This window comes from Melozone crissalis, unplaced genomic scaffold (assembly GCF_028551555.1).
Source record: "Melozone crissalis strain CALT ecotype California unplaced genomic scaffold, PUWL_Pcris_2 ptg000090l_1, whole genome shotgun sequence".
Classification (NCBI taxonomy): Eukaryota; Metazoa; Chordata; class Aves; order Passeriformes; family Passerellidae; genus Melozone; species Melozone crissalis.
Window position 1 is genome coordinate 2,882,921 of NW_026535867.1, and position 71,390 is coordinate 2,954,310.

Below are 71,390 nucleotides of genomic sequence, written 5' to 3' on the forward strand. Positions count from 1 at the left end.
CAGGGGAGTGCACAATGTCCCCAAGGGCTGGCTGCACTGTGTGTCATTTGGATCTCCCACAACACCTCCAGTGCTCAACTGCAAAGTTTGTGGCAGAGTAAACTTTTAGAAGAGAAAAGGAACAAGCCACACTTGACTTGAAGAGAAATTCAAGACAATTTCTTTAGTTCTAATCCATCTACTTATCATTTAGGAGGGATACCTGGACTCCTGTGATGAGGAGTTCTAAAGAGCCAGATATTTTTAAAAAGTGAGAAGAAAATGTACATATGCAAAACCCACAGGTATGGACACACATTTCCAAGCATTCTTTAAAATGCTGCTCTACCTACCTCATACCATAATACAACCTTATCCTCTGGACATATCACTCAAAGGTCTGAACTCCCCAGAAACAGAAAGGGAGAATTGCTGCAAGGTCAGGAGCACTGAGTACTTACTGCAAACACCACTGATAATTAAAACACTTTTTTTTTTTTTTGGGTCAGAATTTGTCCATTTAATAATACCTTGCCTTTCTGCAATCAGTTGAATTCCAGCTGTAAATGCCTCATTCTGAAGAGCAAAGCTGTCAGCATAATGGGCACATTTCATCTCTGGGGTGAGATGTGGCAAATCTCAAAGGAGCATCAAAATCCCTCCTCAACTGCAGAGTTCACCTCATGATCCCATACAGGAAAGTCCCAGGGCTCAGTGGTGTGGCAAGGGGCCAGTGGCTCACAAGTGTCTTCCATGGAGAAAAAATCCTGGGAGGATACAACCAATATAAACTCTGAAATTACCCTTCCAGACTTGCTCTTGCAAAAGGGAAGTTTCTCCTGCCTTACATTATCTGAATCTCAGAAACTCAGTTGCACAGGGCCTTGAGGGTCCATTGATTGTTTTAAAAGGCTCCATGAAAGGCAATTACCAAAAGATTCATTATGGGGAAAAAATCCTTAGGGATCTGAAAACTGAAAAAACAAAGGATAAAAGTCACAGGTTTAGTCTTCTACATTCTTCATCCTTCCTGGAAGCCTCTACTGGCAAGGTCTGGAAATGCTTTTGATTATCTCCAAAAATGAAGAAGATGAAGGCACTCAGCACCTTGCACAATCAGGTACTTAATGTCCCTACCCTCCCCGAGGCTCTGCTGCTGACAGCAAATGAACTGATAGCTCCTGCTGCTCCCACCAGCCTGGCTCTCTGTGTCATCCACCTACACACTCACACATTCATTCTCTCCCTCATGATTTATTCATTCAATTTATTTATTTATGTAGGTCATTTTCAGTAGTAGTTTTACAAACAATGGCAAGAAGTGAAAAAAAGGGCAAGACAGAAACAAAGTTAAGGAGAGAGCTGGTGGCAGGCAGGGGATGGCAGGGGGGCTCTGCTGTGCTGAAAACAAGGTGTGTGCCAAGGAGCGCTCCTGATTTCCTCCTCAGGCAGAGCCTGAGCAAATTCCAGGTGACAGCAGCTTCACCAGCCTTTGCTGCACTGTCACTCCCACAGCCAACCCACCTGGGCTCATGCCCTGCTCCCTGGCCCTGCAGGGTCCTTCTGACTGCACTTGAGGCCTTCTGGAGCTCTCTAAAGGCACTTCTCCATTTAGAGACAACTGTTTCGTTTTTCCAGGTATTTAGTCACTAACTGTGTTTTAAAGCTTTGGTCACAGGGGTCTTTGCAGTAAAGAACAGGCCTATTTATTTTGCCTAACTTGTGTGCCTAAATTAGAATATTTCCCTTTATTTCCTTTTTATCCAGCCTCAAAAGAAACTCCCTTTTCTACACTGAACCCACAGGAATTCCAGGGAAATCACCTTCCTAAGGATGTAATCAGCCATGGTAAGCTGATTTTAAGGCTTTCTGTCACTGAAAGAAGCAGTCTTGTTCCTTCACCTTGTGTGCTTTTTCCTGTTTTCCTCCTCTTCCTTCCCCTAATCCTACCTGTTTCCCACCCATGCTTCCTTACTTTTGACACTTACCTGACCCTGGCTGAGCAGATTCAGCTCATTGAACTGACAGAAAATAAATCCAGAGAAGTAAAAAGAAAAAAAAAGGACAGTTTTCTGATGGGTTAATGAGCTGCATCAGCTCAATGAATATGAAAGCCAGCCCAAGGGTGAGTCAGGATCATGTAGGAGGGAGTGTGAAGAGCAAGGAAGATTGACCCTTTTCACAGTGGAAAGTGATCAAAAGAGCTCAGTTTGTCTCCACTAATGGTATCCTTAGGTGGGAATATAAAGTAGATGCCTGGAAACAGACAGAATTTATCCTTGCTGTTCTGGCTCTGCAGTAATGAATTTATATTTCATTTTCTTTCCTTTCTATGCTCAGCTGGCATGTTCTACCACGATTCATAGCCTGAGAGTGTTACAGAGACCCCCTTCAAGCACAGCATCTCTACTCTGCTAAGAAAATCTGTCTCTCAGATGCTTCACAAATACAAGAAGCACTGGAAAACATTAGGTGTCAACTATGACCTGCCCTGTTATGGAGTCTAGTGGAGAACCACATGAGGGGAGCTCAGAGCAGCACAGCTGTCAGATTGTGAAAGTCAAACTGTGACAATGAAATGAAACCTTGGCTGCTCCATTTTTTGATACCTTCATGTCACAGACATGTTTTCTGAAAAATCCCTTTCCTTAGGATTTTTCCTCCTGAGAAGCTGAGAGGCCTCAGGAACAAAATGTAAACAATGATTATCTGCTGCTGTGGAATGCAACAGGTGCATCTGTGATTCGCTCATGTTGGTTGTTTCTAATTAATGGCCAATCACAGTCAGCTGGCTCGGATTCTCTGTCTGAGACAAAAGCCTTTGTTATTCATTCTTTCTTTTTCTATTCTTAGCTAGCCTTCTTATGAAACCCTTTCTTCTATTCTTTTAGTATAGTTTTAATATAATATATATCATAAAATAATAAATCAAGCCTTCAGAAACATGGAGTCAGATTCTCATCTCTTCCCTCATCCTCAGACCCCTGTGAACGCTGTCACACCTTCACACTTTCTTCATGGCACACTGTGCCAAGCATAAGGAACATAACATGTTCTTCTCAGCAACAATGTCAGTTCAGTGAAACTGAATGTTCTGTGATATATTGAAGGTCAAAGAAAATAATCTTATATTCCATAAATCTGTAAAGCACTGATTACACAATGGGGAAAAAAAAATACACCAAAGCAAGACTTTTTACTTAATGAGCACAACCAACTCCCATTGTTCTTCCAAAACAAAGAGGATTTCTCTCCATGTCCTTCAATTTGGATTAGTAATCCTTATCTAACAGGAGGAGAGCTCCTTTTCTTTTGATCTTTGATGAGCACCAAACCAGCAATTATAGCAATTGCAGGTGTCCTCTCTGTTTTTAGAAAAGTAAATTTTGAATGCACATGGGGCATCTCAGCATTCTCCTAGCAATGTTCTGGAAATGCTTTTGTCACTTCTGCTTCTCCCATGGTGTAAGAAATTATGTGCTCTGCCCCAGACTTTCCTGCTCAGGCAGGAAAGAGCAGAACGTGCATCAAAGGGTTAAATACCATGTGGAGACCTTCAAGGCCCTGAAAATGTAATCTCTATTCTGATTGCAAAATCTGCAGAAGATATTTTACTTCAACAAGGCTCTCAGCCTCTCTTCATGGGTTAAGGAGAAATATTTTCATTTCCTATCTTCATTATCACTTTTTACATTCAGAACACATGCAGACAAATCCAGTCTGAACTACAGACATTAGACAGGTGGGTGCCTGCCCTGGCAATAGTCTGTAAATTTTTTTTTTAAGGAGTCTTTCTGTAAGACTCCTTGAATCACAGTCCTCCAGTGGTCTAACCAGTATCCTAGTTAGCTTTCATCCCCATCATGACAAGTTATGGATTGCATTTCTCCTGCCTCGATTTAAAACTAGTCTGGCTTCCTACAGTTCCTTCATTTCTCTAACCTTCTCCCTTTTTCCTATGATTAACATTTGTTTTTCTGAGTTAAAATTTGTGACAGGTTCCTACCCATGGCCCAGGACTAGTGTAAATAGTGACTCTGCTCTGTAGCAAGGTGGTTTCCTGTTGCAACATCACCCACACTGAGGAAACCACATCTGTTCAGAGACTGACCCATTTTAAGAACAGTTATTTTTAGGCTGTAGAAGATTGAGACAAAGGGCTCAGGTGAGTCCTTAAAAGATTAGGAGAGTAGGGAAAACCTTCTGATATACTGAGATACTGGAGGCAGATGGGAGAAATACCATTTGCAGGTTGCTCTGCTTAGGAGAATTAAATTAATTATTATTTCAAGATAGTTAGGAATTTTTTGTGTTTGAAAATGAAACAGTGCTCTGACAGGAAGGACTAAACAGACTAATGGGTGAAATTGTTGTGGGCTACAAGACAGACTTTTGTACTTCAGTGTGGGCAGGGAGGATGACATCCCCCATCTTCAGTGCTCTTGCCACTCCTCCTGCATGTTCTGAATACTGTGATTTATGGCTCTTATCACAGGAGAGATTAATGCCCTGGCCAGGTTGATCCCTGCCTGCTGCTGTGCTGTGCACACAGATGGACACCTCCAGAGCCTGAGTGTGTGCACAGGGGCTCCTGCCACCTCTGCCCCTTTGGATGCAGCTCACAGCATGGCAAGAGTCCCAGTCCTCCCAGGCAAAACACCCAGAGCTGATAAACTCCTGCCCTGTCCTTCACCTGTCCCTGCTCACCCCTCTCCAAGATGTGGGGATACAATTTGCCAGCACCGTGAAACCCTGGACACAATTTCCTCATGCATTGTAATGTCACAAACAAGGAGGTGATGTGATACCTAAGGTGGGAACCTCTTCAACAGGGAAACTTTGGGGTGAAATGAAGGGACAGCTTGATAAGAGTTCAGACTCAGCACTCTCTGGGGAAACCTTTATTGTTTTCCTGTCACATTTCAGACTGATAAATACCTCTTGTGCATAGAGTTTTGTTGCTCTTTTCTGGCTGGATTAACTGCAATTAAGATAGACTTTCTTTGCATGGAGAAAAGGCTCTGCCCAGCTATTCTGGCTGCAGACATTTTGCACTACAGAACTACGTGGTCTCTTTTTACCTATTAGAAACAGATTAACCTCCACTGCAGAAGGACACTGTTTGTACAGTATTAAAGGATCTATCCAGGGAAAGGTGCAGAATAATCAGCTTTTAAGTACATATTTCACTGATTTTCAGCAGCTTTCCCATGTACACAAACCCATTCCTAGAAATGTTAGGTTTCTTATCTACATTCTAGCAAGTCAAAGGAACAGGAATTGGTTTTAGTTTTCGTTCCCTGTTTTATTCCAGAAAATGTTCAGTTTTTATCTCCTGATGTACTGGTATTTTACGTACTGTACCTTTGAGTAGGGCTCTACAATATGCTAAAGAGAAGGGGGATTTTTTTATGTCTGTCTTTGTAAGAAAACATTATAGATTTATGAAAAAAATAGCATCAAAAAGACCGCTCTGTATTTCTGTCTGCTCCAAAGCAGCCTTAACACAAACCACTGATAAGTCCTGTTCATATGCTTGTGCAGGGAACAGGTTTCCAAAGTCCTGTTCCAGAGAGCCCTGATTAGATAACACATAACAGAGAGAAACCACGGGCTACAGGACTTTGTTTTAATTTGCAGCTCATTAGAGGCAGCCCAGAGCTAACCTAAGCCTCCTGGCTGGGAGATACTGGATCAGGATAAAACCAGGCACAGACAAAATAGCACTGTTTATACTTGATACAGCTGTACCCTGAGTTCCCACAAAACCAAAAAATAATAAGCCACCAAAGGAAGAGGCACTGTCTTCAAAAGCCTCAAAATCCATGCACTCAGATTGCTGCAGTCCTGTACTGGTGGGGGTTCTTGCACTATAAAGGTGGCCAAGAAAAGCACCCTTAGCCTATGGAGGTGACTTTACCCTCCTACAGTTTCAGATAGGAAATTAGACCAAACTCTCCTCCTGCTGCAGAGGATGACACAGGCAAGTGGTGGAGGCAGGTCTCAACCTGTTCCACCTAGACTGGTCATAGGGCTCCCTTAAACCAAACTATGAATGCCACCTTAGAGGTGGGGAGAAATAAGAGTGTCCATGTGTATCTAATATAATTTCTAAATTCATTTAGTTAAATCAGTATGTGTTATGTGAGCAAGGCTTATTGCCAGAAAGCTAATTCTTATAAAATGAGAAATAAGAGTGGTGCCACCTATTACAAAGGAGACATGGGCTGGAACTACAGCTGAATTGCATGATGCCTTCTAAAAATATCAGAATGCAAGGATTAGGTACAAGTGAGTTAATAAGGTGTTGCATTCTGAAGGCTGCTTAAAATTAGCTGTGAATGTGCTTTTGCTTGTCCTAAATGCATTGCAGGAAAAGCAGATTTTTTTTTTTTCTTCTCTCTCAGTCTTCCTTTGAGCTGTCATACTCTGGAAGTCTGGGTCTGTAGGCACTAGAGGGAGAGATACTGCTCTGTTGTTGCTCTTCTTTCCAATCTTGCTCTGAGGTCTGAAGGAATCAGTTCCAGTAAGTGACATTCTGAGGTGAAGCACAGTCATTTGCATACAATTTGTTTTGTTTGCACTATGGTGCTATTGGGCAGTGCTGTGCTTTCTGGTGAAAGCACATATTCACAAAAAGTGCCCACTTTTTGGGATCAAGATCAAATAATTTCCTATAAACCAACAAAACAAAAGATAGAAGGGGGATAGAAGGGGCTACAGTTCTCCTGGCTGAACCCCAACTGAAAATAAAACATTGCCAGGATTTACTGAGATTCTACTGCGTCTTCTGCATTCTACAGCTGTGCAGAAAGGTTACAATTTGTAGCATTTTGCATAGTGCTGCAACTAGCCACAGGCTATTAATTACTTCTGCAATCAGTAGGGCAGGGAATCTTCCAGGCTCAACTGTAAGCAGCATGAACTGTGGGCTACATGCAGTTCTCAGGATGTGGTCTGTGCTCCACAGAAATCTCTGAACCATCTCTCAGCCAGGTGCTGCCTGGCCCCACGCAAAGGATTTCCTGTCCCTCTGCCACAACAGGCTGTGTTTGGGTAGGTGTGAGAAGTTGGTGCTTCCAGGTGAAATACAATCCTTGAAGAGAGAGAATTCCACCCTCAAACTACAATTTCTGATCTTCCAAAACTGGCACTGGCCAAAATTGCTGCTTGTGTGGAAGCCCTTATAGCATCTGAGAACAACCTGCACCTGTTGCCCATTAGCAAAATACCTTATAATCTACTAGAGAACCAGTATTCCTGCACTGCTGCAGATATGGGTTTGCCTTTTTACTGTACTCTTCAATTTTAAGGGACAGTGAATTGTTGCTGGAGTTCACTAAGTCAGCCAAGTTTGCAGTCACAGTGAAACATGTAATCAGCTCTTGAGCCTGGAGCCAAACCTGTTCTGGCATTCCCCGTTGTCAGAGCTGGCATTTTGGAGCTTTGTGACACAGGCAGTGCTTAGATAAGATTCTAACTGCTGCAAAAAATGCTGGTTTATCCCTTCTGGGGAAAAAAATCCCAATCTAGAAGCTGTGCAAGAGGGAAGTTTCTTGGACAGCATCTTAGCCCAGAAACTTCCTTCACATCCAAAGTCTGAGTGGAGGATGGCAGCTCAGACACAATTCTGCATGTCCTTACTTCTGGGAGGGAGGGTCAGCATTTAAACCTCATCTGAGCACAGCTGAGATCTACAAAGAATTTGCAATTAAGCATGTTCTGGTACCCACCTTTGTCTTTAGAGGAGCGTGAGAGTTTGCACTGTCTGAATGTATCAGGCAGCAGCAGCTACACACAATCGAGCTGTCTGCTCCTAAGGTCAGGGCAGAATCCTTCACAGCTGCAGGCCTGCTCCCACTGGGTATGACTAATCACATCCACTTCCCTGACATTCTCTCCATCTCTTTTAGGTGTTTGCACAGATAAATTCTTTCTGCCCCAAAGCGCTTTCATGTTGAAATAAGGGCTCACTTTGTATTTTTTCAGCACACATGTATCTTTTTCAAACACTGAGTAACACCCAGAGATGGTTAGATGGGGAGGAATCGCAGGGTTTGGAAGGTATTGTCAAATTGTCCAAGTCCGTGACTGAAGAGTGCAATTCATCACTTTACCCCCTTGTGCCAGATTGCCAGATCAGGGGCTCTTTCTCCTTTGTTAGCTTTTCAAAGATGTGGGGTTCAGAAAGGATGTCACTGTTTTTGCTCCCGTTTCAGAATTACTTGTGAACAAAGCATTTTTTTATACACAGAAAAAAATGCATCTTCTATGGTTAAAATAGTAAATTGAGTTGTAATTAATTTAATGGCAATAATAACGAAAATACAGTCTTTTGAGGATAGCAAGGTCTTTAGCTGGCTTTAGTGCCAGTCTGACAGATATAAATCAATTTAAAATTTACACTGGATATCAACATTGTTAGTAAAGAAGCCCCAAAAGAAGCTCAGAGTAATACAGCTATGTTCAGTATTAAAAACAAAATCATCCATTTTGCCTTATAATAAGAAAGAGGACTTTTGTGAATTGAAGTAAAATCAAAGATTCTATTTTATGACTTGGAGAATGTTGCTTTTCTTAAGTTGTTCACAACACATAATTAGAACTGGGGTGTACTTTACTACGCACCACACAAGAGATTCTCTGTCTCGCTACCCAGAGTGACTGATGGAGAGCACTCAATCTGTTACTATAGGTCTCATCATTCAAAAAAATAGTTGTCAAACTTAATCCCACAGACAAAACAGATAAGAAAAGAGACATAAAATTATAATTTTAATGCTTATAAATTGGAGGCTTTTTCTTTTTTCAGTTGGTTCTCTTTCTGACCCTTTTAATAAACAGAAAAAAAGCAGAGCACCTGCAATAACCAGCTACAAACCCTCTTCCTTTAACACACACACACAAAATTTTGCAAAGAATGCTTTATTTTTGGTGCAGCAAGCCCTGCATAAATCACAAAACATTGATTTGTGGCTTGAGGTACAGGACTGTCAACAAATTAATTAATTTTAAAAGTACTTTTAATTAAAAAATAATGGCTAATAAAGATAGAGGACATACAATAATTTGTGATTAAAAGGTCACTGATATTTTTCTACTGGACTTTCAGCATAACATTATAGAAGAAGTCTTACATTCATGCAAGTGTTATAATAGAAAAATCTAGTATTTTTTCAGTATTGGTGTTTGATTTAATAGTGACACACGAAATCTTATTAGAATTTAAATATATATCTTCACTTTTATTGAATCATAAGCTCTGTAAGTTTATAATATGTAGCACTGCAATTACTGATACAGTATGTGGGAGCTCTCCCACACTATATCTGATTCTCTCATGTCTTCTAAAAAGAATGAAAGATATGAGACTCTTATTACTCATAATTTATACGGGCATTTGGATATAACATTGCTGAACGTCCCAACACCGTATGAATTAAATGATTAACAAGAAATCTTTGCAGTATATTTGCATAGTATTATTTTTTATTATTTAAAAAAATACTTAAATGTCAAGTCCAGGAGGTGCCTGTGTCATTAAACATTTCTCTGATTTAAAAGCCTGACAGAGAAATGGAATGCCCACGCTCTGAGCCACACAAACACAGGACAGCTCAGAGCCTGCCTTGTAGAGCACAATAAGGTCTGGGCTCCCTCACATTGAACATTCGCCCCAGGGCTCCAAGAACAGTAAATGTTTAACTTCCCTGGAAACAGAAGGTCACCTGCTGTGCTTCCCATTAGCTCTGTAACCCTGTCAGCTCCACAGTTAATAGCAACAGGTTCTGATCAACCAACAAATCCCTATCTGATGTCAGGCTTCTGGGCTCTCCAGTAGGGCTTTTTACAGAGGGGTGCAGTGACTAGAAATGTGGAATCACAGAATAAGTCAAGCTGGAAGAGACCCACCAGGATCATCAAGTCCAACTCCTGGCCCAGCACAGGACACCCCAAGAGTCACACCATGTGCCTGACAGCATTGCCCAAACACTTCTCAAGCTCTGTCAGGTTTGGTGCTGTGACCACTGCCCTGGGGAGTCTGTTCCAGTGCCCAGCCGCCATCTGGGGAAGGACCTTTTCCTGATACCCAGCCTTAACCTCCCCTGACACAACTTCAGGCCATTTCTTTGAGTCCTGTCACTGGTCATGAGAGAGAAGAGATCTGAACCTGCATCTCTGCCCCTCATGAGGAAGCTGTAACTGCAGTGAGGTCTCCCCTCAGTCTCCTCTCCTCCAGGCTGAACAGACCAAGTGCCCTCAGCTGCTCCTCACACGGCTTCCCCTCCAGACCCCTCACCATCCTGATGCCACACAGTGGGGCACACACAGCAGGAGCTGGCCAGGCTGATCCAGAGGCTGGCTGCAATGCTGGGCCATCTCCTTCATCCCCTGTGTCCCTACCACATCCTCCTGCCAGGCTTCCCTCCTTCCCCTGTGGCTCTCAGGCTCCATGACAAGATGAGCCAGGCAGAGCTGCTCATCAAGATGGCTGCTTTACTGTGAGGGTGCGAGGCCCTGCCACAGGGTGACCAGAGAAACTGTGGATGCCCCATCCCGGGAAGCGTTCAAAACCAGGCTGGATGAAGTTCTGAGCAACATGCTCTAGTGATTGAGAGGTGTCTCTGTCCATGGCAAGGGAATTGGAAAAGATGATCTTTAGGGTCCCTTCTCCACCCCAACAGATTTCTGGAACCTACTTGCAGTTCCTTCAAGCTGAAGTTTTGAATTTAGGCACAATGCTCATCCTTCCTCGAAGTACTTGTGTCAAAGAATGATAGCACTGCCAACCTCAGAAAGGCAACAAGAAACAGGAAACTGAAAAAATTCTTTTTCACTACTATTATGTAGGCCAAACAATTGGTTTTGAACTCCTAATGCTCATCTCCATCAGTTAAAAAAACTGATCTTGCCAAGTCTCCCAACAGCACAATTGTTGTGGGCACAAAACTGTAATCCTTGACCTCCTGAAATTTCTCTGTAGCTGTTCTTCCTTTATTTGAAAACATTATCAAGAGCTTCTCTCCTATGCAGCCATGTGAGAGGAGAGCCCAGCACAATCTGTGCCACAGCACTGATTAACTTCTCTCCAAGAGGAATGGAGGAAGGCAGACACACTGAGGATATCCATCCCTCCAACCAATGCTGAAAACTTCACCAAGACCAGGAAGGATTCAGCAGCAAAGTTAAGCTGCATCAGTATTTCCCACCTGGTTTTTCATTAACAAAGTCTGAGCTTGTGCCACTGAAATCAATGGGAACTTTATTACAGACTAAATCAGAAGAGAAGAGATGGGAATAAGGAGGGAAAACAATTAAAAATCCTGTATTTTTATGTTACAGTTCTTATAAAGAGCCTAATGAGATTCCTGTGTGTGTAAGTCAGTATTTTCTTCATTAGTGCAGCTAGTTGGCTGTAAAAAGGAGTACACTGCATTTATTCATGCATGTAGAGTGAAAAAAATAAAAGATTTTCATACATTTGGAAAGAAAAATCTTTAAATGGGCAGACAAGAAATTAAAATACATTAAGTCAATAACTTTTATCATAATATGATTCAGAAAGTATTTATCATTCTATCCTTTATAAATCCTTTAGAGATTAATTTATATAAACAGATATTTCTTTCATCTGTATTGAAAAAAAAACAAACCCTCTCAACTAATCCACCCCCCCAAAAAAAAACTGATAAAAACCCCCACAATCAAAAAAACTCAATAAAGCTTAGGTATAAATACATTTTAGTGATTTTAGGAGTAAAAAATTCCCAGCCAATAATCATCATCCACCCCCAGCTCAAAGGTTCATCTTGCTGTGACTGAGGCAGCCCACAAACCTTGCATGGCTCACAGCTGCAGCAGCACTGCCCTTCCTACCTGGATGGGTTATTGCTATTGTTATTATTATTAAACTGATTACACACTTCTCAGGTTGAAAAATGTTTCCTTTAATATTTAACTTTCCTGGCAAGATACGTGTAAGAGAAGAGGGTTTTTAAAGTCTGCACTTCATACAAAACAAATAGGACCTCTCCTTCTTTTTAGTAAACCTGGAGGAGTTTGGGTATTTATTATGCTTATTTCAGGGGTTTCTTTGTAATCATAAGGCAAGCATTTATGATTTAACACTTGACTGAATAGTGACACAAACCACCCAGGATTTATAGTTTCCTTACACAGTTCCCTTTGGTAACCAGTACACAACACATCAATCTTCAGCTGTTTGCAGACCTCCCCTCTCCCTCCCTTCAGCAGTGCCAGTTGATCTGTAAGGTAGAAATATGAAAAAGTTCCCAACGCTTTGTGTATATCCCCGAATCCCACTGGATGTTCTGCTGCTCATGGCTCCCTTTTCTCTCTTTAACAATGATCTCAAAGGATGATGTTTCACTAGTGCTTATCACTGGATACCCCTCACCGATGGATGATCAGGAAGGGACTGGCCAGCCTGGAGTCCAGCAGAGCCCACTGTTCCTTGACAGCCCCAAGAGCTGCATCAAAGGCACTGTTATAAATGACCAAATCTTGAGCCAAAATTTTCAAAAACTTAGCAAAGATTTATTAATTTGTCTGTGAGACCCAAGTTTGGTCATCGAAACCACCACAGCCAAAGAGTCAGCGTCGAGCCTGGGATCGGCGCCGGGCGAACACGGATCTGACCTCCAAGTGTCAGAGTCTGCCCCGTTCACGCTCGCAGCTTGGCGCAGCAAGGTTTTACACAGTTTATTCTGCACGAGGCAAAGATGACCCAATGTTCTTTGTGTCTCTTCACATGCACCGCTGTTGCTTTCCATGTGCAGAGGTGGACAAAAGCCTCGTCTAGGTGTGTCGTTGGTGTCAGTCGGTATTCAGGTGTATCAGGGTGGCGCCGCTGACTATCTGGACAGATGCAATCGGCAGGGCGATAATCGCTTTCGGGTGGTCCCCGACAACTCGGGGAAACCAACGATTATCACCCTGGAAGTTTCTATTCTTACTTTAAAGCGTCGATGTTTATCTTAACGTGCGGTCCAGGAACTAGATGTATATGAATAAGACAGCTGCTCCCGGCCAGGGTAGTTGAAAAGACATGGTTTGGATTTTACACTATTTTATACCATACATGAATAGCATGAATTATAACTACCATATACTACAGCACTTTTGAGGCACCAAGTCTATAATCGGGTTCTCCTTCACCCTGGATTCAGTAACATTAGCAGATACAGGGGCAGGGAGGGGATCCTGGGCCTCTGCTCAGCCCTGTGAGGATCACCTGGAGTGCTGTGTCCTTCCTGTTCTGGGCTCCTCAGGACAGGAGAAACATGGAGCATCTGGAACGGATCCAGTGGAGGGTAACAAAGATGATGGAGGGACTGGAGCATCTCACTGAGCATAGGCTGAGGTAGCTGGGTCTGTCCAGCCCCGAGAAGAGAGGGCAGAGAGGGGCCCTGATCCCTGTCAGTGTCTGCAGGGACGCTGAGGGCATGGACCAGGCTCTGCTCCGTGGGGTCCAACAATGGGACAGGAGGAACAGGCAGATTGATGCACAGAAGTTCCATCTGAACGTGAGGAAGAACTCCTTCACTGTGCAGTGACCGAGCACTGGGACAGACTGCCCAGAGAGGGTCTGGAGTCTCCCTCAGTGGAGATATTCCAGAACGGTCCGGACACAATCCTGGCCATGTGGTGTGGGATGGCCCCGCTTGACCAGGGAGGTGGGACCAGATGGCGCACTGTGGTCCCTTCCAGCCCGACCCATCCCAGGATAGAGCGGTCCCGTGGCGCACGGGCAGCGCCATCCACATGTCCCGTGTGTGTGTCCCTCTGTCCATGCGTATCCCTGTGTCCTGTGTCCGTGTGTCCCGCCTCCGTCCCCCCGTCCCGCTGCCCCCGCCCCGCCCGCGCTTCCCGGAAAGGTTCCCCGTTCGCTTCCGGTTCCGTGCCCCATCATGGCGGCGGCCCCTGCGCCCGGCGGGCTCTGAGCGCTGCGGAGCCGCCCCGCTCCCGCCGCCCCTTCCCCGCTCCGTCCGTGCGGGGCGAGCCGGGCGCGGTGCCGGCGCCGCCGGGAGCCGTTCCCGGGCTGCCGCGCGGCTCCTGCCCGGGGCCGAGGCGCCGCCGCCGCCATGGCGCCGGTGCAGCTGGAGAGCGCCCAGCTGGTGCCGGCCGGCCCCGCGTCAGCCCCGGCCCCGCCGGCCCCCGGTGCCGTGACAGCCGCCGCCAGCCCCGGCTACCGCCTCAGCACCCTCATCGAGTTCCTCCTGCACCGCACCTACGCCGAGCTCACCGTGCTGGCCGACCTGTGAGTGCCGCGGATCGCTCCGTGCCCGGCTGGCCGTGCCGCCTCGCAGCATCCCGGGAGGATGCGGAGGCCTGGCCGGGATCCGTCCCGGAGCTCATCCGGGGCTGCAGTGGGGGGAGGTGGCCGCGATTTCCCATTCATAAAATGGTTTGGTTTTGAAGGGACCATTTAGATCACCCAGTTCCAGCCTCCTGCCATGGCAGGGACACCTTCCCCTAGCCCAGGTTGCTCGGAGTCCCATCCATCCTGGCCTTGCACATGTCAGGGATGGGGCATCCACAGCTTCTCTGGGCAGCCTGTGCCAGGGCCTCACCAGCCAAACAGGGAAGAATTTTTTTCTATATCTAACCTAAACTTACTGTTTTTCCATTTAAACCCATTCCCCGCTGTCCTGCTCTCATAAATGCTCTTGTCCATCCTCCCACCTGGGCAGATGCCTGTGCAGGCGGGTTGGGTTCTGCATCAGGCTGTGTCCAGAGCACAATGAAAGCTGCTGAATAATCTGTCATAAACAGAGAAAATGACTCTGAGAACTGAGAGCAGCTGCAGATTGGCTGCTTAAATGCTTAAGTCTGTCCCCAAGTTACTGCCGAAAAACCCCAAGTGGAGTACTGGTACTGATATCAATGTCTGAAACCGGAATGTCTAAAACCGATATATTTTCCAATGCTGCAACTGCTTGACTTACCTCTGTAGTTTTCAAAATACCATTTGATTATTTTTGGGAAATAAGTTATTTGCATTTACTTAATGATTTGCTATGCTGATGTTGTTGCATTTGAACTGGCAAAACAAAGGGATGGTTTTGGGCCAAGAAAAACTTCACTTAAAACATTTGGACTCTGAATAAACCTGTTTCCCCTCTTACTTTGTGGGGAAGCTGTGTGTTTCAAGAAGTGACATACAGAACAAATGGGAAAAGGGAGGTATAGCTATTGTACAGTACCATGTCTGGTAAGGGTGCAAACAGGAGTTTGCCTGACATGAGTAAAAGAATGTTCAAACTCTGGAAAGGACAAGGAATTTTGGAGTTTTAGTTTGCTTTGAAAAAACTTCCAAAGTATCAGTCAAGAAGTCCTTCCTGTATGTTTATGGCACATGTAGAGTAACTGATCTCAGCAGCCTCCATCAAACTTTTCAGTTAATTTGAGTAGTTCCAGTTTTTTAGTGACAGGTGACCCATGGTACTATTTTTATATACTTTATAGTTGTGTAGAAGTTCCTGTAACTGAAAGTGTCCAACAAAATTTCTGGAATATAATAGAATGATATATAATACGTCTTCTTTTTTCCCCCTCTCTTTCATATAGATTACCAAGAAAGACTGATATGGAAAGGTGAGTTATGATAAGAGAATCTGTAATACATATTAAAGTATAGAACTTCTTTAGGATGTTAATATTGATATACTGTTGTTTAAATGAAATCTTTTTCATGTAATTTTAGATTTTATGCAAGAAAATAAGCTTTGTCTGTCTTGCTGTCCCTACATAGTTTCAAGATTTTACTCAGCATCCTGACAATATTAAGTTTTGTTGGTGTTTGGATTTATAGATTTTTGGGGTTTTGTTTTGTTGCTGTTAAAGTAGGTGAACTGTTAAGGGTGTTTTTCTCTTTATGAATCTTGAAGCAATGAATTGACAGTAAAGCTGACATGAAAGGGAACTTTAGAATTTATACAGATTCTAGTTAGTGTAATAAAGAAATGTTTTGTTCAGAAGAAACAGTTCAACAATGACAACAAGGTAAAAACCTCTTTTCTGCATTTTTCCATGTTACCTGGTCTTTCTTATCATGAACAGTTTTCTGCTCCTGTTCTATGTGGTTTTGAAGTTTGAAAATTATTAGAGAGCAAATGTAAGAGACCAGAACAGCATCCTGCTGAGATAAAAAGAATCCATTTACTTTTCTGTTTCTCATAATAAATGTTATGAAACTTGTCAGAATATTGTTCCCTTTATTTGACATGTTAATTGACCTAAATTTTTTTACAGAGATATAGGAGCTATGATATTTCTAAGAATCTTAGTAAGAAATTCTGTGTACCAGGGTGATCATTAATTGTTATCTCAAACCTTCCCAAACTCTCATAACATGTGGAATTAATCCCATTTTCATGCAATCATAACCTGGAATGATTACTTGTACCCATTTTCCTTCTGCATAGTGTTTTATTAAGAGAAACTGTGTGGGTTTTGATTTGGTTTAGTGTGAGTTTTTAATTATCACAGTATTTACTGAAGAAATTACTTCTGACCTGGGTCCAGAGCTCCCTTGTACTCATGTGCAGGCTTTTCCCATCTAGATATTTAGCATTTCTAGGTAAAGTTGGATTCTACTTTGTTGGGCAACGACAAAAGGTGTGGGGCAACAACTTAAATCCTACTGGATTAGAGAAAAGAAAATAAGACAACCTTCAATGTACAAGAAACGTCTTACGACTGAAATTGTCTTGAAATTAAATGTTCACATCCTTGTTGGCTTTAACTCAGAACTTCTCTTGGTGGAATGGATTTCCAGCTCTTGGAGGAGCTCATCTGTAGGAATGTGGCTTAATTATCCATATTTTCTCTAGCTTTGAGACTCTGATGGATTCTCTAGTTGGGCTTCAAGCTCTGTTTCTTGCAGCTAGAGCCTGGTCACATGGCACATATACTTTGGTGAATATGGGATGGTGTTATTCTCTAATAAAGTTCACATAAAATATAAATTCTGTACTACAATGCTTATTTGAAAGATGCTGGGGTAAGAAAAACTGATGAGAAAATATGTGTCATGGTGCTTTTTTTTCAGGGTAATTTATTAGTTATCAATTATAGGAATAAATAACTCTTACATGAACTCTTACATGGTTGGATTAAAAAACATCAGTACTGTGGTGGAAAATTGATAGTGCTGAGTTGTGGGGGAAATCCAGGGGCTTTCTTCTGGGCAATGGACTATTGTTATCTTTCTGTGGATGACCTACTTCAGTCTTTGACCACATCACTGTGTTTGTTTCTTTTCCTCATATCTAACTAGTTTTTCACTGGTTTAGTTTGTAGCTGTTGTACCTTGGCCTTTTGCACTTCTGAAAAGTGTCTGGTTCCATCTTCCCTGCAATACCGCTATAGATACTTGAAGATGTCAATAGGATCTTGCCACAGCCTGTTCTTCCTAAGCAGGAGCAAATTCAGCTTCCTCAGCCCATCCTTGTATTACACATGTTTTCTGGAAATGTAAATCCATCTTTTGATCTCACATTGACCACAGATCAGTTCATCCTGTAGAAGGCAATTTGTTGATCAGGGGTGGTTTGCCCTTGGCAAATTTCTGATGATTGTTTCCAGGTTAATTTCATGCTTGAAATTAATTTCATGCTATGTCCTGTTTGTCAGGACAGAGCTTAGAGAAAGATTTGTCCTATGAGATTTTTTCTGAACTGAACTTAGGCCAAGTGACCTATAGGTCCCAAGATCCTCCTTTGCCTTCTTGAAGAAGGACATGGTGTTTGCCTTTTTGCTGTCATCAAGACCTTTGATCACTGTGGGTTTTGAAAATGATAGAGAGCATCTTCACAGTGGCATGGATCAGCTCCCTCAGAATCCTTGGATGCAAACCATCTACTCCAATGGACTTTTTTATGTCAAGCTTGCTTAAGTGGTCCTTAACTTGATTTAATTCTACTGTAGCTAATGCCTTACTCCCCAGACTCAGCCATTAGTCTGAAGGATCTTAAACCTGAGATCCAAATTTAGCAATGAAGACCAAGGGTAAAAAATGCACTGAGCAACATGGTTGTTTGAAAGATTTTTAATCTTTGTTTCTTGTTCTTCTTTCCTTAAGTTTCATCTTCCTTGAATGTTAAATTTTGTGTAGCCCAGCATGAGGTTATGTACCTATAATGAAAGGCAGTGTAGCAAATTTGAAGGCCGTTATGTTTTATTAGAGAAGTAGCTTCCCCATGCAGTTGTCATTCAGAGATGATGGAGGTGGTTCTGGAAGCAGGGTTCTGTCAAATCAAAGTAACAAGTCTTCTCTAACTTCATTTAAGTGGTATTAATGGAACAGTTACCAGAATACTCTGTCTAGATTTGTCAATCATTTTCATTATTAAATTGTTGTGCTTTTTGGGAGCTGGTTTTTTAAAATTTCTTTTCAGTCACAGACCATCAATTTGAATTTTTCCTTCTATTGTGCTGCTTTCACCATAGATGTTTGACATAACTACTGGATTTTACCAACTTCTATGTAGAGTTCATCTTAGAGATTAGATTGCTGGCTTTCTAAAGTCTCACTGTAGTCATCTTTCAAATCTCATAAAGTTTTCCTGAATCTTTCAAAATTCTCAACATGTTGTTTTCATAGTGTGGTTACTGTTAGAGTACTGTGTACGTATAGCAGCTTGTGCACCACTTTAAATCTTAATATCAGGCTGAATGCCATTCCAAAACATGTGCTCTAGAACACAGAGCCATTACTGGCTTAATGCCCAAGTTCTTGGATGAGGTTCACAGTATGTAATGGAAGAAACAGGACCAGATGGTATTAGTTGTGCTTCTGGCCTTACATGTTCATCTGCTACAAGCAGATAATGCTTGCACAGAAGAGTTAACCTCATTACAGCCAGCCCTCTCAGCAGAATCAGGCTCTTTTTGTGTTATGAGTTTGTGTTTTACAGATTGGGATCAGAAGGAGATGCAGCTTCTGTTTGGTAGAGGCCAATATCTTATGCACTAATTAATGTTCTTTTTGTCCAATGTTACTTCAGAAAACCATATCAGGAAAACAGCTTAGGTTTGGGGTTTTTCCAACTAAGTAGAAAACCATGGTGAAATTAGTCAATTGAACACGTAGAAGGGGAGGAAAACCTCTATAAAATGTTGATGAAGTTGTATTTTGGAGTGTATGGTATTACAGGTGTACACAGTATATCTGATGCATCTCCAGTGTAGATCTGTAATAAAGCATGAAAATCTGCCTGTGCCCCTATTGCATTCTCTTTTACAAAAAATAGCTCTGAAGGCATGCAGACATACACTCCTTCATTTTGACTGTCTTGTACAAAAATGGTGGGAGGAATATTGAGAGTCAGGAAGTTCTTACCTTAATTTCTTTGCAAGGCAGGAATAGAAAGCAAAGTTAAAGGATGGGTTTTTTGTGGTCTTCCCCTCACCACCCTATTTCCATATTGTAGCCTACTGTGTAAAGATATTGTAAAAATGCTAGAATTTTGTTTAGTGTATTATTTATTTATTTATTTATTTCTATTGAATATAAGTGTATTGTTACTGTCAGGTCCTGTAATCCTTGGGTATGTTGCCTACTTTAAACTTAAGCCTTGGGAAAATCTTATAAAAGCTGTAACAATAATTTAGTTGAGCTCACTATGGAATTGTTTCTCTTACAGTCATTAATTAATTCCTATTAATATGCTTTTTGTTTCACCAGACAGTCATGATTTGTTGGAATCCATGTATGTTGTTAAGTATTTAAAACAGAGACTTTTTTCCCCCTATCCTCTTAATCAAACAAGCCACTGCATATTATTGATGCCTGCATTAACACAATTAAAAGTTATCATTATAGCTTTTTTTTTTAATTGTCACACAGTTAAATTACAGCTTTATTATATGTCTGAACACTGGCTTAATGTGCCATTTATTTTTTTCCAGAAAAATAGAGATAGTGCAGTTTGCAAGTCGCACTCGCCAGCTGTTTGTTCGTTTGTTAGCCTTGGTCAAGTGGGCTAATAATGCTGGGAAGGTGGAAAAGTGTGCGGTAAGTTAGACACAGTCTGGCATGAAAAAGGCTCTGAGGGATATTGCTGCACCCTCACTTCTTCTTACTACAGAAGTTTGAAAAAATATTCCTGTTTAGAAATTGTATAGTCTTGTTATTTAACAGGTCATGTTCCCAAAAACTCATCAGTGGCATAAAATGAAAGGCTTGTCTGCACATAGTGTCAGAAACGATTTGGGTAAAGATAACCCAATTAAGGACAGGGAAGATGGTGATCTGAGTGTGTTAGTTCTTATTATCACTTTCATCCTGATCTTGGATAAATAAGAATAAAGTCCAGAATGTTGCAGAAAAACAAGCCCCTACTGATTACAAACAAGTATGGTTGCATTCCAGTAGCAATTAGCAGATAAAGAACTGGGTGCTGTACAGATCCCCCACAGCAGCAGGAAAGGCACGTGGATTTTAAGTGTCCTTGCATGTGAATGTAAGCAGTGGCCAGAATATTCATTCTTTCTTTGTTTTGTAAATGCAGTTACTTGAATTGGAAGTAACAGATAAACTAAATATAAAGGGCCATTGATTTGTGCATTTTTTTAATTTGCTTCTTTTTTTTTTTAATTCCCTGTCCTCTACAGATGATATCCAGTTTCTTAGATCAGCAAGCCATCTTGTTTGTGGACACTGCTGATCGTCTGGCATCGCTGGCTCGAGATGCTTTGGTTCATGCCCGGCTGCCCAGCTTTGCCATCCCGTATGCAATTGATGTTCTGACAACTGGATCCTACCCTCGGCTGCCCACCTGCATTAGGGTGAGGAGCTGCCCTGGCTGGGGGGTGTGGGAATCCCCTGCATGATATCAAATGCACAGTAATCAAACTAATTGTCCGTGTGCAGATGGAGCTGTAGCTCAATACAGGCCCAGTGCCAAGGCTCTGCAGTGTCAGTTTCTCATGCAGAACACTTCCTGTTTGAGCAAGTTATGCTTTCCCAGTAAAGCATTCCCTCCATTTATTTAGTTCCACCAAATTTAGTGATTTTATGCAGTGGTCAGTCTTGGGTAAAATGTAATCAGCTAGAAAACAAATCTGAGTGTAAGATATAAACTTCACTGGGCAATGGCCTGTAGTATTTATATTTCCAGACTTCTGGTCTGGCTGGTTTTCACAATTCCTGCTATCAATCTGTTATACTTGTTTGAGGTACATAGACTTGCTTGTGTTTATTGCAACAGGATAAAATAATCCCTCCTGACCCAATAACAAAGAGTGAGAAGCAAACTACACTTCATCAGCTAAACCAGATCCTTCGCCATCGCCTCGTGACTACAGATCTCCCTCCACAGCTGGCAAATCTTACAGTAGGTAAGAACTGCAATTATTTTTTGAAGTGTACATTATTGCAGGCTGATATAAAAGTGCTGTTTTAACACTAAAGCAAAGCTAAATGATAGCTTAATTGAGACCATTAAGGAGCTTCATCTATTAATATGGGATCCGGTCTCTGTATGACATCAAAACATGTGGTTTTCCCCCTGTTTGAAAAATGAGAGCACTGACAAAATTGCTGAAATGTTATTTATTTTCAGGAAGAAATCCTGTGCAGGTAATGCCAAAAAGTTTTAGACATTGTCTTGCTCTTTCAGTAAATGTTCTGTGAAAGTCTTTGGGCTACTTCATCTTAATTAAATTTTATAATTAGTTAAACTGTTAGGTCTTTCTGCAGAAACTCTTTGAACTTGAGTTTAAACAAGTCACTCAGTGTTGCTTTTTTAAGCTGTTTTTATATTCATGTTCAGGCACAGAATTTATTCATATTTATGCATTCCTTTTGTTCAGTGGCTCACCACAGTACAGATCTCTTAAACTGTTTTGGGATCTGTTTTCATTTAGCCCAAACATTAAGACAACCTTTTGTACAGGAAGGATGGCTACAAACTGGACTAGGTTATTGTAGATTCACAGGGAACAGGGTGGGAATGGACCTAGTCCATGCTTTTAACCAAGACAAGGTTAGCCATTTGTAAACCATTCCCCACAGACCTAGATCAAAGGTGTTCCTGAAGAATCTTAGTGCTAGTTTTCTCTAGTCCCTGTGTGAGTGCTTGCAGTATCAGTATTAGAGGTATTTTTGTCTAATGGAAGTATATATGAATGATATATGAATAATATGTCTGAGCTCTTAAGAGTTTTCAGTCAACTAAACATTTCAATGATTACTATTTTCTGGTTTAGAGTGTGGTTTGTTTTAAGAGCGTGCCTGGGGTGCTCTTGAAAATGAAATTTCCTGAGTTAAATGGTTAAATGTTTTGCAGGAATATTGCTAAATGTCTTTAATTGTAAGGGTATATAACATAGTTTGTTAAATGATTGAGAAGGTTGACCTGAATGTCAGAGTAAAGACTTGTACTTACTTGTTTGCTTTGCCTCTCATTCTTTTTATGACCTTGCTTGCATAGTTTTAAAGTCCTTGTTCCCAATTTGTGAAACAGATAGCAGTTCACAGGTGTGAGGATGCACATGTCAATTAGATAAATAATGTGCATAAATTTTGCTTGTTGTGTATATTTAAATTATGCAAAAGATTATCTTCCTCTCATGAAAATGGATTTAAAATATTCTAATATTAAATAATGTTTTGCAGTGAGATGTGTTTTCAGGGCTGGATTTCAGCCTGGGCTGAGATCCATGTTCTGAATGTCATTTGAGTATTGCTGAAAGCATTCATTGTTGATAGTAGCAAAGAATAGGAATATTTCAGCCAGATGTTTTGTTTGTCAGGCTGGTAGTCAGCTCAGTGTTACTCTGTATTACAGAAGCACAAGTGCTAGCAAGTGATCAGATTTAACAAGTTAACCTCAGGACAGTTTGTACATCTCTCTATGCTGCTTATTGACATTGGGTCTGTTGCAGACTGTAAAATGTTCACAGTTGCACGGAAACATAAGCAACAGAGCAGAAATGATAGGGAAGTAATCCATTATGAGTGCCAGGAGCTACCACACTGTTATTTTTCAGGCATCTTAGGAGGCTGAGTGAAATAAAACATTCTTGTCTTCCTCAGCCAATGGCCGTGTGAAGTTCCGAGTTGAGGGTGAGTTTGAGGCCACCTTGACAGTGATGGGTGATGACCCTGACATCCCCTGGCGCCTTCTCAAGCTGGAAATTTTGGTTGAAGACAAGGAAACTGGTGGTAAAGAAAAAATTCAACCTTTACACTTTGTTTTTAACATGGTATTAGTCTCTGACACTGTATAAGTCTTGTTTATGCTGGGTTTTCTGCATATCACTACTTAAGAGGATGAAGTTATATGTACTTGTCCTGTTTTGACCTTGCTTTATAGGCACTTAATACCTTAACAAAGCTATACAGTGAAGTAAAATGACTGACATTTCCAGAGTAAACCAAGAATTTTCTTGTTTTGTTATAATACCTGGCATGAAAATTTCTCGGTACAGTTGTATCTCTTCTATTTTTAACTTATCAATTTTCTGAATTATGTTAAATACCTATTTTCCTGATGGCTAATGTGACTTAATTTTCATTTGCTAAAGATGGTCGAGCCTTGGTTCACAGCATGCAGATCAACTTCATCCATCAGCTGGTCCAGTCCAGGCTGTTTGCTGATGAGAAGCCCCTCCAGGACATGTACAACTGCCTACGTATCCTTCTGAAAGGGGCTTCTGAGTTAGGGGTCTAATGCAGCCTTGCTCTTGTTAGCTGGAAGTCAGGAAAGATGGATTCCCTGCTAAGCTTGGGGGAAATGTCTGGGCATGAAGTTATGGTGGCCTTGAAGTAAAGGATGGCCTTAGAAGCAGTAATTCTCAGGTGCATGTCAAATTTAATTCTGCACACTAAATCAGCAAAGGTGAGGGTGAGGTATTCAAGGCAGCAGGTTGTGTGGTAAGTGAGTGCAGGAGCAGGTAATTTTGGAGATGAAATACAGAGCTGACATGGAAGTTCTGGGAGCTGGCAGTTCTTGCTACCAAGAACAGCAGTAAAGTGCAGTTGATGAGGGTGTGTTAACTCTATCTGTGTGAATAATGAGAGGAGATACAGGATGTGCAGTGATTTTCCACTTGGAAAGGGCAGATTGCTCAATAGTGTGAAATGGATTTCAGTGAAAGTCTGTCTGCAAAAAGAGTCATGTTTTTTTAGGGTGACCATGGGAGTTGGGGTTAGTGGTAACTATAGGGTGGGTGGAATTTCTTTGTTAGTAATCATCTTTTCAGTAAAAGATGATGACAACCAGAAATCTGTAAAATTGGACTGTGACTGTCTTGTCTATCAATCTGTCCTAGGTTAGAATTTAGAAAACCACAAAAACAAACCCCTTTGAGAAATACTTGGTGCTGTTTATCTGTCTGTATCTCTGGATTAGTACATTTGCGTGTTTTCAGACAGCATCTTATGTGACTTAGATGACAAAAGGGTTAATGCAGTATACAGAAACAGCTTTGTGTAGTACACAGACTTCCTGGACATCTTATATTTCCTTAGCTCCATGCATTAGACTCCTTCTGCCTGGCTCTGCAGCTGGAAGTGCTGCATTCCCAAACACTAATGCTGATCCGAGAGCGCTGGGGTGACCTCGTGCAAGTGGAGCGGTACCATGCAGGGAAATGTCTCTCACTCTCTGTTTGGAAGTAAGTTCATTTCAAAGGGATTGTTAACAAACAATTAATGAAATAACAGGAGGGATTATATTTACCAAGTTTGGGCCATAATTTTCAGAATTGTACTTTCTTTTTCATATGAGGCTCCTAAATTCTTGTAATTAAGTACTTAACATGTGTTACATGATTTGCAAATAAATGTACAGAAGAGCAGTGGATGCAGTTATAAATGAGTTTGTACGTACACAGATATCTAAAAATTGATTAGATCTCTGTCAGACTTCTACTGTATTTATTGCTTGACTTGCACTAGATAAAATTTTAAAAAGCAATCTGAGTACACTTCTGATTGTGTTAAATTTGCAGTAATCTAAAATTCTTCATGTAGTTACAGTTTACCAACAGTTCTGCTTTAAAATGTCATCTGAAACAAATGCCTTTTTCAGTTCAGCTGGCATAATGTTGTTTTTAACCAGAGCACACAGAATCAAGGTTTAGCTACTGAAAAACATATTTTCTGTTCTTCCAGTTGCATGGTTTAATTATTCTATTTATTTTAAGTCAACAGGTACTTGGCAGGAAAACAGGGACTGCATCTGTCCATAAGGTCACTATAAAAATTGATGAAACTGATGTCTCAAAACCCTTACAAATATCTCATGAGCCTCCACTGCCAGCCTGTGATTCCAAACTGATGGAAAGAGCCATGAAGGTAAAGGTTTGCTTTGCAGGAGACATCTAATATTGTGAATCAAAAACTCAAGTGCTTTACACTGTCAGTTTGTTCAACTTTGATTCCTTTTAAGGAGCTGTTTCTAACATTTCTAGTAAGTAGTTACTTTAGGTTGTGTAATGTTTATGTGAGGACTTCCAATTGGTATTACAATTTATTTGCTTTGAATTAATCTTAGAAATTGCACCTACTTCACAGTGCATTGTGCCACTTGTGAGGTGGAATGCTGAAGCTAGGGGGAAACAACAGCAACATATTAGTTATTATTAGGATTTGGCCTGAAATGCTTTACAGAGACACAGTTCTTCCCTTTCCTGTCTTGGAGCTCCTCTGAAAATCAGCTTCTCCTTATCACTGGAGTTGGCTACCTAGAAGTGCTATGCACTTTAGAAAATCTTACATTATGATTTGGAAATCTTGTGCTGAAGAGCTCATGTGGTTTGTTTGTTACAAGTGTTAGGTGAAACTTGGTTTTACATTATCACTAACCAGATTATATCGTGTAGCTTATCTGAATGTTCAAATTCCTGTATTTTAAAGGTGGGATCGTTGCAGTGATCCAAAATGAGTAACTGCAGTTAACTTCTTACCTGGATCATGCTTCACTGGGGATAATTCTAGATCTTGGTTAAAGATAGTTAAGAAAAGCTGCATTCTAGGTGTTTAATAAATCCTCTGTAAGTCCCTCAGCAAATGTGGCTGTGATACATCAGGATGTCTGTTTATCATTATTCCTTTGGGTTTAGGAGAGTAAAACTGGAGTGAATGGTGTAGTCTTCACACTTTCAGTACAGTTTTTCCACAGGGAGAAGCTCCCCAGCTCAGATCTTTCACCTGTCTCTACCTCCTGATGGTATCCTCCCCCTCCTGCACATACTTAGTGTTTCAGCCTCTTGGCCCATCATGTTAGCAGTGCTGACAGAGAAGTCTGCATGGTGAATGTCAAGAACTACCAAGCTTTCAGCTACAGGGGGATGTGGGAAACCTAGTGAAGCATGGTAGCCTTCTACTCTCCTTCTAGAGTAGGAATTCTACTGTTAGTATAGTAAATATATACTACATTTACTAATTTAGCTGCTAAATATAGAGTTGATTTAGTGAAGGTGCTGTATTTATGTGTAAATCTAAGAACATGCTCTTTATTTTCAGCATCTGCTGAAGATCCCCTGGAGCTGATACAGTCTAAGCTCACTGAATCAAGTCTGCAGCCTGTAAATTAAGATATGAGGCCACTGTAAATTTGAGATGTATCAAAGTTAATGCTGTCCCCCTTTATGAGGACTTGCTTAGAAACATTATCAGCTGTGGTAAATACAGTGCTGTTGTAGTGTTTGAGGAGTGATCTCAGCTGTAATGACGTAGATGGCACACTGGGTTTCTGTTTGTTTAAGATACTGTATAAAACAGTGGCACAAACAAACATGTTTATCTGAGCAGGTTGTTCTGCATTAACCTACTGAAAATTGGATGGAGCTATAGAACATGTAGTCACTTAGAGGGGAAGATTTAACCCATTGCAGCTGCTGAGGTGAAATGTTGTAGTGGATAAAGACATCTTTAAGGCCTTGTCTTGCAAAGCTTGTCTTTAGAGGAAGGTCATTCTGGTATGCAAAAGGTTGCACCACATATATAATTCTCTTCTGCATGTATCTCCTATGCTAGAATAAAATTTGAGTTTAATTCAGCTTGAACAGCTTTGAAAGCAATGTGAGGTTACCTAGAAAAAAGGTTTTGCTGTAATCTGGAGCTTTGCTTATGCAAAATATGTGAATAATGTGACTGGAATGTGAATGAATGTGATTGCAAATGCTTTAATTTAGATTGTACAAGTAAGTTATAGTGAATAGAAGTATAAGTGGTGGCATGAGCTTCAGCACTGGCAGTGCAACAGAATGTAGATGCAAGCCCCTAGATACTTCTGTGTTCAGTCAGACTGGCCATACTCAGTGTCTGTCACTGCACTGTTACCCTGTTAAACTTGTTGGATTTCATGTTACAGCTGCATTTGTGTTTGTGTAGAGGCAGCCATATCCTAATGAAGTGTTGCTTTGGGATGTTTTGTGTTTGGTATATTTTTTCTTTAGCTTAAGCTAGTTACCAATGGCTGAGAAAAAAAAGCTGAAAATGGACCAGCCTTGATCCAGAACAAGTAGGTCTGCACAGGGAGTGGCAACAGCATAATTTGTGAACTGTCTTTTATACCTTCTTCTAATCTTAGCTCAAAACTCCTCCCACTGCCTGCACAGACAGAATCTCATGGTAGCTGGTTATATTTTATAGTGCTCCAAATCCTCGAGTTAATAGTCAACGTGGCTCACCACAGTTCTAAGCAAATTATTTCTGAAGTGATTGTTTCATTAAGTACCTTTGTTCCAGTGTGCTAATGCAGAAAGTCTACACATCAAATATGAGCTTACTCAAGTATTTTTCTTTTTTACAGATTGACCACCTATCAATAGAAAAACTCCTAATAGACAGTGTCCATGCAAGATCTCATCAAAAACTCCAGGAGCTGAAAGCCATTCTTAAGAGCTACAATGTTAATGACAATTGTACGTGTTTTCTGATGAAGTTTTCTAGTTCATTTCCAGTAGTGTCTAGGGATGGTTTCCTTTTCTCTTGATGTTTCTTGTTTTCATTAATTTAAATTTTAAAAAATCAGGGGAAATGTGTTCAAAATTAACAAAACTTAGCTTTGAGTTATTCTGCATTGATAATTGTAAAATAGCCATACATCTAAATGCAGTATAATAACTGAAGCTGGTAGAATATTGTAGTCTGGCTTTAAGGGTTAAAATTTGCCTACTGTAAAAGTTGTTTGTGTTCAGAATTGAAAGCAAATCTTTTAAACTAGTTTTGGATGAGACTTGCCTTAAGCTGCTGTTGAAACTTTTGAGATTTAGATTGATAATTGTGAAGCGGTGAGTTAAAAGATATTTGAGAATTAATAATCTTCAAGTTTGGTCTGCCTTTTCTCATTGGTTTGTCACTGTTTTCACAGAGAAATTCTTATATTCAGATTCCTCTATGTCAACACTATAATAATGTGCAAGTAAAGTTTGTTTCTCTAAAAACATACAGGGTTTTTGATTATAATTGGCTAAGTTTTAATACCAGCTTGAATTTTGAGTGAAATTATTAACACCAATTTTTTTTTAGCGTTCATTGAGACGGCTCTCCCAACTCTTGTAATTCCAATTTTGGAACCATGTGGTCGATCAGAGTGCCTGCATGTATTTGTTGATCTCCACTCTGGAATGTTCCAGCTGATGCTGTATGGTGTTGGTAAGTTGGCACAAAACCAGGAGATATTTCATATCTTGCAAGAATCCTGTGCTATGAGGTAATTTTGTGGGAGCAATTCTGTCAGATCTGCAAAGCTTTGTGAGCAAATGAACCCCACACTTGGGTCAAAATCTAGGTATTGGAGTTTGAGGAATAGAAAAGAGGATCTTAGTGCTTAAGTGTCACAGTTCAGTTAAGATTACTTTAGGAGGACAACAGATAATTATTGCTGGGGGTCAATGCACTTTATATTCTTTATGACTCATGATTCCTGGCTTGTGCTGTTAATGGATGGGGTCATTTCATGTGGACCTGAGAATTGTATGATGTGACCTTATACACTTTGAGTTACTTTTGTTCAAGTCTTAGCTTCAGGTTTCCCCTTGCTTAAGAAAAGAAAGGAAGTTATTTTAGTTTATTTGGTTAATAACATCCTGCTGTGGTCTTAAAAGCATTATGGATCATCTGCTGGTACAAGGGACAACAGTTGCAAGTTGCATCAGAAGTTTAATCTCAATATGAGAAAGCAATTCTTTACATAGAAATCAAACAACCCCCTGAGAGTTTTGGTGGAGTCTGTATCACTGGGAGATGTTCAAGATGCAGTTAGATCATCTCATCTCTGCTCCTTTCCCCACAAAAGGTTGGACCAGAAGGTCCCCTTTGAAGCCTGAACCTGGGCTGTTACATGTTTATGAGATCAGTTAGATGAGACACTTTCAGTGAAAGTTTGAAGTTTTGTTTGAAGGACTGATGCTAAGACCATTCTCCCACCTGATGTTCTTGCAGATCAGCTGACTCTTGATGACATAGAGAAGTCTGTTAATGATGATATGAAGCGAATCATTCCTTGGCTTCAGCAGCTCAAGTGAGTGACTCGTACAATTCCCTTTGTTTGCATGGAATGAATCGCCACATTTGTATTCTGGATGAGGACACTTGCATGGCTTTGAGTTGTACCACACTAGGAGTTACACTTTCTCACTATTGTAAGCAACCTTGAGTATTTGTCATCTCTTCTAAGCAGTGAAGGAAAGTCTGGTTTTATTTGGAATTGGTTCCATAGCCCTGCTTTAATTTTCCCCCTTACAGGTAGCCTCATGCATTGCTATATGCACACTTTGCTTGAAGTCTTTTCACTTTGAAGTAGCAGACCACTTGCTTCCTGAGAATCTCTTTTTCTCTTCATGTTCATCTTCTATGTCCTTTATTCCACTCTGTTTCTACAGCTGAACTCTGCTTGTTTCTCACCAAGAATGATCTCACTTCTCACAATACAGAGGAAAAACCAGGAAGTGGCCTAGGATGATTTAAATAATACCTATTTATCTTCTTGCACTTCAGCCCTTGCTGGTTTAAGTCTCTAATCTTCCTCTCATAAAGCCCTGAGATATAAGCACAAGATACATTTGGCTCCCAAAGAGGTTGTAGCAAATAATACAAACACAGTTTGCATCTGCATGAGAACTGAGTTCCACCTGCTCTGTCGTTTTGGAAATTCCCAGTGCTCTGAGTTAATTGCAGGGTGAAATCTCTATTTGAGGAATTCTGCTTCTAAAAGAAGCTTGATGATGCATGGAGCACTGGCACCCTGGAGAAACTAATCAACCTCCCTTTGTTATAAATAATGTACTTGAGATAATGGCTTGGGTAGTGCTGCAGTTTCTGAGCAAGCTCAGCAGTCCACAGAATATCTTTTAGGGCAGCTGTATCTGACATGTATCTGTGACAATAAATGTGGTGTGTTGTGATGGAAAGGTGCTGAGCACCCACACTTCCCACTGCTGTTGTCAGTGGAAGTTTAATGAATACCCAAGCCATGCATTTCTGAGCCCCTTTCAAGCCTAGCTGGTCTCCCTGGCCTTGCCACTGTAGGCAAAATCCATTGGAGTAGGACAAAGTTTAATTCCAAACATGAGAATAAATTTGGTGTCTTCATCTCCAAACTTATTCAGGTGAATGAGTTTGTTTATAACATAGCTCAGAGTGACATCCAGCTTCAGTGACTTTCTTTTACTCTATTGCTTAGCAGCATATGGGAGCAAAGATTTCCTTTCTATACCAAAGCGTAATTGAAGATTCCAGATTGTCAGATGACTGCAATCTGCATATTTTTTTTTAATGTTTTCCTTCTGTGTTTTATAATGTTTGTAATTTCATGTTGTAGTATATAAAAATTTATTCAGCAAATGATTTCAGGGCTTTTCTTCTTGAACTAACAGCTGTCTGTTAAGCTGAAGACAAGATGTAAAGACAGTGATAAAAAAATATAAAGTAATGAAATTTTCTGTGTGATTTTTCTTTATTTAACTTGTGCTTCAGTGATAGATGTTGGCTTAGAATATGACTGACTCCTAATTTGACACTAATGCTCTAATACACTGCAGTGTATTAGAATCATGAAACCATCTCAGGGTACTAACACCTTTATTTCCATGCAAGGTTCTGGCTTGGACAGCAGCGCTGCAAGCAGTCTATAAAACATCTGCCTACAGTGAGCAGTGAAACTCTTCAGCTAGCTAATTATGCCAGCCACCCAGTGGGAAACCTTTCCAAACACAAACTGTTCATCAAACTCACTCGCCTTCCCCAGTACTACATTGTAAGTAACTGAAAAGTGCTTCTGTCTTTTGCTCCCTGTCATGGATATCCCAGGCAGTCTGTTGTACTGTTAACTCTTAACATTAGCAGCCAAGTGGTTGATGTAATGCTTAATTCTCTCCTCTCCCTCCCTTTTCCTGTGGGGTGTTAAGCACTCAGGCTCATACAGAAGAAGGCAAGTACAGATTTATTATTCAGCAGCCTTCCCATTCTCTGTGTTTCCTGAAAGGTTTGGTCTTTCTCCTCTTCTTGGATACCTTTCCTATCCACAGTATTAATAGATTGAAAAAAACTAATGTCTGTTCTTTAAAAAGGAAAGGATAGGGACTAAATTAGACTTACTCTTAGCTTGAGAATCTTCTCGATTTGTTTTGTTTGAATACAGGTTGTAGAAATGTTTGATGTTCCTGGCAACCCCACAGAAATAGAGTACAAGTACCATTTTCTGTCTGTGAGCTATGCTGAAGGAGATGACAGCCCTGCCACTGCAGTTTTACTACAGCAGTTCAAACCAAACATTGAAGAGTTGGTACTGGACACAAAAAGTGGCAAACAAATGAAAAGTGGTGTCAAGCGCAAGGTACGTGCTCCAAAAGCCACGGGGGTGGTTACAGAGCATGAAAGCTCAGCACAGGCTCTGAGCATCAATTCCAGCTCCAGTAGCCATGTTTCCAGTGTTTATATGACTGACATCTTACTTTGGACTGCTTCTCTAGGGAGATGCTGGGAAAGTGTTTTGTAGCAGTTGTCCTTCAGTTCATGCCAGGCCTGCTCTGCTGCTCTCAGAGCCAAGGCAGAGCTCTGTGCAGAGGAGTGTGTGTATATTGTAGAGTGCTGCTATCTGTGTGATACACTTTGGGCCATGTGTGGATTTTGAAGGACTTGCAGGGGCTGATAAGAGTTATTTCCTGGGGCCAGGCTGACATGGCTCAGTGATCTACAAGTACTGTTTTAAGGACAGGCTTTAACTGAATTGTTTTAGTCCTGAAGTGGATCCTTCCAGGAGTTTGTGCTCAGGGTGTGATTCATTTAACACTTAGATGAATGGGGTTATTCTCTGACATATCTTCAGTGCTTACTCCAAATATACAAGTACATTGGTCTTTATTTTAATTCTAGTTATCTGGAGATCCATGTTCCATAGAGCCCAAGAAGCCAAAACGGTCGGGAGAAATGTGTGCCTTCAATAAAGTGCTAGCTCATATTGTAGCCATGTGTGATACAAATATGCCCTTTATAGGGCTTCGGATAGAGGTAGGTATTAAAAAATATTTTTTTTCCTTCTTCCCCTCCCCTGCTGCTGATTCTGGTATCTAGATGTGACTCTTGTGGTCATGTGCTCAGTCTGGAGTTCCCCTGCCAGCTGAGCCCGGGTGACTCAGTCTTCTGCACTGTGTTGCTCTAGTCTGACTTGTTAGAGCTGCTTCTCTTAGTACCAAGCACTGCAAAAAGCTTGAAAAGTTGAGGGAAAAGGGAAAATGAGGATGAAAGATGCACTTGTGGGAAGGATTGGGAAACAACTTTATACCAGATTTGCACAGACTGTTTTTTGGCTTTCCAGTGCTTGAGGATGTGAAACATCTGTCACCCTCAGAGGGAAATAAAAAAGTCCTTGAAAATGTTGCAAGTTCTTTGCTCGCCTTTTTACTTGGAATAACATTTTTCTTGTTCACTCCTAGTTATCCAATATGGACATTCCTCACCAGGGAGTACAAGTAGAAGGAGATGGCTTCAGCCATGCAATACGTTTATTAAAGTAAGAGGATATTCTCTGTGTTTCATTTTATTACTGTACATCACTTGAGAAAATAAAAGACTTGTTTGGAGATAACAATAAGAATATCAGGACAGGGACAGGATTTTTGTTTGGGGTTTTTTTTTCCTTTTATTTTTGGGAGGGATGTTAGTACTGTCTGTCTTCTACTTGCATGTGAAGCAGTGCTAGAGAAAGGGGAAAATTAGAGTAGACTAAGAGCCAACTACAGATTTTTCACTTCATTAGCCTAAACTGAGGGGCTCTGAAAACAGTTTGACAGTCCTCCATCCTTAAATCCAGGCAGTGCTAAGGAAGAAGTGGTGATGATTCATGATTCATGCAATTTTAGATCAGATCAGAGGCCTACATACTCCATATGGTATTTGACAATTATGTGAAACTGCAGAGGAAAATGCCAGGAATCCCAGAAAAGACAATTGCATGGTAAAGAGGTTGTAGAGGAAATATCTGAGAATCATACAGTAATTTAATAGGTTATTTAGGCCTAAGTGCAGGACTTGGCATTCGTTTTCATGGAATTCCTAAGATTCCTGATAACTTGTTCCTCCAGCCATCTGTGATCTCTCTGAAGGGCAGCCCTGACCTCCAGCATGTTAAGTGCTCCCTTTACTTTGTCATGATCTGCAAATTTACTATTCTTCTGTATCATATAGGTACTGAAATAGTTATATTGAAGTTCTTAATAGCAGCAGGCCAATAGTATCTGCCTCTGTGTTAACCCTGAGGAATCCAGCCACAACCAGCCACTAACTGGATCTGCAACAAATAAAGTTTAAGGCAGAAAAGCACAAACCCCAAAGACACCTCCTAGAGTAAACCCTTCATAATTCCTTTTCTGCTGCAGAAATCTACAGTGACATAAAGGCAGCAGTGTCCAAATGCGTCAGTCCCTACCTTTTTAACTTTGCATGTGAGCAGAGAACTTGTGAGCTGAAGTTAAGGGTAGAACATGAGATTTCTGGCTAGATCCTCAAGGAATTTGAAAAAGAGTTTGGCATGTTTTTACTTAAGCTTTATTTAGTCTGTCCCCTGAGCTCAATTCACACATTGGGATACGAATAAATTAGTGAGTACTAAGGGAACTGCCAGGGTGTTCTTTGCATGTAGAGCAAGCTTGTTCTACAAGGCAAATGAATTCAGATTGCTACAGAACTTAGTTATTTTCATCTTTTTTGGCTTATTCCTCTGTATAAGAGCTTTAAATTGGTGAGCTCTTAGTTCACCAGGAGATAAGGACAATTCAACAGATCCTTTAACAGTCTGTAATTTGCAGGTGTTGAATCCATATAAAAAGTGGTCTTAGCTCAGAGTGCTTTTGTGACACACTTATTACAGTCCTTGAAGAGGAACAGGTTATCTCACTGGGCAGTCCAGCTGCCTCTGCTGTTGATTTGTTCATTCTTTCATGTCCAGACTAGGGAGTCCTTCAGGAAATGTTAGAAGGTAGTGTTGTTACTTGTGGAACTGCACTGTCTAATGGAGATTTTGTTTTTGTCATGATAGAATTCCTCCCTGTAAAGGTGTAAATGAGGAAACACAGAAGGCTCTGGACCGATCTCTTCTTGATTGCACTTTCCGACTACAAGGTAGAAATAATCGCACGTGGGTGGCTGAGCTGGTGTTTGCAAACTGCCCTCTGAACAGCACTTCATCCAGGGAACAAGGCAAGTTTCATTGAGGAACACTGGTAAATTTTGTTTCCTTGTAGTTTACATTGTCTGGTACAGTAGTTTTAGTGTCTTGGTGTAACTGGACAGCTGTCTGCTCCTAAGATTTCTAATAGACAGCAATTTACCTTAATCAAAATTCTGACTGCTGAGTTGGTGCATTGTTATTTCAATGTGCTTCCTGGTCACTTGCCACAGTTCACTCACAGTCTGTAAACCACAGCTCAGGAACCACTGGGTTGCTCAGTATTTCCCTTCTCCTCACACTGCAGGACCAACCCGCCATGTTTACCTGACGTATGAGAACCAGTTGTCTGAGCCAGTTGGAGGGCGCAAGGTGGTCGAGATGTTCCTCAATGACTGGAGCAGTATTGCTCGGCTGTACGAGTGTGTCCTGGAGTTTGCACGGTCCTTACCAGGTACAGAATCACCTCCTTTTTGTCCAAGTGGTGGGCTCACAGATGACTTGTGATTTTCTCACTCTAACTCCCTTCCCTCCTCTCTCCACAGACATCCCCAACCACTTAAACATTTTCTCAGAAGTTCGGATCTACAACTACCGAAAGCTTATCCTTTGTTATGGAACTACCAAGGGGAGCTCAGTGAGTAACTCCTAAATGCATTTCAAATGTATGACTGAAAACAAAATGGGTAGGCTTAGACTTCTCAGAATTTTGCTGCACAATTTTTCTTTGTAGTGGAATTAATATAGATGAATGTAGAAAAGACAGAGGGTGCCACATTGCTGATTTGCTGGGTTGCTAGAAGTTCAGTGTTTTTGAGAATTTCTATCAGATGCTTTATATTGTGGGAAGGACAGTTGTGTGCTTCTGACTGACAAAGGCTGGTGTGGCATCCTTTTTCTGAAAAACTTTTCGTAATATTGCTACTGCTCACTGCTGTACTGGGATATATGGATGGATATGTGTAAGCTGAATGCCTAATTCTGCCTTAAAAGAGAGGACTCTAACAAAGTTTTAAATGTGTGCTTTCAATGTGGTGTTTATTGATTATTTTGTAGCAGTGCTGTTCTCTTGTTCAGAACTCTAGCTTCTTCTGTAGTATTTGAATTTTCAACTTTTAATTACTTAAATAACTGAGTACTTGCTCACGTCTTTGTGTTAAGTACAAGGTAGAGGAGGAAGTAAGTGCACATTTATTTCAGATTAAGAGTATAGTTTTGTCTGTAACTGATGTGAAGTAGCTTGATACACTTGAAATTTGCTTCCCAGGACCTTTGTGTGTTCATTTTCTATGCTGAATTTTATAAGAGTATTTTTATGCGCATTTTTGTGGGAAGTGTGTGTAAATAAATAAATAAATAAATATATATATATATATATATATATACACATAAATACCTTTATATGTTATATGTATATGTATGTAAGTAGCCAGAGCAGCAGTATGGCCTTTTCATTTAACTTCCTTACATATTATCCAGTACTCATTTTTGTGTAGTGTAACTTAAGAAAACTAGTCCACTTCCAACAACTCACTAATCAATTTTCCACACCACAAATCTCTCAAGTTTAATTTTCTTTCTCTCACTTTGGCAGAAAAGATTCTTTTGCTTTTTGGTTGAGTTGCTGATATAAGCACCCAGTTCTGTGCTTGCCAACAATCCAGGCAGCTAAATGGGTGTTAAACCTGAGGGTGCCTTTTTTTTGTTCTTCACAGCCTCAGCAGCTTTTGAAGAAGGTGAATAATGAATCTGTTGAGGTTTGATAGAAAATGGGGGGAAGATTAAATCTGACCAACTTTCTTGCTATAATCTCTTACTATAACCTCGTTATTACAACCTACTTGTTCTAGCTTCCAAGACCATTTTATGTTTGTGGCATTGCAGATCAGCATTCAGTGGAACTCCATCCTGCAGAAGTTCCATATTTCACTGGGAACAGTTGGCCCAAACTCAGGTTGCAGTAACTGTCACAACACAATTCTGCACCAGCTCCAGGAGATGTTTAATAAGACGCCAAACGTGGTGCAGTTGTTACAGGTAATGTTCTAAAACCTTCTATCAAGAGAATTGCAATACACTAGGGAGCTGAATTCAGATTAAACTGTTCTCTTCAAGGGTGTTATGATTGTTTATGAATCTCATTGCCAGAAAGCAATTTTCCCTGCTATGCCTCATTTTCCCTGACCTTTCCTTTTGGACGAGCTACCTGACCTCTCGCTCTCCGCTCTCTCCCAGGTTTTGTTTGACACTCAGGCTCCACTGAACGCCATCAACAAGCTCCCGACCGTGCCCATGCTGGGGCTGACACAGCGCACCAACACTGCCTACCAGTGCTTCTCCATCCTGCCCCAGTCCCCCACGCATATCAGGCTGGCCTTCAGGAACATGTACTGCATCGACATCTACTGCCGCAGCCGCGGCGTGGTGGCCATCCGCGACGGCGCCTACAGCCTCTTCGACAACAGCAAAATTGTGGAAGGGTTTTACCCCGCCCCTGGGCTAAAGGTGAGCACCCCTCTGTTCTCTGGCAGCTTGTAAAGAAATGAATAAAATGAATTCTCACTTGGAAGTGGGAATGTGAGGTGAAGAGCTTGGTGAAGGTTTTCTTTGTGGAGGTCTGCGGTCCTTCCAAAATTCTGAGTGTAGAAGGAAGTTTTTGATGTGTAGATCTGTTAATTAGTTTGAATTAAAACATTTCCTTTTAAAAAAATAGCATCAAGTGCTAGGCTTTTTTTTTTCTTCTTATCTGTGTATTCAGGCATCCTTTTGTTGAAACTTGTGTCTAGGCTAGATGTGTGGTCCAGGATTAGCAGCAGCTGCTCCTCACAGACTGTTCTGTGTGGCAGTACAGTGCTCATAAGTTGCAGGTGGGACAATACTCCATGTCAGATGATTCTAGACAGAAACTTCTCTTTTAAAACAGTTCCCATCAGCATGTGACAGGAGCCTGTGGCTTTGCTTCTAAATGCAGTGCTGGTTCACTCTTCCTTAAAAAGGAATCTGTGCACACTGACAGAATACCTGTACCAGGCATTATACCTGTAACAGTGCTAGTTGTACTGAAATACTGGAAAATGGCACCCTTTAAAAAACAGATTAATTTGCTAATTTTTTTCCTGACAGTTGCAACTGAATATTGATTTTCTTATATTGCATTTAACTGATCCTGAACATTTGCCTCTTTAACAAATGCCAAATGAAAGGCTAATGGAAAGAAGGAGATTGTAGATACCAGTGTAAAGTGGTAGAAGAGAATGTAAATGGGAAGGTAGAGGAGGAACTAATTAAATAAAGTTGGCAGATTCCTCTGGGTAGAAGAGAATGCTGTGGAGCAGGTGACTTAGATGTTCTTAACCAAACAGGGCAGTTGCAGGTGTGATACAACAGCCCTGTAGGTTCTGGATACTCAGGAGTTGTTCTGGAACAGGTATTTTTAAGTGTAGACTTTTCCTTATCTTTAAGGAGAGAATAAAAATGTAGGTATTTCAATTTACTGGAAATATTTCTTGTTACAGAGCCTGGTGTCTGTTTATTAATTGATATATTTTGCAGACTAATGACACTGTAATTAATGAATGCCCACTAGTATTTCGTTCCAGAGACTTGCCTGTCTCCTATGTGCTGTAGGTGATAAAGGTAGTTTTAAAGCTTAGCAAATACTGCCTTCATTTGTATAGTAAAATTTAAATGGGCAAACTGCTAACAAAAGTGCTTTTCCCACAGACATTCCTGAACATGTTTGTTGACAGCAACCAGGATGCACGGAGACGATCTGTAAATGAAGATGACAACCCACCCTCTCCCATCGGAGGGGACATGATGGATTCTTTGATATCACAGCTCCAGCCCCAGCAGCCACCACAGCAGCCACAACAACAGGTACCCTTCAGGCAAAATAAATGCTTATTGTCTTCCACAATAGTAGATTTCTAAGAACTTCGTGTTCTAAAGGGATTAGCAGGAACAAAATGGAAAGGGAGACTATAAACCCACTCTGCTGTAGAATTCCCCTTCGGGCAAAATGTATTAATTTATTTTGTATTTCTCATTCCAGTGTAAACAGCCCATAGCATGTGAACAGCAGCTTTGGAAGGTCACATGAGACTTGCTGCCTAGAAGCAAAGGACTGAGGGAGGGAAAACAACTGTTTAAGATAAAAGATGGGAGGGAGAGTCAGGAGGCTTTGCTGTTGCAGGGTGACAGAAAAAAGGAGAGAGGTACAGAGGTATTATGTCTTTAGAAGAAACTGAAAAGAACAGTGAGCACTAAACAAGATAGTCTAGAAAATCAAACAACTCTGTGGATGAACCTGTAAGACCAAAGCCTCATTAGTATTCTCCTGCATATACTTAATTTTTGTTTTGGTACAAAATTATCAAAAGTTTTTATTGTCCTATATTGACAATTTCAGGCATTTGCAAAACAGGCAGGAGCCTCTGGAGCATATCCTCTCACCTCACCACCCACCTCCTACCACAACACAGTGACACCCTCCCCGTCCATGATGCACACACAGTCACCAGGTAGGATGGCTGGGAGCTGGTCCTGTCCTAGAAAAATAAGTCTTTGTGCTTGCATGTTTTTTCTATTATTTGAGCTGTGTTTAGCCCCAGATTAGCCAAGAGAATGCACCTTACAGTGTGGGGAAAAAAAGCAGGGTCCTGCCATGCATGTTTTAGAAAGTATATTTTGAAGCTAAAAAATCCCATTAAGTAAAACTGCTGTCTTTAGTTGTGTAATAATGGGGGCATTTCATCATTACTGTTTATAACTTGCTAAGACATAAACCTGTTAATTTTCAATACCTGCTTTTTCAGAAAAGCTTTTCATCACCAAAGCTCTGCTTTCTGCTCCCAGCTGTTGTAGAACAACAGCTGAAAATATTTAAATTTGAGGAAGGGCTGGGCAGGGGGGAAATGCCATTCTTCAAGCCAGATATAATGGGAAGTTTCCTTTGTATGGTAAATCAATCTGAAAAATATAACATTCATGCATGTACAAAATAAAGTCATTGAGTGCAAAAACAAATTCTCCTGAATCTTGTTTGCTGTCTCCCTAAAAATGAGGGAGCAGTTGATAGAAAAAAATTAGAACAGAAAGATGAGAAATGTGTATGTCAAGTGATGTGATGTCTTTGATCAGGAAATTTGCATGCTGCAAGCTCTCCTAGTGGGGCTTTAAGAGCACCATCACCAGCATCCTTTGGTCCAACTCCTTCACCTTCCTCTCTTGGAATCACAATGGGACAAACAGCTAACTTTGCAAGCCCACATGGTGAGTTCTTTACTGGCAGGTAAATGTACTGACAGGGAGGGCAGATTTGCTTCTTAAAATTAAGTCTTCCAGAGCAGATCTAGTTAATTGAGAAAAAGTCATTGGCTCAAGTAGCTGTTTTCATATATGTGAGTGTTAATTGTTAACAGTAGTCAAAAGTAGCTGCATGGCATGTTGAGGTGTTCCTAACATGTTAAAAATGGGCTCTCAGTCATTCCTTTCTGCTTACTAATGTAGGGAAATTCAGTGTGGTCTTGTAGCAGAACAGTGGCTGCAGCTTTTAATGAGCATTTTCTTTTGTTAGATTAGTTAGTGGATTTTCCCTACTTACATTTCGTGGAAAAATAATTGGAACAGGTTAGAAATCCACATACTTGCAATGTAAAAATGTTGTCAAAGTCTGGCTGGTTTGACATATCTGTATGTGAGCAACATGCCTTTTGGTTGTTTCCTTTATTAATTTGGTTGGTTTTCTTGGAAAGCTGCCAAAACAATCCTTTGTGTAATCACAGTGCATTGGAAACTGTTCTATAGATCACAACAAATGAACAGTTCAGATGGTAATTTCCATACATCAACAGTTTGACTGTTGAGATGAACAAAGTGAGAGAGATGTACCACAGGGTATGTTTAAGGTTCCTATCAGTCTGTAGAGCAGAGATACCTTTGCAGCAATAACTGTAAGATACTGAATAAATAAGGAACTGTTTGGCTGAGGCTTCCTTTGCTAAGGAGCAGTAGAAGCCCAAGTCTCTAAACAAGAGCTCCTTTTGATTTAGAACCCATTACTTGTTGAACATGACTATTTTCCTTAACATTCTACTTTTTAAAAAACACAGCCTGGAACCCCTTGAAATCTGTGTCTTGATTTTTACTCTCTGCCCCCACTCGTGTGTTTTGTGTGGTTGTAAAAAGTGGTCTGAAAGCTTGCAGGCACTTTCATGCTTTACAGATTTTGGTAAGCCTCTTTTAGATTTTTCTATTAGAAAGCCTTTTACTTTTTAAAGAAATAATAATGGTCTTGTAACATCTGTAGGTACCATAGACCCAAGCTCACCCTACACCATGATGTCACCCAGTCAGCGTGCAGGGAACTGGCCGGGATCTCCGCAGGTCTCTGGTCCATCACCAGCAGCACGGATGCCTGGAATGTCACCAGCCAACCCTTCCCTTCATTCACCTATCCCTGATGCCTCTCATTCCCCACGAGCTGGAACAAGTAGGCTTCTTTATCAGTGTTATAACTGTGAAACACTCATGTTAAATATTTCTAGTTGTGTTCTTTTTGGTAGTTCTTATGTAAGTCTAACAGTCCTTACTGTCCTTGTGCAGTAAAATGTCTAAGGAAATGAAGCCTTGATTCTGTCCTACTTCAAATCTTCAATAACAAATTGGAAAAGTGACCTAAAGCATACAGCATAAATGTCAGCAGGATTGATGATAGCTTTTCTTGCAGTGCAGAAATCAGTCTGAAACTATTGAACTCCATGACTAAGAGAAAAGTCTTCAGAGTGAGAGCAATGAAAGGCACATTTGCCAACCCAAATACTAACTTTTCACATCATAGATTTGTGATGCTGCTCTTGCACGACTGATTTAGCCATCTTTACATCCCATTGAGTTTGTTGTGCAAACTTGCTGTCTGCTGGCATGCTGCAGAAAGAGGAAAAGGGAGGAGGGTTTTAATGTTACTCAGACTCTTTGCATGGGGTCAGGGTCAAAACTAATTCCTTGTCTGTCTGATGCCTATCACTAGGCAGGCAAATTCTAAAATAAGAAGGATTGAGCTTTGGTCCAGAGGGTTTATGAATAGAGATCATTGAAGTGAACATATATCAAATGTTTCAGCTTAAATCCTCCCTTACTGCAAGTCCTTGTGTCCCCACAGGTTCCCAAATCATGCCAACAAGCATGCCTCCCCCTCGGAAACTACCTCAGCGCTCTTGGGCTGCATCCATTCCTACAATCCTCACCCACAGTGCCTTGAATATTCTGCTCTTGCCCTCTCCTACCCCTGGGCTCGTGCCAGGACTAGCTGGCAGCTATCTGTGCTCCCCTCTTGAGCGATTCCTTGGGTCAGTGATCATGAGGAGGCATCTTCAGAGGATCATTCAGCAGGAAACGGTAGGGTTTCAGTTTGAATGGACCTGTGGGTATGTGACTGCTCTGTGTCTTTTAAATCAGGCATAAACTGAAATGCTTCCAATAAAATAACTGTTTGCTTTTAGGCTTGTGCTGTACTTTTCTGATTTTTGCCATTCAAAGTGTCAAAATTTAGAGAAATCTTCTAGTTCCACTTCTTTTCCACACAAATTAGATTTGGTCAGGTGAAATTTGGTAATTGTTAAAATAGCAAGTCTATGACCAAGTTTCAGATCTAAGTCTATGACCAAGTATATGATCTAAGTTTCAGATGCTGTGGGTTCTTTGGGTTTAGCATGTCCATTGGGAGTTTACTAGAACAGCCACAGGATTACTGTGGATAGCACTTCTTGGCAGGATTTCCAGAGAAGTGAGTTACTAGTTAATGTTAATACTCAGTTGGGAATGTTGCTTTAGGGTTTGGAACAGACAAATGTGCCTCTTCACTTCTGTGGCATGCATTCACTGACAGAAAGAAGCCAAATCTGGCGTAAACTTAATTCTCAAGGCAAATTTACCTGTATTAAAATATCACGTGTTTCTTTCTGGAAAGGGAGGTTGATCACTACAATTTGGGGAGGGAGTGAGAGAGTGTGTCTGTCTGTGTGTGTGTCTGTCTCTGTGTGTGAGTTTATGCCATTTAATGAATGACTAATTGACTGTCTATCTCCTTTTTATGCAGCTACAGTTAATAAACTCCAATGAACCAGGTGTCATAATGTTTAAGACGGAGGCACTGAAATGCAGGGTTGCTCTCAATCCCAAAACCAACCAGACCTTGCAGCTGAAAGTAACACCTGAAAATACAGGACAGTGGAAATCAGAGGAGTTACAAGTTTTGGAGAAGTTCTTTGAAACAAGGGTATGTACTGAAATCAAGCATGTTGATGTTTTCATGCTTTGCTTTTAATCTCTGGTGTTGTTTTGAGTGGTCCTGCTGACTTTCACTGGCATATGTAAGAGCTGTGCATGCTGGTTGCATATTTATTATCTAAATAGGAACTAATAAATAGTGTCTTTCTTTAGGTTGCAGGACCACCTTTTAAAGCAAACACCCTGATAGCCTTCACCAAGTTACTAGGGGCTCCCACACACATCCTCAGGGACTGTGTACACATCATGAAACTGGAGCTGGTAAGTCATCTGTTCCGTTTATTTAATTCACCCAACTTTGGTTGTTATATTTTTGAAAAAAAAGCTGATGTATCTTTATCTACAAATACACAAATTACTCTAAATTTATACATAAGTGATTTAGTGTTATTGGAGAAGTTTTCATTTTGTTGCTAACTTTCCTGGAAACACTCAAAATTTCCTCATTTAAACTCATGATTTTAAGGAACTGCAGACATGTTACAACAGGCACATGCATAGACTGACCAGAATCTTTCTGATTGTGTTACTGTGCTCAGTTCTTTCAGAGTTACTCTGATTTCTCTAAACCTGGCAACATCTGCAGGTTTAGCTAAAGAGGCACATTGTACTTTGTGGTGCTTCCCTGTTTCATAGCTGTGTATATCACTGACATGAGAACTTTGCTGTTCTTTCTCTGTGCTGCTCTCTCTCTGAGCAGTTCCCTGACCAGGCAAGTCAGCTGAAATGGAACGTGCAGTTTTGTTTAACAATCCCTCCCAGCGCTCCACCAATTGCGCCTCCAGGAACACCTGCTGTTGTGCTGAAATCCAAAATGTTGTTTTTCGTAAGTAGAGCTATCTCTTTTAAAATTCTAACCCTGCATGTCTCTGACATCATCACGAGTTCATAGCAAAACATGAACCCACTGTATCTGACAGCTGTAATAGCTGAAAGTGTTGTGCTGTTTGGAATCCTCCATTTGCTTCAATCTCTTTTGTAATGAGTTCGGTTTGTATTCCTACTCTCCTTCCTACTAAAGCACAGCAGCTCCTCGTGTTTCGTGTTCTTGGAGAGATGTTGACAGTATATAAAGTTCAGCTCCCTCTGGGCTGCATTTTCAAGTGCTCTCCTTGTGGGTGTTTAGTTGTTCTTCGAGGCACGAACCACCTAGATGGGTGAAGTGCACATTAGTGGTGCTGGGAGAGGAGAGAGGGATGAGATGTTCAGAACAAATCTACATTAGTGCTGTGCCCCAGGCAATGCTCACTGTGGGCTGCTTTTCAAAAGACAATAGTCTCCACCTGACTGATAATTTCTGTGTAACAGAGTTGATGTTTGAAAACAGGGGTGGGAGTACATGCTGTCTGTAGGCCTGGAGTGTTTATCTGTATCAGAAGTTGCACTGAAGTACATGGTCATTTCATTTAACACACTTTTTGGGTTGTTTCCCCACAGCTTCAGCTAACACAGAAAACAACAGTCCCACAGGAAGCTGTTAGTATTATTGTCCCAATTATTTATGATATGGCTTCGGGTACAACGCAACAGGCTGACATTCCCAGGCAGCAGAACTCTTCTGTTGCTGCTCCAATGATGGTTAGCAATATTCTAAAGAGGTTTGCTGAACTGAATTCACCACGACCAGGTACTGTACATGTCCAGTAGATATATTCTCTTCACCCAGACATCTGTGACAAATCTCCAGTGTAAAACTAAACCTCTCTTAAGTCTGAATTCTTCTTGGTTTCTATCTTACTTCTTTAGTGATTACAAACTCCTGATGTGACAGGCAATACATAATTAATAGGAAGTACTGGCAACACAGCAGAAAGTTGCACTGATGATTCAGGCTGGGTTGTGCTGTTCTGCCCAAGTGATAGAATGCACCCACCTCTTGTTGGCCCAACTCTTGCTGCTCAGTAAGAGTCACACTTTTTGACAAATGGGCCTAGAATGAGTCACAAGAAATACGCTATGGCCAAGTGTCAGTTTTCATGGTTAATTATGAAGTTACTCAGCTTAGCAGTAGCATGTAAAGGGATGTTAAAATAGTTACCAGAACTTGTGCTGTGAATGATTTAAAAGTAATTGCAGTGGTTGTATACTCCTTTGCCAGTATGTCCACTAGCAGAGGTGCATACAGTTCTGCCCCCCAGACGTGCTGTGAAGTGTTTGAGCTAGGTTGTTCTGAGTGTTCATTGGCCTGTAGGTAGTGCACTGTGAGCAGCATTGTGCTTTGCTTTCCCTCTTGTTTGTCATACCTTTTATTTTTCTTTTATTATCTAAAACATGGAAGAACAGTAGCAGGTTCTTTGGGCAGCATGTTGTCTGTTAGCAGTGGTTTGGGGTCCTAGTACACAGATGGCTCATAAGAACAGTAACTTTCAGTTCTGATGAAGAACATAATTTTTCCAGTAACCCAGTGAATAGACTGAAGTTGTGAATCCAGAGGTTGACTCTTATTTCTCTTTTGTATAATTACTCATCTCGTTGTTATGCAGTAATTTTAACTATGCTTGACGGATTATTTTGATTGGTAGAACATGAGCAATGTTTACCTTAAATTGGTGTGGATATGCATACATTTCTGAAGCTTGTGCTGGGATTTAAATTAATGTGCACTTTCTGTTTAACATGTAGTAATAGTGTAGGTAAATAGGAGAGAAAATAACCATGAGGGCATGTGGAGTTTCCTGTAGGAGTTCTGTATGTGGAAAAGAGCTGTTGTTTGTGTAGCACTTTATTTCAAAATACATTAACTAAACTTCAGGTGTTGCTTTTGGAAGGTGCTTCCCCACAGAGTTCCCCTGGTGTGGGGAGGGGTAGGTTCTTGTTTTGCTGTTTGTTATTGCCCTGAGTTGTGCTTTAAAGTAAACCCTCCACAAAATACCATAAAATACCACAGGCAGAGCAAGTTACTGTCAAAGCTGCTCTGGAGATGGGTGGTGAGATGTTTTCTGATGGTCACTAGATAGATCAAAATGGACAATTTTTGTTTGTCGTGCAAGTTTTGAAGCAGTTTTGGAATCCAGTACAGGGAGCAAAGTATAGATGGGGGAAAAAAGCATAGGAAAAGCATTGGAGCCACAAGCAGAACCTTGTCCAGGCAAAGGAAAATGTAGCTGGCTGAGCAGAGGAAATTTCTAGTAGTCCTTCCTCTAACTTCCAAAAAAAAGAATGAGTCTGTATGATTTTATTTATTTCCACCGTCACCCAGCAAAAGTAGGATCTTCCCTGAGGACACCTGAAATGCAATTTCCTCTGTTTTTATTGTCAAAACATAAATAATTATAGTTGATCAAAGAGAAGAATACCTTCTTTTCTTGACTATTGAAAGGTGATAGGAGAGCCAACAGATGAAAGTAGATAGCTGGGAGACTTCTCTTAAAACAGCAGGACATGGGAGATCCCAGATGTGTGTCCTTTGTTGTCTGATGCTCCTTTCTCTTCTGCTGCTCCTGTGCTGTACCCAGGATTTTCCTGACTTTCCTACCTGTTAGCTCTCTGCTGCACTAATTGCAATCTGCTTGGTTAAGGGAATTTTTCACTGTTTGAGTCAGGAAGGAGCAGGGCCTCCCATCGTGCACAGCTGATGTTACTGGCACTGTTGTTGTAACCTGGAATCAGTGTTGCCTTGTTCTGGCTGTATCTTTTTTACCTTTCTCTCTTTGTGAGAAAGTATTTTGTATTCAGCTTAATTTTCCTCTTAATAAAATGGTAGTGCCTGAAAAGTAAGTTCTTTTGAAAGAGTTTTCTTTTCAGATCTGTGGGCAAACACATTCTGCTGTGTTTAACAGTAAAGTGTTGACTCATTGTGAGTACACATTGTCTAAAACCACCTTACCTATGCCTCCATGGGAGAAAAGACTTTACTTTGGGGAAATGCTTGTATGAACTGAAAGGAAATCAATGCCCTGCAATAAAAAGCTTAAACTTGAGTTGTAAGTCCAAAACCTACAGTATGTAGTGGACATCAATCTGGTAAGGAAATTAAAGTCCCTATGGATGCTGGAGGTGACCCTTAGAGAGGAGCTCAAAGGATTTGTGATGATTCTTAAAGCACTTCACAACTAAACATTTTTCAGTGTCTGTTTTTCAGTGATGCAGTGGATGGTATTTAGCCCAGATTTGTAGCTTTGATATGATAATGACTTGCCCAAAATAATCTTGGGAATCCCTAGTCTGGCAGTTAAGATTAATGCATCCCAACAGGCTCTGCTCTTTTCTCTCTGCTCACACTGTTGCTCCTTCAGCAGCAAAATTCAATGTCTTCTAATTGATATTTCTTGAAATATGCAGGAAAAATTCAGCCCACAGTGACCAGGTTACAACAGTGGCTACTAATTGTATTCTCTTAGCAGGAAATAGTAGATGAAAATCACAGCTGCCTGTTGCTTCATCTTTTGTTGTTCTTACTAACCCTTTCACTTCTATTGGTTTTAACTTCTTTAAGCTATTCAGAACGTGTGTGTTTTTGTCAACAAGTGCTATTTAAAACGTGGGGTAGCTGTGGCTGGTTTTTCCTCTCAGTATTGAATCTCAGCTGTCTGAAACAAAGTCCACCTGCTCTGTATTTTATTTTGCAGTTTGGATGTCAAGGGTAGAGCCAAAGCAATTTGGTTGAAAGAAACAGATTGCCCAGTCTTGGAATTATAGAAATGTTTCCAAGACTAAGCTTAGGACAGAAAACATCTTCCAGCTGTTTCAGACTTGAGTCTTTCAAAATGTTTAGTTTCTGCTTGCAGTCAATAGAAATAAAACTTGAAAAAGTTGGGTTATTTTTTTTGTAAGATGAGGTGCTCTTAATTAATAATATACAGAAAAAATCCGACCACAGTCCATGTGCAATCAGTTCTAGCATAGATTCAATCTGACATTCAAAAGCAATTAAAAGTTAAGAGCTACTTGCAATTCCACCAGCAACAAGAGCAGTTCTGCTGGGAAAGCTGGAGCTGCTTCAGCTGGTAACTCCCACAGATCCCAACGTCCCTGGAGGCTGCTGGGGTTTGGGAGCGGCAGCCTCTGCTCCCTGGGCTCTGCCCTGGGGGCTCAGTGAGGAAGGGCTGTGGGTGTGGGGCTGACCTGACTCTTTTCCCTGCTCCAGAGTGAGGAAGGGCTGTCAGGGGCGCGGTGCTAACCTGTCTCTTTTCCCTATTCCAGGTGAATGCACAATATTTGCAGCCGTTCGTGATTTGATGGTTAATCTTACGCTGCCCCCTGGGGGGCGTCCCTAGACACTTTTAAAAGAAGGCTGAAAGTGAGACAAAACAGCAAAAAAAAAATTAAAAAAAATAAAATAAAGCCTTCAATTAAAAGAGGACGTTTTAATTTTACCTTTTTTTTCTAAGAGCTAACTATAAACTGGCAAACTTTCAGGGATGCACTTTCATCACATGAGTATCACCACGACTTTTGTATAGTGCTGTTGTATAGTGTGTTTTAATGGGAGACACTTCAGACTAGGTAATAGATTGAAGTATCAGCTTGCTGGTAATAGATTTAATATTCTGTTTTATACTATAAAGATTATGAAAATGCCAAACTTGTTTGTTTTTCTGTTTTTCTTATGTTTTGGTGTAATAGTCTTTTTTTAAGGCAGGTCTGTCATTTTTGAATACTGTAAAACTGTGACAAACTTTATATTGAAGCTGTATTTTAATATGACTGCTTTGAATCCTTAAACAATTTATTTGGGCTTGTTGTAAACATGTCCCCAAAAAGCAATATTTAATAAACTGGATTAAAAAATCTTAAACTGGATGTTGTATCATCTTAAACTTTATTCCTTTCCCCTTTAGCCACTGATCAGATCTCTTATGTTCACACTTCCTGCACTATCTCTTTATGTGATCTTGGTTATACACACACATGTGCTGCTGACTTAAAAACCCAAACAAATCTTTCTTTATTTATCCTCTGGGTTCCATTTGTTCCAAATCAGAGCAGAACAGAGTTTGTTCATTTTCCTGGTTGTAAAAATAATCAGTAACTACTTAAAATGGTGCTTCATTTCTTATACCAGGAGCTACATCTCTTCTGTCCCAAAAGCAAAGCTTAGTGGAAGAAAGAACCTTTTGCATCTTCTATGTAATCTGTAATGACAGACTCTTGTCTTACTTAGAGACAGGTAAGGTAGAAGTTGGACCTGCTACCACAAAATTGGAGAGGATGATCCAAAAAAGAAACAACCTCAGGCTTAACTTCCTGAATTGGATGTTTGTAGATAACTGTCAGTAATGACTGAAGGCTCTTGTAACTTAATAAAATGTCCATTCTTAGGAGTTAATGTCATTTAACCTCCTGGATCAGTATTTTCAAATTTTTATGCAGGTGGTTTTGTGACTTCCTACCACAGTGACTTTGAGCTGTGCTGCCTCCCTGCCCTTGCAGAGCTCTGGCAGCTCCCTGCTCAGCTGAAGGATGCTTTAAACTAATTTTAAATATCTTTTAGTGAATATATTCCAGCCTGCCTTGCTGTCTTCAAGGCTGCCCTTTGCTCCTATGACTGTCACAGTGCTTCTTTCTCTGAACCTCTTGCTGCTAGAAATCACCTTTTGCTTGGTGCCCACCTCAGATTTCAGCCTTGGACCTGTGGTTTGAGAATGGGTTCTGTGTCACTGCTGCTCTCACCCGTGTGTATCTAACAGATGGTTATACAGCTTCTGCTTCTGAACAGCAAAACCCATCCCCTGGAGTGAAAACCTGAGTTTTTAAATGCTGCTGCTGCTCAGTTGGAAAGAGCCCATATTTTTGCCTTTTTACAGCTAAACTAATGTTTTAAAAATGAGAGCTGTCACAAGGATGTCTGACAAACACTGGCTGTTGTTCTGGTCACTGGTCTGGTTTTGAGGTGGGAGCATTCCCATGCCCAAAATCAGCTTCCTGACACGTGAGCAGTACCTGCTGCCCTGTGGGAAGGGACAGGGAATGTTGAGCGTGGTGGCAGCAGAGCTTCAGCACTTGGAAATAAAAGGGAGGGGAGAGGCCTCCCCACAGGGCAGAGAAAACAAACCATGTAACTACTGCCAGATGGTTATGGACTGGCACTCGAGATGATGGGAAGGTTGAATTTTGTTTTACATTATACACAGCACTCAGAACATACACCACATTTTAAACATTTCTCCTAAAAAATTAAATTCTTAAGGTAAGCACTACTACTAAAAGGAAGCATTTCCCACTCACCAGAGACACTTGTTCCTTTCAAAGCAATGACTGTATTTACAATTGCACTTTTAAGTTTTGTTTTCCATGTGTATTTACAACTTCAGTTTTAAGTTTCATTTTCCATGTGTTCAGTCCCTTTTTCTGGCAGCCAGATGATGTGACCACCTGCTGCATTGGGACTATTTGTAGATTTCTTCCTTATGGTGTATTTCTTTGTCGATTTATTTCACTGAAAGTGCTGCAGTGACTCCACATCCTTCAGTATTCTAGAGGTTTCTAAGTTCCTGATCAACCCACCTGTGGGACAAGGATGAGTTATTGAATGATGGAATTATAGAGAGGAAAAACAGTTGTTCTGAGCTGATCCAGAGCTCTGGCTTAGAAATGTTAGCCAGTGTCAGATGGAAACACATTTTATGTGTCCAGAAAGCCATTCCCAATGGCAGCCATAGATTTTGTGGCTTTCCAGATAACAAATACTGATCCTATTAAAGGTTTCCTCAAGATAGAAAATAGACAAGATGCTTTTTTGAGCCCTGCAAATATTGCAAGACAAGGAGTGGAGTCAAGGTGAGGTGATGGGGGTTTTGTTTTGAAACTTAAGTTTTAATTTTTGTTATCTTTCCACATTTGAGTGTTCCACAGGTCGCCTTTGAGTCTGCAGATGTTTTTTTTTTAACTGAGTTTACAAAGGCTGCAGGGAAACAAGCTCTGATGATAAACTGCTGAGACAAAACAAAGCTCCATAAAACCAGAAGCTGTTTTTCTTTACGAGCTGCAGTTTGTCTTTAGGCATGTGCTCGGTTTCATCTGTCAGTTGGAAGTTACTGTGGTTCACAGGCATTTTAAAGCAAAATCTTCTGTATGAAAAATAGACAACTAGGAGAGTATTTGGGTCATTTCAATCAGATCTTTGATTAGTCTGTCAAAGGTGTCACTTCAGAAGTTGTGCTACACTGACCATCTCAGCTCAAGTGGTTATAGTTGTTTGCCTGGCCCAAATTTTCCATCTACCACAGAATTTCAGAGCTTTTTAAGGTAAAAATGTATTTTAATAAATTAACTTGTAATTGAAATGTATTAACCATATGTAGCATCGAGGCTGTAATTACCGAGCAGTGACTCTGTGTAACCCCATAATAGCGATGTAATTGAGACTTTCACATTTAGATTAAATCATGCTGACTTCAAATACGCCACGCTTTCCGGAGGTGCTCCAGCAGCCGCCGGGGGTTTGCTGCTCCGCGGGTGGATCATTATTTAGGGGAATGTTTTTAGGGCTGAACTTTGGCTCCGGGAGCAGGTGCTGAGCTGCCCCTCACCGCGTACCGTGCTGTACTCCCAGCTCCTCACGTTCCTCCAGAGCAGGAATTAATTCTTTGGGAAATGACCCTGGTGGAGGCTCTGGCAGGAAGCGTGCAGCCTCTGCTCCGGGAGATAAGGGATGCTGAGAGGGAAGGGCTGGGTGAGGCTGTGCACGGCAGCACGGATGTGGCAGCTTCAGCCTGGGCAGCTTCAATCCCTGCTGTGAAAAACGCCAAAGACCTGGTTTTAAAATTTTAAATGTTTAATAGTAATAAAATGGTTATAAAAATAGCAATACAATTAGAGTAATAATAATTTGGACAATTTGAATTAGGACAGTATGAGACAATAGAGACAAAGAGTTACGGACGTCCGGGTACCTTTTTCTGTGAGCACGAGCCCGAAAAAGGACACACGTTAACAGAGGATTAACCCTTAAAAACAACAACCTGTTGCATATTCATACACTTCATACATGATGCATAAATTCCATTCAAACACAAGATTCTGTCTGGTCATTGTCAACTTCTTCCTCTGAATCCTGACAGCACCTTTGAGGCGGGAAGAAGTTCGTTTCTTCTGATAATGGGGCAATAAATTATTTTTCTCTGAAAGATATAGGTGTCCTGTGGCTGCTATCTCGCTGCAAGTCCTTTCTTTAAAAAAAGTATCCCACATAGCATAGTTTCTATTTTAACATTTTTTATAACCTAAAACTATATTTAACACACTACTTAAGAGAATTAATACAGCATTACTTTCTAACACAACACAAATAATATTCATTTTAATATTTGCCACAAGCCAATCATAAAATACGCATTTTTCACAGTGCCCTAGGACAGGAGCTCGGAGGGGCCTCCGGAGCACTGGAGGCACAGCCCCTGGAGCAGGGCTGCTGGAGAGCTCAGCTCACAGCCAATGTTTATTGGAATTTAATACCAATATAGCTGGACAGGACATGCCTGGGCTCGTCTGGGCCCTGCTGCTTGACCAAAGGCGGCAGCTGTGGTGGTTTCACCCCACAGACACCTTTGGCTGGCTGGACGCTGCAGCTGGCACCTGGGACAAGTCCAGGCAAGCAGGAGCTCAGGTTTACCTCTGGCAGAGAGACTTTAGGCGAAGTGAAGGAAAAAGGAGTCGGTTCTGCTGGAGGGTTTCAATCCAGACCTTTATTTCTGGCCCACAGGCCTCTGAATCCAGCACCAGCTCCAACAGAATTCCCCGTGTGGTTGCTTGCTTTTAATCCCAGGGAGAGGAGGAGGGAAGGGGTAGGGATCCCACCAACCAGGTAAAGGGAGGGAGTCTCAGGGGACAAATGACACCTGGATGGCCCAATGTCCCCTAGGGCTGAGAGGCATCTTTTGAACTTCGCCAATCCAAACTTGGAATGCCAAGATTGACGGACAGCACTCAGCAGGGGCAAGGGAGGGGAAGGGAGAGGTGATTGGCACACCTGGGGAAGGAACCGGGATAACTGAGACAGACTATTACATCACACCGCAACAAATGCTGCGGGAAACGTGTCCCTGCTGGGCGGGACAGGGCTCCCACAGCGGGGAACGTGTGCTCAGCCTTGCCATGGGCTGGTTTTACTCCTCCTGCCATCCCCACCTCCACACGGGGCAGTGGAAGGGCAGCACTGAGGCTCCCACAGCGCCGGGAGCGTCACCCGCACCTGCACTCTTGGAGGGCAGCGGCTGAAGGGGGGGCTCGTCAGAAATCACAAAAATGGGGCTGTGAAAGCTCCAGGGTGGGAAGGGGGTTGCTGACATCCCTGCCCTGTGTTAAGGCAGGCAGCTCCCTGAGTTCAGGGGGGTCAGGCAAGAAGGGGTCCCTCCCTCTTCTGTGCCCCACACGGGGATGTGCCTCCCTCATGGATGTCCAGTCCCCCTTATGGATATCGTGCCTCCCTCATGGATGTTGTGCCTCCCTCATGGATGTCCAACCTCCCTCAGGGTCACGGCAGCTGATCAGAAACAGAGAGGAGTCCTGCCCACCCTCGGGAAGCCTGACCGTGGCCCTGAAGAGCTCAAATCTCCCCATTGTGATGCTGGTGTGTGTGGGCAGGGAGCCCCATCCCTCACCTGCAGCCCCCCGGCCTGGCCAGGGCGCTGCGGCCCTGCCTTACTGCACAACGCTCCTTCCTGCACCTTCAGTTTTGAGGTTTCCTCTGTGACAAGTATGCTGCTGAAAGCAGCTGGCAAGCTGGCAAAGCAACATTTAAAAGAGAGAAAAGCACTCCTGTCCTTTGGAGATGATTTTGCAGCAGAAGGAGGGAGGGGGCGGCTGGGGGCCGCAGGCCAGGCTGGGCCTTGCTGTGCCTTCAGCACAGATCTCTGTGATGGTGATCCCAAAAAGCAGAGCCAGATCCAGCCTGGCACAGGGCTGGGAGCTGTGCTGCTGCCTCTGGTGCTGCTCTGCGTGTGAGCTCTCACCTTGCTGCTAGAGGTTACAGGGGAAGGATAGGATAGGATAGGATAGGATAGGATAGGATAGGATAGGATAGGATAGGATAGGAAGGGACTATTTCAGTTGGAGAGGACCTACAGTGATCTTTTATTCCAACTGCCTGACCAATTCAGGGCTGACCAAAATTTAAACCACGTTGTTAAGGGCATAACCCAAATGCCTCTTAAACACTGGCAGGCTCAGGGCATTGACCACCTTTGCAGGAAGCCTCTCCTAGTGTTTGACCATCCTCTCAGTAAAGAAATGCTTCCTGATGTTGAGTCTAAATGTCTCCTGACAGTGGGGTTTGAACCCTTCCCACAGGGAGAAGAGCTCAACGCCTCCCTCTCCATTTCCCCTCCTCGGGAAGCTGCAGGATACAATGAAGTTGCCTCTCAACCTCCTCCAAAGGAGACGCCCAGAATCCTCAACCACTCCCCACGGGACATTCCTACCAGGCTTTATACCGGCTTTGTTGCCCTCCTTTGGGCACATTCAAAGATTTCAACATCCTTGTGAGACAGACAGGCCCAGCACAGAGGGATAATCACTGCTGGCCCCTCACTGTGCCATGGCTGGAGCACCCCGGGATGGGCTCAGCCCTCCTGGCTGCTGGAGCAGCACTGACTCCCCCTGATCCCTTTCTGCAGGGCTGCCTCCAGCCACTCCTCTCCCCACTACGAGGCCTCTGCTTGTGAAGTGCTGAGATATTGAAGGAACTTGTCAAGGTTTCCACACCCAGCTGGGGAACCACATTGTTCACCATGCATGTGCCCCCACAGAAGCTACTCCACAAACTGACACTGGGATTATCCCACTGGTGCTGTGGAATAACACTCTGACTTGCTGATCTGTGTAAACATCAGCTGGCAGGACAGATACATCTTGTTTACTTACATCTGTGCTCTGTCCTCCTATCAAAAGGAGGACAAGGACAAGGCAAAGAAAAGAGGTGTTTGTGCACATGTGCCATCAATGATCTTGAAGGAAAAAAAAGGAAAAATGGATGTATGCTTTAATTCCTTGGATAGCTTGTAAAGCTGACTGATACCTAGGGATTTAGCTATGTGAAAATAGCTATTTTGACAACAGTACTGTGTGAGAACTGAAGTGTAACTCTAGATACTACTGAGACATCCTCCCCCCACACTGAAGCAGCTGCTTAAGCCTAGCTCAGTCCTGCTTGGCTGTCACCTCAGTGCCCAGAGGAGAGCTGCCAGCTCCAAGCTGAGACCTAACCCATGTTTGAACCCAGCTCTACCCTCTCCACCTGCTTTGCACTCAGAGTTCAAGTTTTCCAGTTCAGCTCTCTATTAAGGTGCCAGGACACCACACCAGAGGCTGTTCAGTGGCTCTCCCAGCAGCACCAGCCCAGCAGGTGGAGGATGTGCCAGCACCAGGGCTGGGAGAGAGGCCACAGGGCAGGAGGCAAGAAGCAGCCAGGGAGGGGCTGTCCCTCTCTCCAGCCCTCTGCAGGACACTGGGCACCTCTGGGCCAGTCCCTGCTGCTCTCCTCCCTCTGCTCCCTCCACTCCTTAACTTCTACATCAGTCTTCCAAACAGCTGAGGCTGTGAGGACTTTGTTGTTGTTCTTTGTGCCAAAGAAAGAAGCAAGATGCTTCTAAAATCACAGCTGCTGTGGAGAAACAGCCCTTGTGTTCTCCAGCATCACAGAGCTCCAGCAGCAGACAGGGGTCAGCTGGGAACCCAAACTCAGACCTTGGCTTTTGCCAGGCGACTCTTGGCCCCTGCAGTGGTCCCACTGCAAAGTTTTCTGCTTGGCAGGAGTCTCCAAAGGGTGGTCTCTGTTTGGGTGTGTTTTCCTAAAGTGGATAAAGTGGATCAGGTTTGATTTGCTGTGCAGCAGCTGCAGGACAGCAAGATCCCTGACCCTGTGTGGGACTGCTCCAGGGAGATCTCTGCAAGCTGAATTGTCTCAGGGTGAGTGTGGAAGCGTTTGGGTGTGAGTCAGGCAGGGATGTTTGTCCCAAGGGCCCACATTGGGCTCGGTCCCTCTCACTTTGCAGTGTAGGCACAGTCCCTCCTTGTCACAAAGCTCCAAGATGAATGTACAGGCCTAAGATGCACATTCAGCGTAGCTCTGGATGCTTGGAAACAATAAATTCCTTATGATTTCTGTGGGCTGGAATTTACCTTGGGAGCAACTGTTGATCTGGGTAGTGCCTTTCCTTTCATGGTATCTCACAGACAGGGACCAGGGCAATCTTTAAAAATAAATTAATTCTTTTCTATGCTCTAGGTGCCCAGATCCATCCATAGTTGGTCATAGTCAACTTCAATTCATTTTAGATTTGAAAACACGCTTGGTAGCTGTGGAATAAGGTTTGTGAGTTGCTTTTCTTGACACACTTTTGCATTTGTTTTTCTGCTTTGTTTTGTTGCAGATGGGTGCCTTAAAAAAACCCAGAGTTTGCCCACACACCTCCTGCCTCTTGCTCGCTGCACAGCTTGGCACAGCGTGGTACCATCCGTGTGCAGCTCTTACCCAAGAGTCAGCTGCTCAAACAGGGAAAGATTTTTGAAGATTTTCAGGGATAATGTTGAAGGAATCAACCTTTTATTCAAACACACTGTTGTTTGCAGCACGCAAATAGCACATCCTGGGCATCCTGGAAGAGGATTATTCCAGGTTGTTTAATTTAATTTCAAACTCCAGTGGCATTCATGGTGGGTAGTGCCTGCAGGCAGAGTTTGCTGAGGCCCAAGGTGATCCATCAGCCATGTGGGTTTTGCTGTGCAGATTTCCTTGGCTTGTAGGCAGACGAAAGTTTTTGGGCCAGTTTGGTGGAGCACAGCAGCTCTCCTCCATCCTTTAAACTTTTGGGACTACAGACATCAGCAGAAAGTCACAGAGGTGACCCTGACCAGAGGATTTCCCAGGAGTCCTCTTTGCTTTCACAGCACACAGCCCCACACTGTGCAGGGTGTCTGGGGCAGCAGTGCCAGAGCTGAGCTCAGCACAGTCATGGCCCTGCAGGGGCACTGCTGCAGCTCCTCCCTTCTCCTTGGGGGACTGCAGACCTCAGTGTTCCTCAGAAATGAGAGTTCCTTCTTCCTCATGGCCAAAGGGATTTGGGAGGGAGACACAAGATTCACTGTGTGCAGTGCAGAAGGTGCCATGGCTCATACAGCTGTAAAAAGAAAAATAAAACAAGGGGTTCTGCTTTGGATTCCATAAGAAATGCAGGACTGGCAGTGCCCTCCTGTGTCTCCAAAACCAGATCCATTACAGGCAAATGTGCTGTAAAATGCTGTTTATAACCTTGGCAGGCTGTGTCTTAATTACAGGCTTTTGCCTAAACTCCCAAGGCCTCCCTGAATCCCCAGGGAGGGAGGCTCATGGAGATCCTCACTGCTCTGAGCTTTGTGGTGCACTACAGAGATGAAGTCAGCCAGAGAAAGCTGCGAGCATGAGGTGATATTTGTAAGAATCCAAGAACAAATCCTGCCCTTTTCCCATCTTGTTTCAGTCCCTTTGGGCAGAGTTAGGAGCAGAGTCAGGCAGCTGCTCTTAAGCTGTGATTTTAGAAGCATCTTGCTTCTTTCTTTGGCACAAAGAACAACAACAAAGTCCTCACAGCCTCAGCTGTTTGGAAGACTGATGTTAAAGTTAAGGAGTGGAGGGAGCAGAGGGAGGAGAGCAGCAGGGACTGGCCCAGAGGTGCCCAGTGTCCTGCAGAGGGCTGGAGAGAGGGACAGCCCCTCCCTGGCTGCTTCTTGCCTCCTGCCCTGTGGCCTCTCTCCCAGCCCTGGTGCTGGCACATCCTCCCTGCAGCTGAGAGGGAGCCAGAATATCCTTCCTGCATCACTGTTTTCCTTCAGTGCTTTCCATACCTTCATTTTTAACTAAAGAGATCAAAGTCTGACTCTGATTCTCTTTGCTTTTCCAAATTTTCCTCCCCATTTGAATTGCACGGGCATTCAAATAAATAAATAAAAGTATTTTTATTTTATACTCCTCCATCCCATCCCAAATCTTTGCCAGGGTGTCCCCATGTTGCCAGTGCAGGCTCAGCCTAGTTCAGGGAGTGGCAGAGGGCAGCTTACAGCTGATGAAAGGAAGATCACCTGAGCTGTGCAGGAACAGGTCAGCCCTGGAGAATTCATTCATGTGTCCTCCTGAGTGAGGGATGTCCTGAGCAATAATGTCCTGTGTAGGAATAGTTAATTCCATCAGAATAGTCTTGTCCATTTGTGCTACTCCAACGCTGGCAAGAGGTGCAGATTATAAAGGACTTTTTGAAGGATTGGAGTGCAGAGCCTACAATGCTTCAGAAAACAGAAACTTGGCCAAAGCCAAATTTTATCAGAGACCAGAGAAGAAGAGCTTAAGGAGAAAAAAAAAAAAAAAAAAGGAGTTGAGAATGCATATGTGTTTATTTTCCAGCTAAGATTAAGCTGCACATTACAGGGAAATTCGTAAAGGAATTTGTCAGTATTTAAAGACTTCCGCTTTTTAGATTATTTTCCCCTCTGCCAAATAGTTAATTTAGGCTACAGTAACCAATTACTCCTACACAGTGCTGGAAATGATGGCAAGTGGGACTGGTTTCACCAGTTCCAACAATCTGAATATTTCAGCAGCTGTGGAATTTTTAAAGAATTAGGTCTGTGGTGTGGAAGTGGCTGAACCCAGGGTGGAAAGTAGAAATAAAGGTGATTCCTGTGCTAGTGAATTCCTGGGGACCTATGGATTAATAGGAAAAAATCAAACAAAGAAACAAAGCAAAACCAAAAATAATAAGAAAAATAAAATCAAAACAAAACAAAAAAGGGAGGGGAAAGGGAGCAGAGGAGGAAGCAAACTGCAGAGTGGTTGTTTGTGCTGTTCAAGTCTGGACGGTCTGTCCCAGACAGGAAGCTGGTCTCATGACAAGATCATGGCTGCAGCTGTGACATGTCAGGGGCTGCTTTCCAGAGGGATGTTCCTGGCATGGAGTGGCTTGTCTGGCAGCTGTCCCCTCACCAGGAGCACAGGAGACTCCAGCTCTGCGCTGGGATGGCTGGGGAGGCAGAGCTGGAGGGAGCACTGCCCTGAAATCACTTGCTAAAATTTCAGGTTTCTCACTGCTGTTTGGGTCTGGGGGAGTGAGGAGTCAGCCCCTCTGACTCCCTGTGTCTCCCCTTTAGTGCTGACTCTTCCGTTCCCTTGGATAAAACACAGCACTTCAGGGACAGAGGTGAAATCAAAGCGACCCTTGTGCTGCAGGTTGGCACTGGGGCTGTTACACTCCAACAGCCCTATTTGTGTCCTGCTTATTTTCTTAATTCACTTGTGCTTATTTTTGATGGATTATTTTGTTTTTCTTGTGCTTATTTTTGATGGATTATTTTGTTTTTCAAAGACATCTTCTGGTCAGCATCACGTGTGGGATGATAGTGATATAGGCGCAGTTTTCCTGCACATTTTTTTCCTGCACATCTTCTTTTAGGTGGATTTATTCCTGTTCATCTTCTGAGTTTATAAATCCTCATTTTTACAAAATATTGAGCATATTTTTTTTCCTTTTCAATTTCCTTTAAAACATGGAAACAGCTTAACAATATTTTCACTTTTTATTAAAAGTACTGTTTTTAATGGGGGGGAGGAAGCTTCTCCCAAGGTTTCATTTGTAAAGACCCATATAACACCATGTGTGTGCATGCAAACATGCAGGAAGGAGATCAAAAACATTTCATATATAGAGAAAGCTTATCTTAGTTTGTGCTTTTTCCAGTTAAGCCTCCTCACCCCATCTGCTTCCCTGCATGACTGACAGCTGATTGCACTTCCTATTTCTGGCCTGTTTTCCTGTCAGGTTACCCAGAGCTGCTGCCATTTGGGTGCCACCAGCTTTCCCTGGGGAACATGACCCCGTTCAGCCATGGAGCTGAGCCTCCCTGCTCCCAAGGAATCCACCACAGCTTGGACACAGCTCCCTGGAGATTTCCAGAGGGGACAGTGGCACATTCCCTGTGGGGCAGAGGTGGTTCAGCTCATCTGTCCCCAAGGAGTCAGAGGTGCTCTGGAGCTGGCAGCTCTGCCATGGGTGGCACTGGCTGCAGGGTGTGGCTGCCTCTTGGCTCTGCAGCCTGCAGAAAAGCTGGGATGGGCTCATGTGAAATAATTGGTACAGCTGTTTTGATGTATTTCCCCCCCCCCCCTTTTTTCCCTACAGCAGAGTCTACAAGTGACAGAAATAGTTAAGAGCTGATTTTTTTTTTTTTTTCTTTGCAAGCTGATGCTGTACCAGTCAAGATTTTGATTGATCACCTGCTGTAGGGTGTGGCTGGAGCTCCCATGTAGCTCTCCAATGTTCCAAATGCTCTGACTGATCACTCAGGTGTTGCAGCAGACTTTTTTAATATCAATTGCTTGGGTGCTTGGACCATGCCACTGTAAAGAAGTATTTAAATACAGGAGTTGATCAGGTGAGCAGATTGGCAGCACTGAAGTTGTTCAAGTCTGTGACTTTAGAGTACTGCCCATCAGCTACCAGCTAAAACACTGTGAATTTATTTACCTTAGTCACTGCTTCTGTGTCCCTGGCTAATGAAAAGCACATGCTGACTAGATTAAGAACATGTAAATTTGTCATCACAAATTCATGCACTGGAGCATAATTAAGTGGAATTTGACTGCCTTTGTGATTTTGTGCTACCATCAATTTTGTTCCCCTTATGAAACAGTTGTATGATGTGTATCCATGCCAAGAACTTAGCTATGTATTTTTGTTTATGTTGGGTGGCATCAACAACAACACTAAATTTGATTGCCAGAGTCCTTTAGTGTGAATCCATCCTTCAGCAACAGAGGAATTTCTTTAAACTCTGAAAGCACCTGAGCAAGGCAAGAACCTATTTAAGGATTGGGTTAGGTCTAGGTGCTGTCCTCAGCCACTGTAGGGTACAGATGCAGTACAGGCCTTTTTGACCTGTTCTAGAAAATAATTCATGAGAGTTGTTACACAGCTCCAGGAGAATCTCCACACTTCCAGAGCACTGGAAGTCCCATGCATTGCTGATTTCAGACAGCCACACACAGACACCATCTGTAGCAGCTGCTTTTGCAGCAGTTCAGGTAGGAGAGGGCACTGGAGCAGACTCTTGGATGTTTGGCTTTGTGCCATCCATCAGTTTCTGCTCTGTGTATTTGAGAGGAGCGTGGCCCCCTGGGCTTTCTGTCCCTGTCCCTGTCCTGGGCAGGCAGGACACGTTGCACAAGCCTGGGCAGGAACACCAGGGTGGTGATTTCACACCATGAGCTGTAGGAGCCCTTTAACATCCAGTTCCTCCACAGCAATGCTCTGCACTAGTGGCACAACAGAACAGGAAATAAACTTCTGGGTTCCCCATTTTTTCAAGTTTCCTTTGTTCTGACAGATTTGAAATTGGATAGTTCCACTTTCTGTCTTCCTTGATCTTGCTCCATTTCTGTCCTGCAATACTTGTGTGGAAATGTTCTCCCTGCTTCTACAAAGATGAAAATTCCTAAGAATATGGTTCAGGGCCTGCAGAGGGGAAAATAAAAAATGCAGGAGAGTCCCAAACTCTCACTTGAGCAAAAAAAATTTTTTTAGAGAACATTTGTGACTTTTAGCTCACAGCACCCATTTCACCATAGCCAAAAATTGTGTCAGTATAGGATACAGAGTGTCATTGTTTTGGAGGCTTTTTGTTTTGTTTTGAGGGATGCTTATCTCCTTACCTAGACTCCAGCAGGGTGCTTCTTAGATCCATGAAGAATGACCTATAAATCTCAGCAATCACTTGCCAGGTTGCTCAACATTTGCATTTCAATGTAGTTTCTTCATTTCCACTTCCTTTTTTTAGACATAACATTTACACATTTCAGATCTGCTTTAGGCTTCCCTTGCCTGTGTGGTGCTACAGCTGCAAGAACTCTGAAAGTTGCCATTCCTGCCACAGTGAAGTCTGGAAAGTTGATGTGGGCACAAAGGCTGATTTTACCTCCCTCTGCCAGGTTTAGACTTTGGGGCATTATCTAGATAAAGCAGCATACTGACTCTTCAAAGAGCCCTTTGTTTTATGGCTTATTTTCTCTTTTTAACCTAAGTATCAAAAGCAACACTCAATTTTCAATTCTGACTCAGGATTCTCTCCTTCAGAGATTTCAGCACTTTTGAGAACAGCTTAGGTACACCCCAAGCCAAAGGCTGGACAACATAAACACCAAGGTCTGAAGAAGACCCAATCAAACACACATCACCCTTTGTGCAGAGGCCAAGCTCCCAAAGAAAAACTCTCTTTGGCTGTCAGATCACTACTGCTGCAGTTGCATCCCAAATCCCCCTGACAGCACTCTGTGGAGCCTGTCCCAGCCTGGTGGAAGCTGCTTGCTGCCAGATATTGCAAAACAACCCTCCTGCCCTTCTCACTTTGGGCACACAGGATCCCAATACCAGCTGTTATTTATTCTCCTTGCCTCCCCTTCCTGCCTTGGCTTCTCTCTGATGTCTTCCTTCCTTCACCTGACAGCTTAACTGCTTTCATCATAGTTCTGTGCACAAAACCTATGATTTTTGCCATATCACATAAATATTTTTACAATTTATATTCTTGGAGTGATTTTAAATTTAAAGAGAACCATCAAGAGCAGGTTTGGTACTATTGATGGCACTTTAATTCTAATTAGCTTAATTCTAAGTATGAAAAGGCTATTGCTGTAATTGCCTGTTTGATTAGCAGTTATGTACAATATTGTTGTACAATAAAGTGTGTCAGGCTTTCCTAACTCAAACTGAAGTACAGGGGCTCTGGAGTGGTTCAAAATGCAGCCTGTGCTGCACAAAGCATTTGGTATTTAAGACACAGCACACATGACAGTGCTCAAAATCACCTTTAGTACCAGCTGGAGGCCTACAGCCATGAGAAAGAACAAAAGTGGTACTAACAGGAGAAGTGGGAATTGCAATTTTCCCTTCAAAGTAGTCTAAGACCAGCTTTAAAAAGTAAAATTGGAGCCTACAGCAGCAGCTGGGAGAGAGCTGACATGCAGAGACCATCTCAATGGCAGGTCCCGCATTTAAACAAATTCTACACTGCCAACTTCACACTGACTAAAATACAACTGTTAAATACTTACCATTAATTACACAGTCCCTTAAACAACCAGCTCCTGTAAAACTCTGTACCAGTATCTGAAGTGGACTGCTAATCTGATCAAACCTCTGAATCCACTGTTAGAGATGACAGAATTGTTATTTAGATACTGCACTGGGAATATTTAGATTCTGTATTAGCAATAAATCTAATCATAATCATTGACATAATCATGTGTCCCACTTCTCACACCTGGCTGAGAGCCTTCCCTTGCCTGCTCTGTCACGGTGCATTACAGCATGTTCAGTAATTACATTCCTGTCAGAGGAACTGCCAGTGCAACTCTTCCTTTCCATCTACTGGTATCAATCATCCAGATTAACTTGAAATGCCATTAAAGGTAATTTCAAGTGATTGCAACATAGACTGAACGGGATTTCTTGGACTCAGGTAAACCTGCAATTTGCTCATTTCAACATGAATCACTGTCCAGGATCTCCAAGACATGAACAATTTCAACACCCCCTATTCAGACATTCCCAGTAAATGAGACTGATTCAGTGAGAACATCTTTTCTGGAAGTGGAACAATTATCTCCTAAAGGCAGGGAAAGTTCAGCACATTAGAGAGCAAGATGATAAAAAAGTAGTTTCCATTCATGCTGCTGTAAGTCTGGAAGATCTCCTTTTACCAAAAGAGCAAATGAATTTCTAAGGAAGAAGTAGTTAGAAAAAAGACTCAAGCCAGAGATGAACTACTTATTTAAACTACACTCACCATCTGGTTTAGGAAAATTCACACAAGACTATTTTTCTTTTGAAGGACAGTTTGAACTAAACTGCTGCAGCCTTAGGGCCAGTGTCACACATCGGATGCTGCCACACCTGCCCGGGTCAGCTGGACAAATCCTAAACAGAAGTATCCCCACCTACAAAGCCACAAGGAATAAATGCATTCCAGAACAACTGTTCTTTGTTTTATTGAATGGTTGAAGCAGGACTATAATCCAGGTATACTTAAATCAAGTGTTGGTCCACTCTTATCATCAAAAAGAACTGATTTTTTTTTTTTTAATAATAACATCAACACAAATGGAAGGAACATGAAGCATCATAACAGGAACTCTCAACTGTGACATTACACCATGACCAGACTGGTGCTGCTTCAGGATTTGCAGACTGCACAGCACAGGGCAGCCACACCAGTGTTAGCCACCTCCCAACCACTGAAGTCCTGGGGAAAGGATCCTTCAGTGTACAGCTCAGCTCTGAGGCATCAGCATGAGAGATCAAAATGCATTTATGCTACTAGAGTCCTAGGCTGATAGAAGTACTTCTATATTTAGTATTTTACTGAAGAATATTTACTATCCTCTCTGAAGTTACATATAACCATTACAAATATTTACATCAAACATTTACAGCTGGTTCATAATATACAACACAACAATTTAGCTATAATTTTTGATCTTCCAGTGCAAAAGTTTCAAACAATATGTTGCTATCATAATTTCAGTTTATCTGGTTTGCACAGGCAGAGGCAGTACAGGGCATTTCAAAAACTCATGTTACAAGATAAAAAAAATGGAATGATGTCACTTTAATAACTATTACTCTGGGGAGTGCTGTTTTGGTTTTTTTAAACAAGCAGATTTCAATTTTTAAATCCCATCTGGTGCTACTACTAACATTTAAAATAGTCTTGAAAGAGGGAAAAAATACTTAGAAATAAATACACCTTTAAAAAACTCCCACAATTAACCATATCAGAACATTTGTTTTCCACACAGGCTAAAGGAGACTTTGCTCTTCATCATCATCCTGTGCTGAAATATGGTGCAGCTCAATCCATTCTTATCTTCTGATTTGTCATCCTGTAAATTATGCTGTCATAGCCAGGATCCATGTTCCAGAGGTTGTAGGAGATAACTATCACAGCTAAAGCAAGACCTATCATCATCCACAGCACAATGTTGAAGATTACAGAGTAGTCGTAGTTGTACGGATAGGCAAGGTTGTATGGATTTTCATTTTTACTCTGCAATAAAGAAAACATTTATTAATTTAAAGTGAGCTTGCACACCAAACATCTTGACACCATCCAAAGTCTGACAAGCTAAATAAGAGAGATGCACTTTTGTCTAGACAAATCTGATGCAAGGGCACAGAATGCAAAAAAGTGATGATGTGAGTGGCATCAGTGGAATCCAAAAGAAGAAAGTGACAGGAAAATGAAATCCAAAGTCCTGAACCTGGGGCAGAACAACCCAGGTGACAGCACAGGCTGGGCACTGAGCAGCTGCAGAGAGGGACTGGAGCTCCTGGGGGACAAGGGGAATAGGAGCCAGCAGAGCCTCTGGAATGACACAGGACACTGCATCAAGGAATCCAGCCAAGGAAAAGTTGTTTTCCCACAGCTGGGAGGCAGGACTTGCCTGCACTGGGGAGACAACACAGAAAGGCAAATTCTAACAAGGCATAAGGGAAAGAGTTTTCACTATGAAAGTGGTTAATGCAAGAGAGGCTGTGGGACTTCCAGGGATGGACTTTCCAAGAACTTGGCTGGACAAGAACCTGAGCAACTTGATCCAGCTCCTAAATTAGTCCTGCTTTGAGCAGTAGGTTGGACTGGATGACCCCCAGAGGCCTCCTCAAGTGAAGTTACTGAATGACAAATAAGTAAGCTGTACCCACACCTAAGTTAGTCAGTATTTAGTCCTTAGAAAAAGGTTACACTCAGGTGAACTGATACACTTTGGATCACTTTTAATAAATGAGATGTAGAAAAATGTGGCTCTGCTACCTGTGAAGCCTGGAGAATTGAGCGAGTCTTCCTTGAGAGGGGAGAGTTGAACTCCTTCACAGTCACCACTTCTACTACTGCATTCCCACCATAGAGATTAAACATCTCATCTGCAAACTGCAAAAGAAAAGTGCTTTAACTGGAAGCCTAGACTGTAGCCAGGAATTAAGCAGAGTTTTGTTAGCAAGATGTAGTAAAACAAAAAACATCAGCTTCAGGAATAATTATGGAAAGCTATAAAAGTTTACACTATTTTAGAATTTCACCAAGTGTCAGCCTTCCCCTGGTTTATAAGGCCTTTTCTAACCCCCAGTCACTGCTCAGCAGGCTGTGGCTTCTGCCTGCTTTCTGGGCTGAAACTTAATCTGCTACTCCTTTTACAAAAGGCCCATCCCCACATCATTCCTATTTGTGTGTCTGTCAGTTCCAACAAAATATTCAGGTTCTCAAACTCCCACTGAGACCTGAATATTTTAATCAAATGCTAATATGTCTAATATTTAAATATATTTGCTTAAGGTCAAAGAGGCCAAAGAGCAATGCTTAGAGAAAACAAGTACTTGGCTTAACAAATTGATGGTTTTGAATTTTTTCATCACGCTTTGGAAGCTCTCAAAAGTGACTGATCTTAATAACAATTTAACTAATGATTATGTAAGAGGTTTTGAAGAATTTCTTTCTTGAGCACATTGATGGATGGTCAGCAGTTATTGTAAAGTCTTGGAAATTTATATGTATATAGCTTTGTGGGCAAAGGTAAACTAACCACTGCATCTTGGGATAAAGATATTTTCAAGAGCCTCTTTTTGTAAGACATTCTGCTGCTTTCAAATGCAAGGTGTTTGTTTAAGCAAAACCCCTACTCCTTTATTCAAAATATCTAAACACATTGTAGAATCACACCAACACTTTCCAGAGAGGCAAATTGTAACATTCAATTTTATAACTAAACAACAGCATTTTAAAAACAAAACAAAAAAACAAGTATTAGGCAAGCCAACACTAATGAAGTTACCTCTTTGTAATTAAAATAAAAATTATTTTCTTAGTATTACCATGAGTTTTGTTCATTAGGCAGACAATATACCTTTTGCAAAGAGTCTACAAGAATTTGAGAAGCATCCTTGTACTGCTGAGAGTCCTCCCCATATCGTTTCCCAATCTCTTCCAAGCCAGAGAGCTCCAGGGAATAAAGGTCTGGAGAGTGATCTTTGGCCAAGTGCTTGTGTCGAGACAGCTTGGGCACAACATGGAGGGCACAAAGAAATTAATTCACACACAGGTTACTTTAAAAACACATTGCACAAAGCCAATTTACTTGGACTAATCCTGTCTCACTTTTTACAGTCATATTCCATAATCAGGAAATGGAATTCTTGCCAATTTAACTAGAAGTTGTCCATAATTGTTTCTTTTTTTAATTCTACAGAAGAAAGCAGATGATTATTATGTAGCATCTGTTCCTAACATGAGGTTACATCCACGTAATAGAGAGCTGTACTAAAAAGAAGCAGAATACTTATTGACATCAGAATCTTTGTTCTGTAATTTCCATGAAAATAAAACTCAGAGAAAACAAAACCACATAAGTACAAGACTTAGATAATAGCATTTCCTTGTCTGAAACTGGCCCTTGCAAAGCTCAGTAGATTGCAACTTCCACCTTGTGTTGTCCACATACAAAAGTAATTTATTTGAGAAGTATCTTCCAATACTGAGAAAATCCAACTAATACAATCCAAATTATCTCAAAGGACAGTAGTGACATTCTTGCATTTCTGCAGGTGAGAAGATGCAGCACTGATATTTGCCTGCACAAGACAACAGCCTCTGCAAACAAGGAATTTAATCCCATCTTTCCAACTACTTAAACTGCAGCATTTCTAGCCTGCAAAACAAAACCAAGTTGTTCTACCTCATTTTCTCAAGAGCACCATTTCTCTCCACTAGCCCTTTACCTAATATAAATTTTTGAGTTTTTCCACAATTCCTCCTTTCACTTCAGTAGTTAAGAGCTGCAGCCTAAAGGACACACAGAAAAAGCCAAACCAAAATGAAACAAAAAGACCCACACACCACTGACCCACTAAAACAAACCCTAAACCACAGCAACAAGACATCAGCTTCTTAGTAAAAAAATCCTCAGAATTAAAGATCCTCACCCCTCCACTGGAGCATTTCTACCACCATCACTACTCATGGCACAAAAGTCACTCCAGTCTTTTCAGACAAAGTGATATTTTGAAGTAAAATGGTGGACATGACAAAGAACATGTTCTGAACTACCACTGTACTTCTCAAGTTAGACACCAAAGAAAGCCCCAGCAGATTCTTCATTGAGTATTTCAGAATTGCCCCTGTTCTGACCAAGCACAACACAAAAGAAAACTACAGATGATTAAAGCTCTCATTCACAATTGCACTGATGGGGCTGGTACAAAGAGAATTCATTATTTAAGCTGATGGAACCAGCTGATGACACAACAGAATTATGTATCCCTGGTTGCCAAGTATCCTGGCTATGGCTGCTCTATTTTAAAGATCTCTGAAGTTTGTGACACAAGACAGGTGAAAATGTTTCAAAACACCTTACCAGGCTTGCAATATCATGTAGGACTTGAAGTTCTGACAGAAAAAGCAAGTCAACCTGAGGGAAGAGGCAGAGACAAGTGTTTCCTTTGACGAAACCCAAGTTAGGGAAGTCTTGTTTTGTTGCAAGTCTTTTATAACAGTTGTCTGCTACAACATCAGAACATGCTAGAAGGAAATAACTCTTTCAATAAAGTTACTTAGAAAAAAATGTTTGAACTCAGTTAATTCAGTTAGAAAAAATTAGGAGTGGGCTCTTAGGCAAAGAAAGAGGGAAGAAAAAGCAAGAAAGGAGAAAAGCACAAGCTAACTAAGAATATTATTTAAAAGAAGCCCCATAGGGGTTCCCAGTGCTGGATGTGCTTTACCTCGTTGTTCCTGCTGAGGGAGTTGAGGGGCAGGGAGCTGAGGATGGAGCTGTCCTGGAAGAGGCGGCTGCGCAGCTGGCGCAGGGTGACAGAGAGATCCTCGAACACGGCGTTGGCCTTGCCCACCATGTAGACCCTCTGCAGGAACAGCCACGGTTACTGCCAGCACTGCGTCCTGTCTGCTCCTCCACACACACACACACCAACCACCAACCAGGCTTGCAATCTCCAGCCACAGTTTCATGTGATCCACTGGGTTTGCTCCAGCCACACAAGTGGAAAGAGGATTCCCCATCTGGGACACGTGGAAGCAGGAGGGAAGCAATGCTCACCTCCTCACTGGGGGCCAGCTGCAGCACCACGGGGGTCTCCTCAGAAAACAGAGTGTGGATGGCATTTGCAACACTGTCCAGACTGAAAGGAACTGCCTGGAAGACAAAGTCAGATTTTTGGGTTAAACAGGGGCTACTTGCTGGGATTCATAAAGTTAGAGGGTTTTGAGAAAATGGTTAAAAAATGCAGGCCTCAGGCAGAAGTTTTGTTAGCATTGCACATACAGCAAAAAAGTTTTCTAAGCAGTTGAGCAGACGTGACAAGTAACAACAGACCTCCGTAAAACTGGCTTATGGATTGCAACAAGGTTATTTAATGTATATCTTTAGAAAGTTAGTATGAATGGATCTCTGTTCTTTGTCTCTTATGAACCAGTCTTTGTTTTACCTACCATCACGTGTGTTTCATACGATTGGATAGAATTCTTGTCAATATGTGTTGCTCTATGTGTGATTAGCTGAAATCTAAGCCGAGATAGTTTTATGCTATGCTGTAATGTCACACCCCCTTGGCATTCCCTGTGGATCAGCCAGCTGTTAACATCCTGTCTCCATTGTCTAACAATGTGCTGAGACTGATGTGCTGAATAAATGGCTCATGTCACTGGTGCAGATGCCCCGTCTCCCTTCGTGACTGTACATTGTGGCCGCGGCACTACCGATCTCAACAAAGAAAGAAGAGTAAAGGGATGCACATTTCCAAAGTGATAATAATTAATAAGAACCTCTGTGCAAAACAAAACATGACCTGTGTATCTATGAACAGGCATTTTATTTAAGTGGCAGACACAATATACTCTGAAGAACTCCAAGGGACCACGACTGTGAATTAAGAGGATTATTTAGGCTGAGAGTAAAGCCTTGTTTATCAGTAAAACAAGACCAACAAATATAGAAGCAATGCAAAAGGGAAACAATCTCACAGCAAATGGAAAGTTATGAAAAACCACAAAAAACTGATGGGTGAAAATATACCAGCAGAAAGACCAACTGCTGAAACAAAAAAAGACACATATAAAAAACCTACTAAAAATAGAAAAAATGCTAGCACAGTACAGTGCCATTACTGGCAAGCAAATAGAACTGTTCATTTTTTTATACACTTACTTGTGGGTTTTATTAAAAAAAAAGACACAGAATGGCACATTTCCATTCACTACAAGTATCCTATGGCAGAAGAGGCAACAGCATGGATTTAAATCCAGGAAATTTTAACACAAGAACAAAGGTTTTTACTCCAAGGGTGGTCAAATACTGGCAGAGGCAGCCCAGAGGTCATGGAGCCTCCATTTGGGGAGATGCTCAGATCCTGACTGAACACTGTGTTGTCAGCCTGCTCTGGCTGGTCCTGCTTGATCAGGGGCTGGATGAGAATCTCCAGAGCTCCTTCCAACCTAAAGGATTCTCTGGTGCTGTAAGAAGCCTGAGAAGCCTTAGCAAAGATAGACAGTGATAGGTAAATGTAATGTGTGTTGGTTTCTTCTTGATACAATATAATGGGATGTGTTTCTAAGTGCTGTGTTTCACAGTCAAGTACTTGAGGAAAACTCAAAAGACCACTTACAGGGCAATACAGTACATCAAAAAATCAACTCCATATAAAATGTTATCACACAGCTGAAGCAGGAAGCTTAGCAATTCTGATTTTAAAATCTTAAGTTACTGTGGGAAGAAGTGGATTGGTACAAACATTAAAATGAGCTGTCTTTCAAGCAGAGCTGTTGAACTGGAAGCCCTGGCTGGTCTCAAGGGCCTTGTACAGAATCCTGACTAGGTTATTGATCCATCAGTTATGGGGATGTGCAAACTTCCAGTGAAGCAGGAAATGAGTGAGCATAAGGGACTACAGAGAGCATCATGTACTTGTCACTAGAGCACAGGAGTCCCAGGAACCAGGTGACAGTTCCAGAGGTGGATACTCACATTCTCAATGGGGTAAGAAAACCCTTTCACAGGCAACTTGTCCACGCCCTTCACTGTCACCAGCACGGTGGCTTGGGGCCGGTGAAACAGATCACCCACGCCCAGCCCGGGCCAGGGGAGGTCCTAGCACAAAATAACAAAAACAGTTACATTTCACAGGCAAAGAGGAGAGTTCTTCCCACTACTAAAGCAAAACAACTTATTTTCCTGTTAATGCCTCTGTGCAGGACAGCCTATTGGAAATTTCATGGGGAAGTTAGTTAATGCTACACTGCTTTCATTTTGAGTAATGCCTCCAGTCAATCACAAAGGAATTGTTAGTTTAAAAGCTGTCAGTAACTTCATAGCAAAGCTACACTAAGAAAACATTACACATAATTGATACATGAGGAGTTATTTGCCATAATTAAATTATAAATACTTCAGTCTGTATTTAGTAAGTGAAGGCTGAACTTAAAAAAACCACTAACATCTTTATATTTTCAGCACAAGAA

The 71,390-nt window shown here is 41.9% G+C and overlaps 2 protein-coding genes across 2 annotated transcripts in view; one reads left to right on the forward strand and one right to left on the reverse strand.

Moving 5' to 3' along the window:
* The first annotated feature begins 14,084 nt into the window (after positions 1-14,084).
* MED14 (mediator complex subunit 14) lies at positions 14,085-48,630 on the forward strand. Its single transcript, XM_054291295.1, has 31 exons — positions 14,085-14,260; positions 15,571-15,597; positions 19,915-20,020; positions 20,620-20,793; positions 21,216-21,345; positions 23,045-23,173; positions 23,536-23,643; positions 24,495-24,627; positions 25,159-25,309; positions 27,771-27,882; positions 28,490-28,615; positions 29,405-29,483; positions 31,058-31,217; positions 31,602-31,796; positions 32,336-32,470; positions 32,896-32,972; positions 34,497-34,657; positions 34,933-35,079; positions 35,171-35,262; positions 36,510-36,662; positions 36,861-37,130; positions 38,349-38,504; positions 39,037-39,148; positions 39,768-39,899; positions 40,936-41,118; positions 41,788-42,023; positions 42,724-42,903; positions 43,068-43,175; positions 43,615-43,740; positions 44,352-44,541; positions 48,057-48,630. The coding sequence occupies exons 1-31, from the start codon at positions 14,085-14,087 to the stop codon at positions 48,128-48,130; spliced, it is 4,338 nt and encodes a 1,445-aa protein (XP_054147270.1). The 3' UTR covers positions 48,131-48,630.
* Positions 48,631-63,836: 15,206 nt separating this feature from the next.
* Positions 63,837-71,390, reverse strand: part of ATP6AP2 (ATPase H+ transporting accessory protein 2) — a 12,222-nt gene continuing 4,668 nt past the window's right edge. The window contains exons 3-9 of the mRNA XM_054291275.1: positions 70,897-71,019; positions 68,974-69,069; positions 68,642-68,779; positions 68,278-68,331; positions 66,772-66,921; positions 65,685-65,801; positions 63,837-64,919 (exon numbers count right to left, since the gene is read on the reverse strand). Of these exons, the coding sequence (XP_054147250.1) occupies positions 64,725-64,919; positions 65,685-65,801; positions 66,772-66,921; positions 68,278-68,331; positions 68,642-68,779; positions 68,974-69,069; positions 70,897-71,019 (873 nt within the window). The 3' untranslated portion in view covers positions 63,837-64,724. The remainder of the gene's footprint in view (positions 64,920-65,684; positions 65,802-66,771; positions 66,922-68,277; positions 68,332-68,641; positions 68,780-68,973; positions 69,070-70,896; positions 71,020-71,390) is intronic.

Excerpts from the sequence above, each read along its gene's own strand:
- MED14 (XM_054291295.1), top strand. The coding sequence starts at position 14,085 with ATGGCGCCGGTGCAGCTGGAGAGCGCCCAGCTGGTGCCGGCCGGCCCC. Across the intron at positions 32,973-34,496 it reads CATGCAATACGTTTATTAAA|AATTCCTCCCTGTAAAGGTG; the intron begins GTAAGAGGATAT and ends TTGTCATGATAG. Across the intron at positions 43,176-43,614 it reads ACATCATGAAACTGGAGCTG|TTCCCTGACCAGGCAAGTCA; the intron begins GTAAGTCATCTG and ends CTCTCTGAGCAG.